This window comes from Schistocerca serialis, chromosome 7 (genome assembly GCF_023864345.2).
Source record: "Schistocerca serialis cubense isolate TAMUIC-IGC-003099 chromosome 7, iqSchSeri2.2, whole genome shotgun sequence".
Taxonomy (NCBI): Eukaryota; Metazoa; Arthropoda; class Insecta; order Orthoptera; family Acrididae; genus Schistocerca; species Schistocerca serialis.
Window position 1 is genome coordinate 19,365,498 of NC_064644.1, and position 72,089 is coordinate 19,437,586.

Below are 72,089 nucleotides of genomic sequence, written 5' to 3' on the forward strand. Positions count from 1 at the left end.
AGTGGGTAATACCAACCAGACGCACGGATAACGTCACGACCCAAGATCCCGTCAAGTCCCCTATTACCAACTAACAAAGTGACAGTAGATCTTTTGAGATGATCACCATGTCAGTGTGGGCGAAAAAAAAGTCAATCACGGACTTCCGATGAAATTGTTGTTGTTGTGGTCTTCAGTCCTGAGACTGGTTTGATGCAGCTCTCCATGCTACTCTATCCTGTGCAAGCTTCTTCATCTCCCAGTACCTACTGCAACCTACGATTTTTACCCCCCACCGCTGCCCTCCAATGCTAAATTTGTGATCCCTTGATGCCTCAAAACATGTCCTACCAGCCGATCCCTTCTTCTAGTCAAGTTGTGCCACTAACTTCTCTTCTCGCCAATCCTATTCAATACCTCCTCATTAGTTACGTGATCTACCCACCTTATCTTCAGCATTCTTCTGTAGCACCACATTTCGAAAGCTTCTATTCTCTTCTTGCCCAAACTGGTTATCGTCCATGTTTCACTTCCATACATGGCTACACTCCATACAAATACTTTCAGAAACGACTTCCTGACTCCTAAATCTATACTCGATGTTAACAAATTTCTCTGCTTCAGAAACGATTTCCTTGCCATTGCCAGTCTACATTTTATATCCTCTCTACTTCGACCATCATCAGTTATTTTACTCCCTAAATATTTGCTGTCTCTGACAGAATTACAATGTCATCGGCAAACCTCAAAGTTTTTACTTCTTCTCCATGAATTTTAATACCTACTCCGAATTTTTCTTTTGTTTCCTTTACTGCTTGCTCAATATACAGATTGAATAACATCGGGGAGAGGCTACAACCCTGTCTCACTCGTTTCCCAACCACTGCTTCCCTTTCATGCCCCTCGACTCTTATAACTGCCATCTGGTTTCTGTACAAATTGTAAATAGCCTTTCGCTCCCTGTATTTTACCCCTGCGACCTTTAGAATTTGAAAGAGAGTATTCCAGTCAACATTGTCAAAAGCTTTCTCTAAGTCTACAAATGCTAGAAATGTAGGTTTGCCTTTTCTTAATCTTTCTTCTAAGATAAGTCGTAAGGTTAGTATTGCCTCACGTGTTCCAACATTTCTACGGAATCCAAACTGATCCTCCCCGAGGTCCGCTTCTACCAGTTTTTCCATTCGTCTGTAAAGAATTCACGTTAGTATTTTGCAGCTGATGAAATTATGTGACTGTAATCCAGAAAATAGGTAGGTCAACTGGTTAAATATTGTAATAAGTGCTCTCTTTCTTCTGTTTTAGTCTGATTTTATTACAGTGACTGGAATCAATGGTTGCTTTGTAATCTGTATTGTAATTATGTTTTCTTCTGATACGTGGGCAGTGCTGGAGTGTGACTACACAGCCGAAAGGACTTCGTACACAAAATAAAAATAAAACGGGAGTGGGAGCCCTGGCAGGAAACTTGGAAGAACTAAGAAGTATATCACGGTTGTGAGGCCTGTTGCAAGCGAAAGTATAGTCGGCAGACATTTGCCGGCACTTCAAAGTTTTTGTGACACAGTCATGCTAACTGCCGCGCGCCTCGCTCTTGAACGCCAACTGCAGACATTACGTCACCGCGGTCGCATATTGGAACAGACTCAAGTAGAAATGAAACGTAGCCACCACTTGTTCCTCTGAAACACGCCCCTACCCCTCCCTCAAAGGCGCGGCCATGGTATGTTACAACCACCGTGCATCGTGTGTTGAGGAGCTTCGCCTCAGTGCCCTCCTCATCTCGGCGTTGCTCTACTTATCCACCAGCATCGTCGTCCGCAAAGAACGTAACACCTCGAATGGGACCCGGATCAGTAGCTCAACCGCAATAAACGTGTTATACGGCTACCGGTTTCCGTCTGTTTTAGATCTCCTTCAGACCCACACCATGATGGTAGTGATGGATGTGAACGGTATCTGTATATATAAAAAACTAGTTTATTGCGGTTGTGAATGTTTACATTCAATTTTAAATAATAAATAAACCGCTGTACTCCAGAGAGACATGTTCTCAAAAATTACTAGTACACGATTTGTCTGACGCCTGATGCTCGTCATGGAAGTGTGTGTGTGTGTGTGTGTGTGTGTGTGTGTGTGTGTGTATTTGTGTATGTATGTGTGTGTGTGTGTGTGTGTGTGTGCGTGCGTGCGTGCGTGCGTGCGTGCGTGGCAAGGTACCACTGCAGGATCTAGGCGTGCAGTACCACGGTCTCCGAAACTGAGTGTCACTCACTTTTTGGGGGGCTATTATGTACGTTTGAGGGTGGTTTGAAAAGTTCTCGGAACGGAATAGAAAAAAAGTACTTGCATCACTGAAACTTATTTTTAAATGTAGTCTCGTTGTAGAATAATACGCATGGTCCAACAATGTTCCAGTGCCGTGATCCGATCCCGAAAACGAGTTTCCTCCAGGCCTGCAAAACAGTTGCCAACTCCGACTATCAATTCTTCGTTTGAAGTGAATCTTCAACCACCAAGAAAAATTTTCAGATTTGGGATGAGATGGAAGTCTGACGGGGCAATATCAGGTTAATAAGGCGGGTGTGGCAACAGTTTATACTTCAGTTCGTGTAATTTTGTCATGGCGACGGCACGTGTGCGGGCGCACATGTCCTGATGGAAGATTACTTTCTACCTTGCTAAACCCGACCTCTTTTCGCGTATCTCGTATTGCAGTTTCTCCAGGATGTTAGCATAGTACTCTCCAGTAACTGTGTGCCCAGTGGGGAGACAAGTTACAAACAGAATCCCCTTCGCACCACAAAACACTGTTGCCATGACCTTTCCCGCGGAAAGAATTGTCTTTGCTTTCTTTGGTGGCGGAGAATCAGCATGTTTCCACTGCTTTGATGGTTGTTTTGTCTCTGGGTTGTAGTTGTGCACCCAAGTTTCATCTGTGATCACAAACAGGCGCAAAAAATCTTGCCCGTTTCTCCTAAAACGGGCCAAACATCGTTCGTATGTGGGACGCCACTAGCATGTATGTCGGACCACTAGCGAGGGTATTGTGAGTGGAGTGGAATAGTAGACACGATCCTTGTACTTGTTATCCAGTCCTACAGTCAACGTTTCGGCGGTGAGGTCGTCTCTCGAGACGATAATTCAAGAGCACACGGCGCCCCGCCCGTGAATCCTGCGATCTCTCAGGTTTACTCGGCGTCAGTGATCCATGGCGTGCCTCCTGGATGCAGGACTGGCACGGACTGGTCTGGGCGTGCGTGGGACCATTGGTGTCGCATCATCACAGGAACGTTCCTGACACGCTGGATGACGTCAGTAAGGCCGCCCCGAGGCCCACGAGGAAGACAGGCCGCGGCGCGTACGTCACGAAGGTAGTCGTGCCCTCAGTCGCTCACTCGCTCAGCTCAGCAGGCAAACTACGTGTCGACACCTGTTAACTCGTAGCTAGGCGTGTCTGTGCAAACGGAAACTGACTCTTCTACTGTAATCCACTATCATGGAATCTTACTCATTAGTCGTATAACGATGGGAAGTCCATGGGCCTACTTATAATTTGTTACGGCTGTACTGGAGTACAATAAAATAAAATCATGCCAAAATGATTATCAGTTGCATAAGGCAGCACTTCCAGCTGTTAAGCAGAAGAGACTAAATGATATAAACAAGCCGTTATACCACATATATTCTAGTATTGATCTTCAATTAAATTTTGCTGTAGTACTGTAATGAGTAAGACCTCATGATAACAGATTCCAGTGGAAGATGCAATTCTCGTTAGTACTTACACGCCCAGCTGCGAGTTAACATGTTTAGAAACGTAGTTTGTCTGCTGATTTGAGCGAGCGAGCGAGTTCAGGCCTACCTTCGTGACGTACGCGCCGCGGCCTATCTTCCTCGTGGGCCGCGGGCCGCTCGCCGTCGGGGAATGGGACAGTGTTCGGAATCAGTGCCTCGACCACCTTGTGTGGGCAGGGTGGCAAGCACGTCACAAACCACAGAACGGAGCTTTAGTGTATTCAGTGCTACACAGCTGCAGATTTTAATTTGAAAGGAGCGCATTTTCTTTCACTTCGGCTCTCTTTTGGTTTTCATTACACACGGATTTCTTCTAAAGTTTAATAAGGCGGCTTCTTTCATTCCTTTCCTCGCTTCAATCTAAGCTCATACACGCCCACGAACAACTTTTTTCAGCAGTTTATCTTTTAATTTCGTTACAGGGGAATGTGGCACGCATACACACCCTTGCTCAGAAATGATACAGTATTGTTTGTGGTGCATTCGAAGCGCCACGGTAATTTACCCTGTGGATGGGACAGTGGCACGACCGAGTGTTCCCGGCAGAGAAAGGTCCCCTGACGGCGGCGGCGGCGACCTCTGGAGAGCCGAGTCAGGGCCCTGACTGAGCGACGGGACCGCCGACTGCTGCTTGCCCTTAATTGGCGGCGACACGGCGCTCAAAGCGACGCGGCTCAGATGTAAGCCTATTGCTGCGAATAGGACGCGACAAGACACGGCCGCACGCCAACCTTCTGTGAGGGGATCGCCGTGAATGCGCTAATGAAGCGTCTGCTAATGAACGCAAACCGACGAGCGAGTTGGCGATAGCGCTCTGCCGCCACAGCTGCCCTCCAGCCTGCCATGCCGTCTCTGTCCCGCGTCTGTACCGTCTGTCCCCTTCCAGTATGGAAACGCCCTGGCGAACTTTCTAAACTTCCCTGTTCTCCACTTCGTAAAGCTATTCAGATTCTGAAGCACAGGCTCTACCAGGGCCGCTCTTAAAAGTTTCACGAGTACAAAAACAGTGAAAGAAAAACATTGTTGCTACAGACTATAGCTTTCCGGAACGCTCGATTTTCACACTTACACATATACAGGCATTAGAACCAGTTCTGGAAATACTTATACTTTCATTCACGCGGATTGTGGTGCTCAAAAAAACATCTTTATGGAGGGATTCAACAGCTTCCTGAAGTGGTGAAAGTCTCTGCCCAGCTTTTTCTGACATAAGGGAAGAAAAAGAAGTTGTTAGAGGGCGAAAACTGATAAACTGGGAATGTGAAGAGTGACAACCATAGCCCTGTCAACCGTAATATTTCGCAGACTAGTTTTACAAGCATTGCCAAGGAAACATACCGTAAAGGAACTGCAACCGATCTCTTAGTCACGGGGAACAGAAAATTTTCGGTTCCTTTTGCGAAATATGTCAACCTGATAGTAGTAACTATTATACAGGGTGAGTCACTAACTATTGCCACCAAGAATAACTCCGAAAGTATGATAGTAGCTGAAAAGTTTGTGGGACAAAAAAGTTGCTTGGGACAATGGGAGCTATGATATGACGTTGGTTTTTTGTTGCTAGGTGGGATCGCATCAGAGATATGAAGGTCAACTTTGTTTTTTTAAATGGGATGCTATAGTTCGGTACTTATTTTCTGATAGCGGCTATCGAGACGAATCCAATGATGGGTAACAGTAAGGTCTTTGAAGGTCAACGAAGGTCACAAAGGTGGCATGGACGTCCATTTACAGAAGGTGTTCGAAATGATGACCATTGGTATCAATGCAGTGCTGCAATCTTCTTCTTATGGATTGAGTGGTATTCCTTATCACATCAGCACTTATCGGAGCACATACTCTTGACAGTTCTCTCTCGCGTATCTTTAGGTATAGTTCGAACGTCTTTATAAACAATGTCCTTCACGAAACCCCACAAGAAAAAATCCACAGGCGTCAAGTCCGGCGAACGAGCCGGCCACGACACATCTCCTCCGCGTCCAATCCAATGATTTGGGAATTGTCCCTGCAACTCATTTCTATCCATCAGCGAAAACTGTGCCGGACACACATCGTGTTGATACCAAATTCTGTTCCTTGCTCCTAAAGGTATTTCTTCCACCAACAGACCTAATGTTTCTTTCAGGTATGTGGTGTATTTCCTACCACGGAGACTTCCATCGGTGAAACAGGGGCCTATAGTTCTCCCTTCCAGAATCCCACCGCAAACATTCACTGACCACCGTTTCTGGTGTGCAACTTGCCGTAGCCAACATGGATTTTCAGTTGCCCAATAATGCATGTTATGCAAATTAACATATCCATGGTTCGTGAATGTAGCCTCGTCAGTAAATAAAATCAAATTTATAAACGAGTCATCCCTCTGAATCTGAAGTTGAGCCCATCGGCAGAATTCAATGCGGCGCATACAGTCCGTTCCTGTTAGCTCTTGGTGGTGACAGATATGTTAAGGATGATATTTATGGTGATTTTGTGACTTGGCCAGACAGCCAAGCCACTAGGAGATAGCCGAAAGGCACGCGTTTAAGCTCACGCAGGCTGGCGTGAGGTCTGGAACAGTTAAAGGAATTGAGTCTAGTAAAAAAAGTACGGAGCTTATGGAATACTTTAATCCATAATTTGTGAACATCGGTCTGACGGTACATGCATCACAAGATAAATAGCAAATGATAATGGCGCCTTGCTAGGTCGTAGCAATGGACGTAGCTGAAGGCTATGCTAACTATCGTCTCGGCAAATGAGAGCGTAATTTGTCAGTGAACCATCGCTAGCAAAGTCGGCTGTACAACTGGAGCGAGTGCTAGGAAGTCTCTCTAGACCTGCCGTGTGGCGGCGCTCGGTCTGCAAGCACTGACAGTGGCGACACGCGGGTCCGACGTATACTAACGGACCGCGGCCGATTTAAAGGCTACCACCTAGCAAGTGTGGTGTCTGGCGGTGGCACCACAGGTGACGCGAACTAACACAAGGATCTCGAACCCCAGTGACAAGAATACCAATTTCCGTTTCCACGTTAGTAACTTTTCTTTGCCGGATATGTTTCCGATGAATTAAAGACCCAATTGTTCTCAGTTTATCATACACATATCTAAATGTACAACGTACTGGGTGAGTACGTTCAGGATATCTTTCAGCGTGTAAGTCTCTAGCTCTCACTGAACGTTGTTGGCATTCTCCGTAAATGAGAAGCATTTCGACTTGATCTTCGAAGAAATACACCATTCACATTCGCTTGATTCGACGATACTAGTCTTAACGTTCGTAGTAGTGTTGTGTTGCGAAACCGTCGAATGGTGTTTACATGACAATGGCACGTTAGATGGATACGCCGTATTCGGCGAATATTTACTATCTGCGCTATATACGAGAGAGAATTGTCAGAACATGTGCTTCGATAGGTGCTGATGTGATAAGGAATACCACTCAATCCATAAGAAGAACATTGCAGCACTGCATTGATAGCAATGGTCATCACTTCAAACACCTTCTGTAAATGGACGTTCCTGGCACGTTTTTGACCTTCGTTGACCTTCAAAGACCTTACTGTTACACATCATTGGATTCGTTTCGATTGCCGCTATCAGAAAATGAGTACCAAACTATAGCATTCCATTTAAAATAACAAAATTGACCTTCGTATCTCCGACGCGACCCCACCTAGCAACCAAAAACCAACGTCATATTATGCTCCCCGTTGTTCCATGCAACATTTGTCCCGCAAACTTTTCAGCTACTACCATATTTTCGGAGTTATTCTAGGTGGTAATAGTTAGTGACTCTTACTGTATAACTGAACTTTCTCCTTCTCCAATTTCGGGTATGACAGTGCGTCGTTTCATTTAACAGCTTAGATGCTTCAGTAACTGAGTACCTTTTCCTAATAACTTTTAGCATTATGTATCCGGCAAAAACCTCTCTCATGTGCTTTGTTAAAAAAAAAAAAAAAAAAAAAAATTATTTCTATGCATTGAACCGTTGACGAATCTTCAGAAAATGTATGAAATGTACGTGAAGCCTATTTGTGTGTGTGTTTCCCTACATAATCTAGCGGAGTACATGTAATAGGACTCACTGTAAGGAGCGGATATAGGGTAGTAGTCACAAAAAAAAAATGCCAACACAGAGAAATTCAGCGTAACAGGTTACATAGCAACGTCGACTTTCATATTTTGCCAACCCGTCCCCTGGAATATGACGGAGCTGCTCGGTCAGAAAACGAGCAGAAGAGGAGGAGGAGGGTGGCCCAGCACGCCTCAGAGAACGCGACAGACCCGGCCCGCCGCCGCAGTGCAAATATTTACAGGTAGCGCTCTCAGAGATCTGCGCCTCGTTATCTGCAGATCAATACCTAAAACACTCGGCAAACCTCCCGAGATACGCCGTGCTTTGGCAACCGTATTCGGTGAGTGAGTTCTCTATCCGTTGTAGTCTCTGAGTAGCTGGTGATTTTTTTGTCGTGTGCCAAAGTTACAGCCAACGTGCGCTCAGCACTCCGTCCTCCAGAGCGTGACGCACAACTTATGAGCGAATTGTTCACTACATAGGCAATAATGTATTGATGCTCCCCTTAACATGGGAAATACGCCCCACTTTTTTTTATAACAGTGATATCTTTCGAGCTCTAATATAAATACCCTGAAGGATCTACCGCTGAAAAATGCACTGCCTTTCAGTGCATCAAGTATTCTACATTCTACACTATCGACCACCTGTCAACAGCCTGAAAACCCACCTTTTCCAGCGCGAACTCCTGCCAGACGTGCAGTAAGAGTGTCACTGAAGTTCTGGAAGGCACCGGCAGAAATGTGGGTCCACGCCTACGCCAGCTCCAGGGCTAGGGATGTGGAACCCTGCCGACTCCAGTTCAGTAGACAACTGCGCTGGTTTTCTCGGTTGAGGATCCACGGCGCAAATAGCCCGGCCAAGGTGGTCCCACAGATTCTCGACTGGGTTTAAATGCAGGCAGTTTAGCGGCAAGGGGAGTACGATAAACTCACCCCGGTCCTCTTCGAACCATTCACGTGCACTGCGAGCTGCGTGGCACGTTGCATTCTCCTGCTGGTAGATGCCATCGTGCCGAGGAAAAAGAAAATGAAAATGCATGTCGGGGTGGACATGGTCCCCAAGGACACATGGACACTTGTGTTGATTCATAGTGACGAGAACACCCTGGGGAATCCCAGGAAAACGTTCCCCACACCATAATGCACCCTCCTCGGGTCTGGACTCTTGCAGGGTATTTTCTTACAGACGTTTCAAGCCGGTGGAACATAAAAAGTGATTCATTTGTAACAGCCACCTGTCACCACTCGGTCCATATGCGGAATTGGCGTGAAAATTCTAGCCTTCGTGGGCGATGAACGGCAGTCGGGGTGGGTACGTGAACAAGGCGCCTTCTGCAGACACACATACGCAGCATCGTTCTCTGAACGGTCGTTGAGGAGACGGTGTTTTCTTAACACAGGTCACATTATTTCACACATATTACAGTTGAAAGATAATACGATGAAAAGAGACATGTATTTGAATGAAATTTTATTGAACTTCCAGTGTTAATTTGTATGCTAATTTTTACTGTTCCACGAAATATAATACTGTCCACAAGTAAACGACGAAATGCATAAAACTTTTCTGAAAATATAGGCCTGTCGTGATTTCTGAAACCCCCTTATACCTCCAATGAAGTAAGGTACCGGGAACTGCTCTGCATGTGGACGCTTTGGTCTGCAGTCGCAGGTTTCAAGGTTGAGGGACAGGCCTGGAAAGCACGAGCCGAACATCAACAGTAAAGGTCTAAATAACTTCATTCAAGAATTCAGTGAGCTACAGTGTGCCACACAATATGAGGGTAATGTACGATTAATCGCCGGATGTGCTATCGATATTACGAGTTGCAGGACTTCACTTTTCGTGTAGACACGGAAAATACAAATTGAAGCGGCACCTACTGCATCGAATAAAAGCTTTTTCTCACATACACGAGGAATCTTCATAGTTTCTAAGGAAAAAAAGAGCTCGTTGGCATTTTGAAAAATTTCTATTTCTCTCGACAATTTGGATGCAAACCATGCGTAACGCAACATATTCGTAAATATCGGTGCCGAAAATTGGCGATGTACAGTTGACTAAATTTTAATAGCATCTTTCCGAGTAGCAATTTGCCATTCATTGTCAGTCAAATATGAACAAGTCTACAGACGCTTGACAAAGTTTTTAACTTGCCTATAGGTCCGTGGATTGAAAAGAAGTCTCATATTATTTGTCAAAATAATAATTAGTCAACAGCCAAATAACATTGGGAATTAAATAAAGTTCATGGAAATAACGGTTCTTTTCGTCAATTATTCTTTAAATGAAATATGTACGATACAGTATGATTAGTGTTGGAAAAAAATATAAATTGATAAATTGAAAAAAAGATGAGCGGGACTCGGTCCACCTATCCAGCGATTACCGGGGTTGAACGCTAACCACACGGCAGCCTCCAGCGAGTGGTGAAGGTCGCACCGCACCGGTATATCGCTAAGTAGTACGTCTAACCTTCTGCAGATTATGTTGTCGTATTGGACTACTAAAAGTGTACGACATTTGCCAGCTGTATACTTCTGCATTGTTGACGCAGAAAGTGAAGTCGTAAATTATTGATACAAATAAATAATTATGCTCCCATGGGAAAAAAAACCATTTTAATCATCGATACCGATGCCACATATGTAACAGAACGAGTATAGTAGTTAGTTAATTTACGTTCCGTAGGTCATTTGCATAACTTTCATCATAACAACATGCAGTCAGTTTTTTGCTTCTTTCTATAGTTGGATGCGTGATACTTACTGAATACTGTGTACCATAATTGTTACGGTTAATGACAATGGTGAGAGTACAGCCCGTGAACTTCAGCAGACGAACAGACCAAAACAATGTTAGTGTGTTTGTAACGTTATCTTTCTGTGGACTTTACCCGAACAAGTGTAAGCACAGTACACGGATTGTAGTTACATAGCAAACACAATATTTTCGGGAATGTGATCACGTGTTCATTCTGTGTGTAGTGCTACAGTGTGTTACTTAATTAGGGGTAAGACTCATCAACGAGAAACGTGTTGTTACATACAAGGGAGGAAGGGAGAAATTCGGGAGTGTCCGATTATTACCATAATCCTTGCCACAAGAGATTATAAACTCACTTTTTCCGCTATCAGTTTCTTCACTGCAGTCCTTTTGGAGTACGCTGCTACTAGTGGCCTTTTTTTATTTCTCAACGTAGTCACCGTGGGAGCAACACACTTCTCCGAAAGAGAGACCAGTTTGTTGAGTGTTCGACGTTGTTTACGGAGTCACAGCCTCACTTTGTTGGGACTGCTTCATCACTCTGTCTGAGTGAAGTCCTCGAAGTTATTCTTTTAACTTCTGGAAACGTGTGAAAATCGGATGAGGCCAAGGCGGGACTGTATGGGGTATTATCGTTGGCAGTAAACACAAGGCATCGGATTGTTGCAGATGTCGCAGCTCTCGTGTGCGATCGGGCATTGTCATGCTGAAAGGGCACCCTCTCCTGTGTGGGGCAGATCTTTCGAATTCAAAGTTGTATTACAGCTCGCTGGTTCTCTCACATCGACATAGTCAGGTTACACGCCACAATTCGGAGCCCTCTAGCGGCAGAGGGCTGCAAATGTGTAGACATCCGAGATGTAGAATGTTTATAACATTTGTTTTATTTAAAAAGTTTCAAGAGTTTTTCGCAAAAAATTTCGGAAGTTTTACTTTTCATGAGACCGTCATAAGTGGCAATAAACGTTTCGGAAATGCCCTCCCTACACGGCTGCAAAGTTTTAAGGGAGTTTTAAAGTGTTTAAGGTAATGTAATTTTTGGGAGTGAGCATAAAACATATACATCACGAAGTACTCGTTTCTTTAATACGAGACAGAAGAATTCTCCACTTTCCTGTTACAGTGGAATGGTGCTAAAACTCCTTGTAGTCTGTTCTTTGAATGTTTCAACAGTTCTTGTTAGTGTAAGTAAACTCCCAACAGCGCGTTTTCCTGTTAAAGTATCATCAGTGTGAGGCACTTGGATACTCGGTGCACATCTGTTTCTACGAATCGTGGTAGGAAGCTGGAAGCTGGTGACAGCTGGAACCGCAGTGCGGGGACGCACAATAATGCGCGCAGACTGAACGTGTGGCGGCTCACACAGCTGGTACAGACTGTAGTAGGTGTAGGAGCCGTACCGCGAGCTAACTCGATTACCAGCGGGCTGCTAATGCGGGCATTTAATGGCCGGATGTACGTATCACGGCATTAGCGCTGCCGCACAGTGATTCCACGCCGACAGGAAAGGCCACAGTTGTCCATGTCGCTATCTGTTATCGAGGCCCTCGCTTTAATTTACACGTCATGTATCGGTGAACAGGGTGGCTGTCGGTGGCCGGCTGATGAGGTCCTTGCTCAGTCTCTGCAATCAAGTGAAGAAAGTGGGCAGTGTGAGTGAAAACTGGACAAAAAGCTAGTCACCTCCTCTTCACCCCCCCCCCCCCACCCACACCCAGAGATTTCACTGCAATACTGTGTAGCACCGTCTTTTCTCTTGGCATTGGTGTCATTTCTGCGCGAACAGAGTCCATAAGACCCTTTAGGTAGACCATATCTAGATGAAGCCACAGTGATAATTAGATTCCATAAATCTACCAAGGTTCACCGGGGTCCAGGGGGAGCATCTTTGCTAATGATCAAAACTTCCTCGGTCCCGAATTCCAACCGAACCACTGTAAAAAATTTCGAATAAAAATCAGCAGCAATGGCAGCCGAATACATCCGGCTTAATGAGCCACCCACGCTCTGCCAGCGGTCTTGTCAAAGAAGGCGGAGAAGTTGAGAGGTTTGTGGCATCCTGTTGAGTTTGGGGTGGGAAATTGCTTAGTGAGTCAAAAACCAGCAATGATCAACGGCATAATATGCAGAAGGCAATGTATTCACAGGACATTTGGCGTGTAGTTGAAAAGAGTCTGATGATCTTCCCAGTGACAAAAGATTCCCGATTAGTCTCCCATAAGAATGTTCGGTAGGAGACTGCCAAAAGAGGAGGTGGCTGTGAGCAAAGGTTCAATAACCAACAAAAGGGTAACACTATACGAGTTGGAGCTTGGAAAGACAAAACTCTGACTTGTAGGGATCCTAGAAAATCTGAAAAGGCAAACGAAAAGATTAATTCTAGACGTCACAGTGAGGTAAGGTGAAGTTCTGCATTATGGCCCTCGATGGGTCCGACCGACCACCATGTCATCCTGCGTCAGTGACGTCAATAAGGAAGGGCATGTATTCCGCTCACTGATCTCCGCGCCGTGTTCGGTTTGTTGAGCTTGGAACCGCTACCGGTCGCTGAAGTAGCTCCTCAGTTGGGACCATGAGGCTGAGCGCACCTCTTACCAGTCCTCCTGACCAATGAAAAGTCCCTGGCACTACCAGGAATCGAACCCGGCTCCTCCGCATGTCACTCAGCCGCTCTGACCACACGGCTAGGGAGGTGGCGTGTTGGATTGTAAGACGACACAGGAAGTGATACACACTTAGACCACAATTTAGTTACTACGAAGGGTATATTGAGGTCGAAAAGAATCACCTGGAAGCATGAGTATGGAAAGAAGTGGGATACTAAAGCACTTGACCAGTGATCATGTGCGTTTGAAGTTGTCTAAGGATGTAGATGCTGTGGTAATAAATACAACAATAGGTAATTCAGTTCAAGAGAAATGGGAAAGAAACGTTCGACAGAAGGCCTGATCCAGCATACAGGGAGTCAAAACAACTTTCCGTGAAATTAAAAATAAGGACTTAAACATTAGGAGTGCAATCTGAATTCAGCTCCTAAACACAAACAAGAGAGCAGTTAGATGGAAAGAGTGAAGGCTTCTGCGAGAAGAAAGAACAATCTGACGACGTGATGATACAACTGTCTGACGACGTAATGAAGAGAAATACGAGAGACGACATGGAAGACTTTGCGGATCGAATATTGGACTCGGAGTTGTAACAGCTGATTCTCAGGTTTACGGAGAACGACATGCGGGGATGTTTTGAGCAGTATAAGGTTCAAATGGCTCTGAGCACTATGGCACTTAACTGCCCCTAACTAACCTAAGGGCATCACACACATCCATGCCCGAGGCAGGATTCGAACCTGCGACCGTAGCAGTCGCGCGGTTCCGGACTGCGCGCCTAGAACCGCTAGACCACCGCGGCCGGCCGAGCAGTATAAGGAACTAACGCTGACGTGTGTGGACTCACTTTGTTCCTAGTTAGAGTTGACCAGCTCTAATTTGAGGTATTTGGAAGTATACACAAATTTGCAGCATACGCTTATTAAGGACTTCTGCCTGGTGGATCGCAGAAATACGTCGTTAGTAAACTGTTCTCCGCAAGTAGTAGGATAATAGGCTTTGATGAAATTTTTCACGGCCGAAGTACACTGTCCAGGCTGGAAAAACAAATCACGTATTAACAAGCCACAAAAAATAGTTCCTTAGCAACAGCAGCAGACGCACTTCACCTGTTACTTATGTGGAACATCACAGCACGACCACGAGCAGAATCAATGAAACTGACATATATGAAAGTCCGCTGTTCCCAAGTAATTCTGCTTACTAACCTTTACCGCCCGAGTGCGAAGTGTACAGGGTGGTTCAGATCCCCGGCTGGCAACTCCCGTTGGTTGTGCTCCGCCACTTGATTTACAAGTGAAGCACAGCGACTAAATGTGTAAATCAATCGAAAATATCCTCCGCGGTTTGACCATGCCCTCCACATCCACCGAGCGAAACGTCTCTGCGGTTTGAGATAGCTGTCTCGCTTTCGGGAAGAGAGAACTTCGAGTACCCGTCAGGTCGTCTCGGTGACGGAGGTTTCCGTCGGGTTGGGTAAACCACTTCGTACAGATCCAAGGACAGTTCATTAAACGTCGCCAAGGCGTGTATCCTTTTCCGTCCGCTGTTCTCGTGCCGTCTGAGCTAGTTTCGCATCTCGTGCCATGTGAGATAGTTTCGCAGCCTGTAATAAATTTGAGTCTAAAGGACATTTAGAGTGTAATGCTGTTCTTACCGGTCGGATGAGATGACTGCAGTCAGTAGCGGGGACAAAGTCACAGATTGCTGTCGCCGTACTTGACTCAACTTACCAGCGCGTAGCCGCAGCGAACTGTCAATGTTACTTCGTAAAAACTCTTCGATGCTCCTTAGTTTAGAAGCATGGATGTTATACGTTAAGCTGTTTGCGTTACATTAAGGCATCTTCACAGAGCTCACCGACGTCTGCGCGGAGTTTTCTGGGGAAGAGTTTAATTACAGAAGTGATGAACGAGCTCTCAGTTCCTTCAGGTTACACTGCAACTTTAATTTCAGAAGACATTTCGCTGCAGAGTTAGATACTGTGCGCCGGATCTGCACTTGAGAGCTGTCATGCATAGCTAGGCAGGTAGCTGATCTCCAGTCTAGGAGACTGTAGCTTTAGTTGTTGCACGAGGTCAGCTCGGAATGCTCAGACGGCGGAGCATTGCACGAAGAAAGTTCACCTCTACCAATCCCTTACCAGATTAAAGAGAGGCAAAGTATCGTATTGTTCTTGTCGACAGGTGCAAATTACCCACGTGTACATGGCATTTGCGAGTGACGATCCTAGATTTCATTCTCAATGGGAAAAAGTTAAAACCTTCCTCCCAACCACACGTTTCTTGATGTCATTACCAACACACACTCCCTCCCCCCCCCCCCCTACTACTTCCGCATTCACTGCTCATTGTCTTCTACTCGTGTTTAGGCCCTGCCCACGCACGTCCCAGCTTGACCGTGAACCTCCACACTATCCCCTTATCCCACCCACCTATTTGAATAAATACAGTTGAAAGCAGGAATGAAACGACATTTTACGAATATGGGAAACCATAAATAAAAATGACTTTGTTACAAAATAAAGTAAAATACACAACTAGCAGATATGTTAGCAACATTATATACCACGTACGATACATAGGCGCACTATTAGCTGTGAGAACGAAAATAAGCATTAGTGGCCGGCCGCGGTGGTCTAGCGGTTCTAGGCCTGCTACGGTCGCAGGTTCGAATCCTGCCTCGGGCATGGATGTGTGTCATGTCCTTAGGTTAGTTAGGTTTAAGTAGTTCCAAGTTCTAGGGGACTGATGACCACAGATGTTAAGTCCCATAGTGCTCAGAGCCATTTTTTTGAAGCATTAGTGATGCAACATTTTGTCGTGTTTTACGTCAAAAATTCGAGACCAAAATGCTGTACGTGAAAATCACACTACAGTGTCTTTAAAACTGAATTTGTTTTAAGTGTAGAACCAACCAGAATTGTAAATCAGCTCTCCGGACAAACAGCCGGTCCAGTGAGCACGCACAGGTGAGTGGTCCAGGCCTTCCTAATAGCACAGCAATCGAGTCAGACCGCACGCGCGCTGCCTCTATGTGAGTGTTACACAACAGCGAGCAGTGCGACATCGATGTTTCAAACGGACATTGTCCGTGACAGAGTGGCAAAAAGGAGCGATCGTGCTTGGCCGTGCCCCTGGCCATACCATGTGTGAAGTTGCTGGCATTGTTGGTGTTTCGCGGCGAACTGTTCTGTATATCTACAAGCAGTGGTGTAATACTCGTGGCCACGAAACACCGCGTAAAATCCTGACTGAGAGGGACCGGAGACCTGTTTCACGACTTGAGAGTCAAAATCAGTTCCGTAACCGACAGGCATTGCTGTAGGCACTACAGCGCAGTGGCGACAGGAACTGTGTGCGTATAGGGTCGGTCATCGCGGAAGAGAGCATTGCTCACACAGCCACTTACAGCTGCGCGTCTACAGTGCGCTGGAAGTCATCGAATATGGACAGTAGCTTACTGGTTGAATGTAATGTGGGCTGATGAGTTGCATTTTTGCCTTTATTCAAATGACGTAAGTCGTCGACTGCACCGAAGGCCACATGAAGCATTTCATCCTGAAAGGGCGCAAGGTCGGGTGCAAGCTGGAGGTGGGTCCGTGATGCTTTCAGGGTGTTCCTCTTGTCATGATGGGCACCCACTCACTGAGGTGACCACAAACATCAACCAGCAAGTTCATTAAAACGTCCTGAATGATCAGACGCCTATGTCAGCACCTGCATATGCGTATGCTATTAATACCCATATTTTTTTTGAGATGGTGACAGCAAAGGTCAGCAGACTGGAAGATTATGTGACTGGCTTTCTGAACGCCCCCGCCTTCCCCCTTATTATATGTCGTTTCGCCTGCAAAATCGCCTGGCTTGAAACCCTTGGAAAATCTGCGGGACTTCTGGAACAACTGGTAAAACACCAACGTTAATATCACCGCGATTTGGGGGAATTGGGCGATGAAATCCTCAGGGGTAGCTTACCCCACATGCGGCGTACCTGCACAACCTTGTGGAGTCACTTTGTAACCGAATTCAGGTGTTATCAATCCCAGGTGCGAAATTACACGGCATTAAATAATGCTCGTAATGTTTCGACAAATTTTTGTCTGGTGAACGTATGTGTGATTCCTGAGCACTGACAACGTTTTAAATGAATAAAACGAAACATTTATGGCAATAATACATACGCAGTTTCAGTAGTGAAATATTTTAAATAATGGTACAGAATCTACGGAGAATGGCCCTGACATGAAAAATTAAATGATAGTGATTTGAAGTATACAGGGTGTTCATTTTAACTGAACGCTTTGAAACACCTCGAAAACTACACATCGAATCAAAATAATTTATAATTTTAGTTTGTTTGTCTCGGGGGGGGGGGGGGGGGAGGGGGGGGCATTCAGTGATGCCACACTCGAATCCCCACCCCACCCCGTGCGTGGGTCGCGGGGTGAACTTTGAAATATTCAGTGTGAAAATATTCAGTGTGATCCCCGGTTTTTTAATGGCAGAATGCAATTATACGGCAAAATCTACATATGTTTTGTCTGAAGCATTTTCTTCATTTCGCCACAGATGGCGCTGTAATCGGAGGAATAGAAATGCGCACGCAATCGTAATTTACGACATGCTACTCAGTGGCCCTTGAATATCCTATTGCACGTGGGACTCCACCTCCGTGGTGCCAGGGTAGGACAGGCCAGTATTTCATAGCTTCTAATTGGAAACCCCTTTCGCGACCTTGCAATTCCTTCGACATATCGAACTGGGAACTACTCAATGCACCACCGTGGCCGTGGCTGGAGGTGAACCCTGCTGTGCTTTTCCAATTAGAGTAAGTGTTGAAACGTAGTACCGCCAGCCTCAATACACTTAGTGATCGGCTTTTCAAATTACCGTACACAGGACAGAAGCATATCTGCGTGAATGTCAGCGCAGGCGTTTCTGATGCGGTCGACCATGTCTTCACGGCCTGTTGCCACTTGGTGGTACACCTTACCCTTTAAACATCCCCACAGAAAGAAATCCGGCGACGTCAGATCCTGCGACCTAGTGGGCCAATTAACAGCGCCGCGTCTGCTGATGCACCGATCGGTGTAAACATGGTCTAGCACCTCCTGTGATTAAGCTGCGTAATGCGCTGGGCAACCATAACCGACCAACGATGTTGATGGTCAACTTCCCTACACGTCAGTTACGCCAGTTATGCCTGTTACCGCCACTACGATTTGTGAATGTAGTAACCGATGGGGATTGAGTACAGTCCAGTTATGCGTGTTATGCCGGTTAACGCCACCAGGATTTGTGAATGTAGACTCATCGGAAAATAATACAACGTCAACGAACGTAGGGCTGGTTTCATTTCTTCTACATCTACATAGTTACTCTGCAATTCAGACTTAAGTGCCTGGCAGAGGATCCGTCGAAACATTTTCATACCACTTCTCTACCATTCCACTCTTGAACGGCGCGTGGGAAAAAGGAACACCTAAATCTTTCCGTTCGAGCTCTGATTTCACTTCTTTTATTATGATGATCATTTCTCCCTACGTAGGTGGGTGTCAACAAAATATTTCCGCCCTCGGAAGAGAAAGTTGGTGATGGAAATTTCGTAAATAGATCTCGCCGCAAAGAAAACTGCCTCTTTTTCAGTGACTGCCACCCCAACTCGCGTATTGTATCAGTGACACTCTCACCCCTGTTGCGCGATTCTTGACAGGCCCATTCAGAAAATACTGGCCGTTTATAGAAATCGGTCCCATGAATATCCTGACGCAATGACACATGGTATAGATAATACTTACGACGATGCAATATTGTGACAATACTATCTACGTACGCACCAGAATCGATGTGTAATTGGCGGGCGCTTACCCGTTGGTTGTGGTGCACTGCCGATTGTCCAGCTATTTCATTAGCTTCTCTTGTAACACGTTTGCTTTGTTTCCTTTTGCCGATCTGTATGCAGCCATCAGACATAAACTTCTATGGATGCATATCAACGCCCGTCAGCAGCTGAAGGTAATAATATATAACTCTAATTTCATCAGACATAAAGGCGTTCACAACCTTATAAAAGAATGAACGAGAGCGAGCTATCTTTGGAAAACGGTCAGCTTACAAGGCAACAGCAGTCTCAACATTTCTCCTATATTCTCATTAAATCAGGATTATTTCAGTTTCTTTCTTCTGTGACAGCAATAGTCATCTCCACTTGCACATCTCTTTTCCGTATGTTGGGTAGGTATACGGGCCAGAAACACTGCGCAAGTATTGTAATACTTGGAGCCACTACCTGCTCCACGTCTTAGATGAGCTCCGGTCGCAGTGTATTGTCCGTTATGATACTTCGTAGTTCGCTACGCCGCCACGGTGGCGCATCGAGTTCTCGGTGGAATACAATGTTGCGAATGAGGTTTCCAATTACAAGTTACGAAATACTGGCCTGTCCCACTCTCGCAGGATGGAGATGGGGTCCACGTGCCATTGGATATTCAAGGGCCAATGAGTAGCATATCGTATATTACGGTTGTGTGGCTGGCTCTGAGCACTATGCGACTTCTGAGATCATCAGTCGCCTAGAACTTAGAACTAAGTCAACCTAACTAACCTAAGGACACCACACACATCCATGCCCGAGGCAGGATTCGAACCTGCGTCCGTAGCGGTCGCCTGGTTCCAGACTGTAGCGCCTAGAACCGCACGGCCACTCCGGCCTACGATTGTGTACCCATTTCCATTCCTCAGATTACAGCCGCATCTGTGGCGAAATGAAGAAAATGGTTACAACAAAAGGTATGCATATTTTGCTGTAGAATCGCTATCCGCAGTAATAAAACGGAGAATTCCCATTGAAGGTTACAAAGTTGGCCCCGCCACCCACGCACGGAGCGAGGTGGGATCGTTGGAAGGTCCCCCTGCGAGAGAAACAAATTGGTTGGTTGTTTGGTTGGTTGATTTCGGGGAGGGGATCAAAGAACGAGGTTATCAGTCCCCTAGAATTGGGGAAGGATGAGGAAGAAATTCGGCCGTCCTCTTTCAAAGGAACCATTCCGGAATTTGCCTGTAGCGATTTAGGGAAATAACCGAAAACGTACATCAGGATGGCCGGTCACGGGCTTTAACTGTCGTCATCCCGAATGCGGGTCCAGTCTGCTGACCACTGTGCTACTTCGCTCGCCCAAACAAATTAGAATTATAATTTTTTTTAATCCTTTGTGTGGTTTTCGAGGTATGTCAATATTTTCAGTTAAAATCCACACCGTGTACAACGTCATACTGCTAGCTGTTCGTAGGCAGAAACATACTGTGTTCACCCCTAGTACTGCGATACCGACGAGATTTTGTACTCACCTGCGCATGCAGAGCCGTATGCTCCCCCTGGAAAGTCAGTATCGATCTACCGTTGCAGGCAGCGCCGCTCCAGGGGACGTGCAATAAGCCCCCCGGAGGGGTCCCTGCTTGAGAGCGGCCCGTGTTTGTTGACCCTGTGGGCGGGTGGCTTCCTGCCTGCCCCGCTGTGTCATGCGGAGCCCCTATTGATTACGAAATGGGATCGGCCGCCGCGCACACCCCGTTCTGTTTGATTACCGACGCGCGCGCCGGCGCTATAACCGTACGCTATGCATTTTTACGAGCCGGCGCAACTACGGCCAGTGCGGTCCCGTGATTGTGACTTAGCTTAGCTCACCCCCTAACTTATAGCACTGTGTTGGTGGGCTTACGCGATATCAGATTTTCTTCTACTGACCGTTAACATTTGCGTACGAAACATTACACTCTAGGACAGAGATATTTCTCCTTTCCTCACATTGTGGGCCCGCGTTTCCACGTCCGGGACGTTGAAAGTTTTATCATTTGCATACTGTGCTCTGTTGATACGGTGAGAATCAGTTTCGGATTGGCAGCTGCTAAGGAAGTAACCTCTCAGTACCTGTACTGTCTCCGTACCCGCCCAAATCGGAACAGCTTGTAGGCATGTCAGCCTGGGCCGATCCTACAAGCTGAAGAGTCATCAACCAAACCCTTCTTCTGGTCAGGGTGTGCCACAAATTTCTTGTCTTCCCAATTCAGTTCAGTACCTCCTCATAAGCTACGTGATCTACCCATCCAATCCACTACATTTTTCTGTAGCACCACAATTCAATATCTCCTTTACTCTTCTTTTCCAAACTGTTTATCGTCCATCTTTCACGTCTACACATGGCTACACCCCATACAAACACATTCAGAAAGGACTTACTGACACTTAAATTATATTCGAGGAGAGCAAATTTCTCTTCTTCAGAAATACTTTCCTTGCCATTGCCAGACTACATTTTTATATCCTCCCTACGTCGACCATCATCAGTTATTTTGCTCCCGAAATAGCAAAACTTAGCTACTACTTGAAGTGTATCGATTCCTAATCTAATTCCCTCAGCATCACCTGATTTACTTCGACTACTTTCCATTACTCTTGTTTCGCTTTTGTTGATGTTCATCTTACTCCCGTCTTTTAGGACACTGTCCATTCCGTTCGTCCGCTCTTCCAAGTCCTTGCTGTCTCTGATAGAATTACAAAGTCATCGGCAAACCTCACAGTTTTTATTTCTTCTCTTTGAACTTCAGTTCCTACTCAAAATTTTTTTTTTGTTTCCTTTACTGCGTACTGGACGTACAGATGAATAACATAGGCTATGTCCGGTCCCAACCCCTACACTACTGCTTCGCTTCCATGCCCAGTGACTCTTAAATCTGTCGTCTGGTTACAATACAAGTTGAAAACAGCCTTTCGCTCCATGTATTTTGCCCCTTCTACCTTCACAGTTTCAAAGAGTGTGTTCCTGTCAACACTGTTAAAGGTTTTCTCTAAGACTGCAAGTGCCATAAACGTAGCTTTGCCTTTCTTTTGCCGCGCGGGATTAACCGAGCGGTCTTTCGGCGCTGCAATCATGCACTGTGCAGCTGATCCCGGCGGAGGTTCGAGTCCTCCCTCGGGCATGGGCGTGTGGTTTTGTCCTTAAGATAATTTAGGTTAAGTAGTGTGTAATCTTAGGGACTGATGACCTTAGCAGTTAAGTCCCATAAGATTTCACACACATTTTTTTTTTTCCTTTCTTTTACGTAGCTTCTAAGAGAAATGGTAGAGTGTGTATTCCATCACGTCCTGCAACATTTATCCGGAACCCAAATTGACCTTTGCTGAGCTCGGCTTCGACCAGTTTTTCCATTCTTCTGTAAATAATTGTTAGTATCTTGCTGCCATAATGTATTAAACTGATAGTTCGTTAGTATTCACACCAGTTAGCACATGCTTTCTTTGGAACTGGAATTGTTACCTTCTTTTTTAAATCTGAGGATGTTTCACCTGTCTCATACATCGTGCACACGAGACGGAAGAGTTTCATCATGGCTGGCTCTCCGAAGGCTATCAGACGTTCCGTTAGTATGTCGTATACTCCTGAGGTTTTGTTGCGACTTTAGTCTTCCAGTGGTCTGTCACTTTCTTCTCGTAGTGTCGTATCTTCCATCTCATGTTGACCACGTCCTCTTCCATTCGTATAATCCTGCCTTAAAGTTCATCTCCCTAGTATAGACTTGCTGTATACTGATTCCACCTGTACTAGAGGAACATTAAAGAGGCCTTGGTAAAAAAATAGAATCAGCTTTAAATGTAATAGTTTGGAAAAAAAAGTCACGGGTTTGTTTAGGAAAAACATGACAATCTTGTGCACCATGGACCGTAAAGTGTCTAGAGAAATGCAGATGTAGGAGATGTGTACACGTATCTCCCGTGTCATGTTCCTTCAAAATAGTTTATACTTAGCGGCAAAGTATCAACACTGAATTGCTGTGTGATGTTCATAAACTTGCCAGAAAATAACTGGAACACTGACGTGTTATCGAGGTAACTAGAATATCTTTGACTCAGGACATCGGGAGAAGTTGCTGCATTGTAGAGCCGAACTGCGTTCTGCGGCGCGACCGCTACGGTCGCAGGTTCGAATCCTGGTTCGGGCATGGATGTGTGTGTTGTCCTTAGGTTAGTTAGGTTTAAGTAGCTCTAAGATCTAGGGGACTGATGACCTCAGAAGTTAAGTCCCATAGTGCTCAGAGCCATTTGAACCATTTTTCTTTTTTTTGCATTCTGCGGCAATTGACCTAGTGTTTGCTGGCAGATAACGACACAGAAATAGAAAGACTGCAACTTTTGGGAGCACGTTTTATTTATGTCTCTAGTTGCGCGAGATGCATTAGTGCTGCAGCCACAGACATGCAAATTGCTCCCACGAGATACACACATTGCACAGTAAAGTTCACTACAGTTTTCCGTGTTCATTATTGTAATCCGAAGTTACAAAGCAGCCTAATTTGGTGATTTAAAACGCTGCCGTTCAGCGTCTCGTTCCGGGGTCAAAAGCGGGAGAGAACCAGACTGCGTAATTTCGTAAACTGTAATTACGCGTCCTGGAGCGGCGCTTGGAAACCGGCCGGGCGTGCAAACAGCGTGTATGGCAGGAAAATTGCAGCAAATAGATGGGCTGATTGCATAAAGCAGCCCGCGTGCCGCGCCGGGCTGTTAGCGCCGTATTGTTTGAAGCCGGAGGCGCCTAATCTAATACGGCCGGCGAGAGGCCGCTCACGTTTCCGGCCTAAAACAGACCCGTCTGAGTTAGTGCCACTGGGTGTGAGGACCTCTCGGCGCAGCGGCGGAGGCGTAGACGAGAGGTACTGCGTTCCGCTGCCTCTCGGCCTCGTCACCGCCACAGCGGCACCGACTTCCGTGTCTTCCGAAGACGTCCGAGCGTTTCACACCACTATGCCGTTACGTGCGCAGTCAGAATGCAGCCGATTTCATTGCCCGAACGTACAGACTTCGGACGACAATCGGCGAAATTCAGGTCAGTTTTCCCCAGTCGAATCGGCCGAAATTTTAATGCATTAAATATGGACTGCTAGAAACAAATGGTTCAAATGGCTCTGAGCACTATGGGACTTAACATCTATGGTCATCAGTCCCCTAGAACTTAGAACTACTTAAACCTAACTAACCTAAGGACATCACACAACACCCAGTCATCACGCTGCGAGAAACAGATACGTTTACTCCAAGAAAGGAGTTCGTGGCATACTGAGGATGAAAAAAACATAATTTGGATATACCTCGAAATCTGGGGACTGAAATCGCACCTTTACTGGAAACGAGGAGGAGGCATCTACATCTACATCGATATTCTGCCGATCACATTTAAGTGCCTGGCAGAGGGTTCATCGAACCACCTTCACAATCCTCTATTATTCCAATCTCGTACAGCGCGCGGAAAGAACGAACACCTATATCTTTCCGTACGAGCTCTGATTTCCCCTCATCCTATCGTGGTGATCGTTCCTTCCTTTGTAGGTCTGCATCAACAAAATATTTTCACATTCGGAGGAGAAAGTTGGTGATTCGAATTTCGTGAGGAGATTCCGCCGCAACGATAAACGCCTTTGTTCTAATGATGTCCTTCCCAATTCGTGTATCATTTCTGTGACACTCTCACGCATATTTCCCGATAATACAAAACGTGTTGCCCTTCTTTGAACTTTTTCGATGTACTCCGTCAGTCCTGTCCGGTAAGGATCTCACACCGCTTAGCAGTATTCTAAAAGAGGTTCAAAATCGTTCAAATGGCTCTGAGCACTATGGGACTTAACATCTGAGGTCATCAGTCCCCTAGAACTTAAACCTAAGTAACCTAAGGACATCACACACATCCATGCCCGAGGCAGGATTCTAAAAGAGGACGGACAAGCGTAGTCTAGGCAATCTCCTTAGCAGATCTGTTACATTTTCTAAGTATCCTGCCAATAAAACGCAGTCTTTGGTTAGCCTTCCCAACACTATTTTCTGTGTGTTCGTTCCAGTTTAAGTAGTTCGTAATTGTAATTCCTGGATCTTTAGTTGAATTTACGGCCTTCATATTTGACTGAAGAACAATTTAAAAATAGAAGATAAAATAAAAGAAAATGAAGAAAGAAAGATGGCTCTCACACTTGAAAAGAATGCAATACGGAAGAATACTGAAACAACTTTTATCAAATGGACCATTAAACGGATTTCTTTTAGCACTCATGTGGACGACCTCACATTTTCGTTATTTAGGCTCAATTGCCGATTTTTCCACCGTAAATCGTTTCGCAATTTGTTTTGATCTTCTGAGGACTTCACTAGTCGATAAACGACAGCGTCATCTGCAAGCAAGACAGGTGCTCAGATTGTCTCCCAAATCGTTTATATAGATAAGGAACAGCAAAGGGCCTATAACACTACCTTGCGGAACGCCAGAAATCACTTTTGTTTTACTCGATGACTTTCCGTCAATTACTACGAACTGTGGCCTCTCTGACAGGAAATCGCAAATCCAGTCACATAACTGAGACAATATTCCGTAAGTACGCAATTTCACTACGAGTTGTTTGTGTGGTACAGTGTCAAAAGCCTTCCGGAAATCCAGAAATACGGAATCAATTTGAAATCCCTTGTCAGTAGCACTAAGCACTTCATGTGAGTAAAGAGATAATTGTGTTTCACAATAACGATGTTTTTTAAATCCTTTATCGGAAATTTTAGATGTAAATTATAACCTAAACAAATAAGTTGTTCACTTGAGAAGCATGGCGTATCTCATGCTGTAGTGGATCTTTTTTCGGTTATGGTAGTCGTGGATTAGCTGTCTACGAATTATTAATACTGCTTTCCTGCTTTTTACAACGGCCTTGCCGCTGTGGTAACACAGGTTCGCTTCAGATCGCCCAACTTACGCTCTGTCCGGCTGGGCTAACACTTGGACGGGTAACCATTCGGTCTGCCGAACGCCCTTGGCGAGCGGGGTGCACCTCAGCCATTGTGACGCAAAGTTAGGAGCTACTTGAGTAAGAAGTAGCGGCTCCGGTCTCGTAAACTGACGAAACGGCCGGGAGAGCGGTGTGCTGATCACATGCCCCTCCATATCCGAATCCAGTTACGTCTGTGGGCTATGGATGACGCTGTGGCCGGTTGGTACCGTTGGGTCTTCATGGCCTGTTCGGGCGGAGTTTCGTTTAGTTTAGCTTAGCTTAATGGCGTTTTAATGCCAGTAGGTCGGTGACTCGGATATATGAGACAGTATCCTACGCCCCGTTTTGTTCCCTTTATAGCAAGCCATCCAGGATTACATTTCAGCAAAGTATTGCCCGCCCGCACGTGGCGAGAGTTTCTACCGCTTTTCTTCGTGCTTACGTCACCCTACTTACGCCAGCAAGGTCACCCTGTCTCTCCCCAATTGAGAACGTTTGGACCATTACGTGGAGGTCCGTCAAACCAGCTCGAGATTATGACAGTTTATCGTTACAGCTGCAGAAAATTTGGCCCGACCTTCCGTAGGAGAACATGCAACAACTCATTCAGTCAGTGACACGCCGAATAACTCCTTGCTTAAGGACCACACGCGGGCGAACACGGTATTGACTTGATCTATTTGTGAGTTTATTTGTTGTTGTTGTTGTTGTTGTTGTTGTGGTGGTCTTCAGTCGTGAGACTGGTTTGATGCAGCTCTCCATGCTACTCCTATGCAAGCTTCTTCATCTCCCAGTACCTACTGCAACCTACATCCTTCTGAATCTGTTTAGTGTATTCATCTCTTGGTCTCCCTCTACGATTTTTACCCTCTACGCTGCCCTCCAATACTAAATTGGTGATCCCTCGATGCCTCAGAACATGTCCTACCAACCGATCCCTACTTCTAGTCAAGTTGTGCCACAAACTCCTCTTCTCCCCAGTTCTATTCAATACCTCCTCATTAGTTATGTGATCTACTCATCTAATCTTCAGTATTCTTCTGTAGCACCACATTTCGAAAGCTTCTATTCTCTTCTTGTCCAAACCATTTATCGTCCACGTTTCAGTTCCATACATGGCTACACTCCACACAAATACTTTCAGAAACGACTTGCTGACACTTATATCAATACTCGATGTTCACAAATTTCTCTTCTTCAGAAACGCTTTCCTTGCCATTGCCAGTCTACATTTTATATCCTCTCTACTTCGACCATCATCAGTTATTTTGCTCCCCAAATAGCAAAACTCCTTTACTTCTTTAAGTGTCTCATTTCCTAATCTAATTCCCTCAGCATCACCCGACTTAATTTGACTACATTCCATTAACCTCGTTTTGCTTTTGTTGATGTTCATCTTATATCCTCCTTTCAAGACCTGTCCATTCCGTTCAGCTGCTCTTCCAAGTACTTTGCTGTCTCTGACAGAATTACAATGTCATCGGCGAACCTGAAAGTTTTTATTTCTTCTCCATGGATTTTAAATCTTGAATAAATCATAGAAATGTTTTAAAAGTGTTAATCACTTTTTTGTCTGTAAATCTACTGCACACCTGCAGATTTCCATTCCATTCGGATCATTTCTGCGTTCTTCGTAGTGTTTGTCTTTTTTTTCCCTCTTAGAGTATATTGCTGTCTCTAAGTATTTTTGTTTGTTACTGAGAGGGGATATCCAAACTGTTTAGAAGCTCTTAGCGTTAGCTGACGTTGTGGATTCGGCTGTTAGTTGCACGAAGTATAAAACCACGAGCCGCGCCAACACACTTGATTCTGGGCGGTGCGGCGAGTGGGCCGCAGTTTGACGACGACCCGTCCAGATGGCTATCAGGGGGTATATCACGGTAGTGATTGTTTGGCGATAGTGCCGTCAAACAGTATCATGTCTTATGGCCGTCTCGCATCCTAAGAAGGAAGACAAGAACAATTGTTCAAGAAATACGAGACTGCAGAAGACTGACAGATAAAGCAGTATCAATAGTTTGGAGTTGGTGGTGACAGTGTGGGATTAATAAGGCTCCGGACCCGCACATCCAACTGTTACGGCGTGTAACGTCAAACACTGGCACGCAGGTCGGGAAGTTAGAGCAGAGAGGGTTGTGTGTGAAGAGGACGTCAGGCAATTGCAGGCGGACCGACCCCTCTCCAGGACGACAACCCGACGGCAGCGCCCTCGACACGAAGAGAACATAAGCGCAGCGCAACCAGGGCGCGGCCCACTTGAACATAAGTCCTTCTACGAGCTCTGCCGTAGCGACTTACTTCCTGTATTATGCATTGTATATACTGAGGAGATTTTCTTATTTTATCTGTCGCCCATTGCTTGCGACTCATCATTGTAAATTCTCAAGTTAAGTGTTGTCATTTCTCTTACTGTAATAAAAATTCATTAATAGGATTTGCTTGAATTGTTGTCTAGCGATGCGAGAAAGCAGGTTTCCGAGGCACCCCATGTTAGACAAGTAGGCAGGACACAACACCAACCAGTCAGATTTAATTTTTCAGCGCGTACCACGAATCAGTTAAGGAGAATGACGGGACTGCCCTTCGAAATGTCACTATGAATTGCTTACTGCTTGCCCAGTCGGAGTTTGCACCCCATCTCTAATGCTGTGATCAGCTGCGAGGGCTGATATTCCTTCCTTTGACCCCATGGTACGCTGGGCAGATAGCCTGAGGGAATGTATACCGACTTTCAGACTAGCTATCCAACTGTATTTCTCAGTGGTAGCGTCTGGCGATCTCACTACAAGATCAACGCTTCACATTGGCTCATATGGTAGTGAGTGTCAAATCTGTATTCTAATAATGACCTTGGCCATCATGTTTCTCAGATATGAAATCATTAACAAAATATGAAACAGGTCATGGCTCATATGGTAGTGAGTGTCAAATCTGTATTCTAATAATGACCTTGGCCATCATGTTTCTCAGATATGAAATCATTAACAAAATAGGAAACAGGTCATCAGCGTTGTGCGACTATGGTGGTTTGGAATTTCGTGAGCATGTGGTATTCACATGGTTTCTCCGAGGGGAAGCTAAGAGGTATGTACCACACAGGTCGTTAATTAGGAATGCTCCGTGTGGTGTCACGTATCGATGCCACCGCACGGGCGTCGTAACAGCAGCGTAGGAAGTTTCCGTGTGACGGTGACAGCAGTCACGCGGGGTGTGGCAGACGCAGTGGTGCGTGCCCGCCGAGCCACACACGCAGCGGCTCTGTACCACGAGCCACGACGTAGGACGGCCGGCGGCAGGCTGACTCCCCACTAGCACTTCGGAGCCTCGTCGCTGTGACACCATCGCGCGTGCTCAGTACAGCGAGCCTCGTCCTACTTGCCTCCGTATGAGCTGGACTCTCTTGCCGCTCTTTCTAAATACTCTTCGTACACTCGGAAAAATAAAAGTTAGGTAAATCTTGTATTCACCGTGTTAACGTGTTCGCTAATCATTCTGCCCTTATCGAGCTCCCCTACGACGACAGTTACCACACCATTCTGTGGCGCACGACTCCTTTACCGCTGTTTATGATGTCGTAAACATCACTCATAAACTTAATCTGCTGAACATTGTAACAAAACCATATCTAGGAATGAACTAAATAACCGCAGAGCATACGTTGACTTTAGGACAGAAATTCAGTAATGAGAAGAGGAGTTGAGTGTGAGGTAACATACCAACGTTTACAGAAACTCTGAACAGACATCAATAGTGCCGATGCAACTCGAAGTGACCGTGAACGAATGCTGTAATATAATTTAACGAGTAGTGTATGAACACTGTATTGTTTCGTTTAATATTTTCTGTCTGTTTTATAGTAGAATAAGTGATTATAATTTTGCTAGACGTAGGTATAAGGGGCGATCAAAGAGTTTCCGTTCCAGGGAGTAACGCAACGTAGTACGACTCCGATGCTAGTATATAAGCACCGACAGGTAGCGAGGGATTACTGTGACATTCCACGTGCGTGCGGTAATTGCGGAAACGTGAACTGTGGCGACGTTATTAGCACAAGCGTCCAAACAGGACCAACATGCTGTTAGTCTCTTCTCGGACGCTGAGTAACAGACACACTTACTTATCCATCGGAGAATAAAAGGTGAGTATAGGGCAGCGTGTCTGTCGAAAATCAATCGAGTACAAAGATTACGAGCTACGTAATACATTAATTTTTGTTCTAAGTTTTGTTAATTATTTTGATGCCAAATTCTTCCCAACTAACTAGGACTTCCTTAGTTACATATTGTTATTTTATATTGTATGAACTACTATCTTCAGTATTGCTTTACAAGGGCTAAGAATTAAAGAAATATTATCATATAGAGAACGTACAGTGTATTGGATGCATTGTAAATCCTGTTTTAGAGAAATAGGAGGGAAAGTTTTCTCAAAGCACATTATTATTATTATAATCATGGTGATTGTGACTGCGGCGGTGGTGGTGGTGGTGGTGGTGGTGGTACGAAACCAGTCGATCCTTTACGGTAGAAAGTTGAGCATTAGTGATAAACCAGCAAACGGTAGTGACTTCTAACGTCAAAGGAACTTCACGTGTCCTTTGGTCTTTCTAGAATTTCTTACAGGTAGTAAATAGGCTATGCGATATCAGGTAGGTATCGCGTGCTTTCCGAGTGTGTGTGTGTGTGTGTGTGTGTGTGTGTGTGTGTGTGTGTGAGCGAGCGAGGAAGCAACTATTACACGGTTGCTGTTCGGCATAGGCATTGCAGTGAACCGCGAGATCGTTGTTAGCGTGGAATCGAGCCTTTTGCCCTGCTTCCACAGCGGCCCCTGGTTCCCTTTTAGGAGGCGGTAGAAATAGCCGCGGCAATTTGTCGTGTCGCCGGCAAACACGGTCTGCCGTTTCATATTTCCCAGTGGGCGGCGTGTTCCGTGGGACTGGACTGCGACCCCCGCCGCCCACCACCGCCCACGCGTGCACTAATTGCCTCAGGTGGCCGACTGTGTTCCGATCCTCTCTGTTCTGTTCTGTTCTGCTGCAGCAACACAGCGTGGGCGACGGAATCTGCGTGTCTGCATTTGACGGCTTGTCTGCCGACCGGAGTGGCTCGCTTTGTTTGCTTTGCGAATAGCGACACAAGTGGCTTTGGCTTTGCGGTAAACCCTGTCCAGTTTCAGACTTAATTATTGACAGCACCTACCAAGTACTGACAGCTGGCAGTGCTTTGCTGCACGCAACACAAAAAGCCGTCAGAAGCCTTCCTGATTAATGAGCACCCGGTCGCCGCATACACTCGGGTAGATACGGAGGGGCCGTGTTCCAGGCCTCGATCTTCTTTGTGGCAACGCCTTCCGAAGGCTTAGTGCTGCGGAGTGTTCCTTCAGTCATTCGATGTCCGTTTATGTTCTGTCTCCTTCCGCTCTCCTTCCTGATTTCGATCTGAAGCAGACGGATAAAGTTAAATTAGTATGTTTCAAAAGAACGTGTTATACTGCGAACAGGTGTCTCCACCTGGTGGCCGCCCTCGGGATTCAAATAGGCGAACCTGATCTATACCGAATCTGCTTCGTGGAGTAACGACGAGGGAAGTTGAACTGGTCAGCTCGGTTTTTTTTTTTTTTTTTTTTTTTTTTTTTGACGGTTTACACTATCCTATCACGTAAATACCGAGCTGGTACACACGTCCCACTTCAGTTACACGCTACGCAAACATTTACGAAGCGTTCTCAAACTTGCGTACTCGAGGCGCAGACGGATGCGCTCTGTGTCTTCAGAATCCTTAAACATTTGCAGAGCAGCAGACATACAGCGTTTCTCGCAGAAGTCACCGGCCAATCGGCTAAACGTATCTCCGAGGGGTGGTATTCCCTACATACACAGTAGCCAAATGCATCCAACAGCACGTACCAGAGCACACCGCACATCATACACGAAATAGAAGAGTGATCGACAGCAGGCACCTACAATAATCAAGTCAGTACCACAAAGAAGAAAAAGGAAAGGAAAAGGTTACATCAACCAGAAAGAGAACAAAACAGATAGAATAATGCAAGTGAGCTATGCTACAACAACAGGCGAAATAAGAACAAAAAGGTGCAAGAATAGAAAGTAACTTATGCTACAACTGAATATTCGATCCGCCCTAGCTGAGGTTTTGGTGGTTTTCCTTCAGCTGTAAGGCGAATGCCAGGGCGAGTATTCCCACCAAAAAATAAAATAAAGTAATATAGTATAATATAGAAAATTCAGAAAAGAAAATATATTCTCATCAAGAAATGGAATGAAACCCAATAAAAAGAAAAATAAGTTCCCATTTGAATAAATAAACTGAGCCCCAACAGCATAACATTTCATCCTCCATGGCTGAAAGCGGATTTCATCGCGCAAAAACAGCCACACGTTATCCATCCTAGAGACGTGGGGGGGGGGGGGAACTGATGTAGTTCCTCCGTCGGGAACTCGCGAGTTTGAGAGCTGCATTTTGCACCCTCTGTAGGCGGTCGATATGGGTATACGTCGCGGTTTCCCAGACGACAGATACGTACTCCAAAATTGGGCGAATCAGCACCTTGTACAGGATACCTCAAACGTCGTGTTGGAGTGTGGTCGTGTCGTTTAGCAGCGGCTGCAGCTGACGCAGCCTCCACAAGGCTTTTGCCCACCAAGTCCTTCGGCGTGTTGACAGTGACTGCCAAGTACCTGACCGTGCTTCCCAATTGCACAGCTGCAGCCACGATGTGTAATTGCCTGAAGTCCGAGAGCGCTGAGAGTCTCGCTGTGACGAGTACATGACTCAGCGTTGCATTGACGGTCGACCACCATTCGGCGCAGAGTCTGGCGCTACCCAACTTGAACGCTCATCATCATCATCATCATCATCATCGTCATCACAGTTTCCCGGGTGTGGTGTAAAAGCGCTCGCCATCTCGTTCTTTTCATAGATCTTCTGTTCCAGGACAGCTTCCCATTTGTGTGCTGTCTCCTCCACATCTGATCTTAAAGTCTCTATCTAACGTTTTCTTGGTCTTCCCGTGTTGAAATACGTTTTGGCAGGTCTTTGGTTATTCATTCTCATTATGTGGCCATACCACTTAAGCCTGCGTTTCTTTATGAGACCGGTAACAGGAACCTCATTCCCGATTTTGTCATTCCTAGTTTTGGATTCATAATTCTAGTGAATCTCACCCTGAAGCGCGTAAACAGCACCGTGCTGTCGGCGTACGGAGCGAGCTGCGCGCTTGGACTTGATGGCCAGTCCGCTGTTTACAGACCGCACAGCGGGGGACCGAGAGCGGAACCTTGCGGGACTCCCGCTAGGAGCAGGTGCTGTGTGGACGGGCCTGACTCAGCAGGCGCTCCAGATGTGCTCAGTAGTACTGAGATTAGGTGATCTGGAAGGAGCGGCCGTTCACACAAGAATCCACATCTCCCGGGAAAGTTGTGCAGCCTAACGTGACAGACGTAGCAAGCCCCTGGCTAATACGACTGCTTACCGAACTATCAACGATTCTAAAAAAGTTAACTTTAAGGAAGACTTGCTGTCTGAACTGCCATATGCGACGTTAGTGTGAAATTAGCAAAACTTTATTTCCGGTGCAGATGCGGAGTAAATGGAAACACTATTGTACAGGCTTTTCACGCAGATTATTTTATTTCGCTGTATTACTTGTTTACTTTGAAGGTTACTTATAATTTTCTTGAACTGAACTGTAAGAGTATATGTAAATTTGCCACTGCTGAACTAAAGCGTAGTTAGTGACCGGCAAGGTGTCTTCTAAAGACAATTCCGAAACGCTATTAACTCACTGGAGGTAATATAGCATTGCATTCTGAAAAGTAATGCCTCCGGATTTTTTAATGTCAAAACTGTTACAGCTTTTTAAATAAAGCAGACATTACAAATCGAGTTTCAAATTCGAAGAGTTCGTCCACCCCTGGAGCACACACGAGCGCTGCGACGTCTGCAGCAATCCGACGCCTCGCGCTGACTGTCATCGATCGTCATCCGTACAGTCCCGACTTGGCCCCAGTCTATTTTCATCTGTTTCCAAAACTTAAATAACACCTTCGAGGATTTCACTTTGATAGTGGTAAATCTCTGCATCCACAGGTGAGGTTATGCCTCCGTCAACAAAGTCAAATATTCTACGCTGACGGTATAAACAAATTGCTCTCTCGTTGGGAGATATGTGTTCGCCACCAGCGTGATTGTGTTGAGAAATAAATATGCTGACATGAAGAATGATGTTTGTTTTATTTAAAATGCTTGTAAGAGTATTCACATAAAAATTTCTGGGCATTATGTTTCATCACACCATCAAAATTAACAAATCGTATCAATGAAACACTAACAGTTACTGAATAATGGTAACAAGTGACTAACAACACACCACATAATGCACTTACGGCGTCAATTTCGTTATATTACTCGTCCTTTTTTCCGTATTCATTTCTAATCACGTGTGGTTACGTTTTGTTACCTATTATCATCGTAGTTTAGTGATTAACTAGCAAACGGTGCAGTTTTGCTAGCACCAAACGAAACGCAATGGCAACAGATATAAAATGATACTCCATATGTATTTGTAGTGTCATTTTTGTAGAAAATATCATCGATGATCCGATTTGTACATCATCTTAAATATTAAATTTATCATTTCGTGAATAAGGACTAAGGTAACTATCTGAGGTTTTATACAAAAATCCCAGGCGCGTTAGCCCACGTCTAATGGTACTTTAATATTTTAAATCCGCGCATTGGTTCGAAAGTTGTGAGTTTCGTATAATTTATAATAACTGACGTCATCAGTGAATGCAGCGGCTCGGAGAGGAGCAGTGCAAATTGCAAACCACCGATTGCAGAGCGAGAGAACACGCTGTGGATCAGCACAGCGTAGAGGGAGTTGCTTTTCGTGTGGTGTGGTGTGGTCGTTGTTAGCGGATTGCGTCTGCAAGGCGTCTCATTTGTTGACAATAAATGTCAGCAGTGATTGTTACATCTCTCGGAAGCAATTCCTAGTACACGACACCCCCACTGACTCGCGAGATCCATACCATTATCTTCTATGTACGCGCGCTGTTCTTCATATGGGGAGTTGCTGTTTCGTTTGGGTTCAACCATTCCTTTCTTTTCCATATGTTACTCTCATTTTGGTAGGAATGAGGAGAGGACTTCGCTCTTACTAGTAAAATAAAACTGCAGTTACATTAAATTATGAGTTGTTGTAGTATAATATTTAATTCTTGCTTGCTGCTTCCGGCTACACAGTTACCTAATGGGGGAACGTCCTTACCTGTTTCCCATACGCAATAGTTAAGGTATCCATTGATATGGTCCATAAGTTAGTAGCTTTTTCCATAAGTTTAATAAATACAACAGACACACGTAATGAAACTTCTGTCATCAATAATATATTGTTCTTCACTATATACGCTGGCGCAATTTAAGATTTCGCATCTCTAAAAATCAAGTGGTTTTGAACCATGTTAGGAGCGCATTTTCACCCGGAAAGCAAGTTCCTTTAAGGTTGTTCTTTAGAGCTTTAGAGAACGGAAAAGGAGAAAAACTGAGGGCGCAAGATAAGGTGAAAAGGTAAGTGAGGAAGGACTTACAAACACAACTCCTGTATTGTGTAGTTGGTGAGTCGAGCATAATGCGGGCGGGCGTTACCGTGGAGTAGCACCACTTCACGCCGTCTCCCTGGTCGTTGTTCGCGGATTGCGCCTGCAAGGCGTCTCATTTCTTGACAACAAATGTCAGCAGTGATTGTTACACCTCGGGGAAGCAATTCCTAGCACACCACACCCCCACTGTCCCACGAGATTCACACCATTATCCTCTGTGTATGCGCGCAGTTCTTCGTATGGGGAGTTGCTGTTTTGTTTGGGTTCAACCATTCGTTTCTTTTCCATATGTTACCATAAAGACAACATTTCCCGTCACAGTAACGAAACAGGACAGAAAGGATCAGTGTTGTTCACGAGCCAATTGACGACGAACAAGCTGAGATGCACATATGGCCACCCGCTGATTTCGTGTGTGTTTGGCTTACAACATGCAATACCGACACACCCGATTTCTTAACCTTTCCCCATTCCACGCAAACGTTGCACGATGGTGGAATGATCACAGTTCATCGGATCTGCCATTCCTCGGGTACACTGAAGTCGATCGTTCTGCTTCAATACATTTAAACGATCTTCGTCAAACCCCGAAGGTTTTCCTCAACGTAGGGAGTCACTAGTGTCGAAACGATTCTCCTTGAAGACGAGAGAACCATTTTCTTTCCGTTCTGTATTCGATGGCATTATCTCTATACACGGCGCAAATGTTTCTGGCTGCCTCCGCTGCTGTCAGCCCTCTGTGCAACTTAAACGGAAGAATATGTGGGAAATGTTCCGATTTCTCTGGTTGGCATGCCATTTCCTAGCGTCCACAGCTCCACTCTCGATCTCCAATTGATACAATGACAATACGTAAACTCAAATAGCGACATGGAACTACAAATAAAAAATGATAATCGATAAATAAAGTCATGTCAAGTGGAATACCAACATTCAAAGTAAAAGCTAAACGAACTTGTGCACCGACCTATTACTTTTACTCGTACTTGTCAGTGATGGTGTTCTGTTTTGCCTAAAGAGATGGGTGGGACTCTGTTATTACTATTACTTAGTCAAGGATAGAAAACTGTGCGTAAATATGGGAAATCTGTGAAACTACTGCTCTATACGGTATACGATTGTACGGGATGAAAACGATAGCCGTTCCGCGAAGACGCTCGCTGTTTCGAATTACTACGTTAACAGCATAAATTTTGTTCACTTAAAAAGAATGGATAGTGGTCTGAAACACGGTAAACTAATCCGCACAGGACTAGGGGGAGTGGGGAACAATATCACCAATACCAGACAAAGAACCGGATTTAACTTAGGTCAGAACTAGTTAGTAGGACTTAGATTAGGAAATTAGTTATTAGGAACCTGCAGCGAATAACATCCTGGCGTGCCCAGTGTCAGGGGCACGCCCATCGGGATTAGCTCGATGGGCAAGGCACTAAAGTAGGTTTATATATATATATATATATATATATAATCTGACACAATTGTGACGCTACAGGCAGTAGAGTTTCTAGTTAAGAGATTATACACTAAATCCTAATAATAATACTGGTAAGAATTTGTCATTAGTTATAGCTGTAGCTGTAGCTCACAAATTAATGGAATTATAATTAGCTGCATTTGATGTTTAAACAAATTAAGACCCAGTAATCATATAAGGAAGTGGGTTATGTTGTATGATTATTATTGTTATTGAAATAAAGATTTAAAAAAAAACTAATCCGCACAGCATTACAGTGATATGCTTTAAAAACATGGATATTTTCAGATCAGTGCCTATCATTCTACGAAAATAGTTCGTTCATTCGCTGCAGTGAAATTTGAAATTCAGACAGTTGCCTTATAACGGAGACTTCATTCCACACTTGTATTGTCAGATGTATTAATTCTGTTACAGCGCCGTTCCAAGAACATATAAAAGGAAAGCAGAAACTTGCACACACGTTAGTCAGCTACGTGATATATTACAGTTGACTAGCAAATACACAACAACACGAAATTTAATAATTTGTGATACATTATGAAGTTAGCAAATTTTATTGATTAGAAGTGTTGAATACTGTTAATTATATAAGGTTAATAAGTTGTGTGATACAACATCGATATTTTATGGACAATGTGCAGGAGCCTATATAGAAGTGATCATTCTAGTAAATGAAAAAGCCGCTGAATTCAGTTACGTTAACACAATTCTTTTTTGTCAGTAGTACGTGTCCTAATACAGTACTGGTGGAAGCAGATACTTTGCTTTGGTTCGATGAAAACGAGTTACAGGCAATCGTTACCTGGCGCTAGTAATGTGTTTCACATCTCGATCCGTACAGTGCCCGCACATTACTGTATTCGGCTCAAGATTGTTGTCGGGTGAGTATTGCTTCTATATCCGTCGAGCCAGTTTTATGCCAATTACGAACGCTGCCAAATCTTTCAGTGGGCATTACTGCAAGTCTGTGCAAAGCTGCGACATCCTAGGTTGTAGCTCTCGAAAGTTTTACCGGCAGCTATGTCATCCGGTCGTGAAAGCCTTAATTCTTTCCCGCAACTGGTAGGCTCTTACCCCACTCGCCGGCTGTTTCGAGTTCTCCTAATGAATGTGCTCCCTCCAGCTCAGGATTTTGATCTCAGAAGTTAAAGTTGTATCGACGGCCTGTTCAAGGCCCAAGCCACGCAAGCCGCCGCTTGGGACTCTTGAGCTGATAGGGGCGACAGAGAGTACCACTACACCTACGTCTAGACGACTACTCTGCAATTAGTACCTAAGTGCCTGTCTGAGGGTTCATCGAAGCACTTTCACACTAGTTCTCTACCGTTCCATTCTTGAACAACGCTCAAAAAACGAAAAAAGACTACCTTAAATTTCTCAGTGTAAGCTTTGATTTCTCTTATTTTATTGCGATAATCATTTCTCCCCATGTAGATAGGTGTCAACAATATATGTTCCAATTCGAGGGAGAAATTTGGAGATTGAAACTTCGTGAAAAGATGTCATTGCAACGAAAAACACTATGTTTCAATGACTGCCACTCGAACTCACGTGACGTATCCCTACTACGCGACAATACAGAATGAGATTCTTTCTTTGAACTTCTCCGATGTCGTCCGTCAATTCTAACTGTTAACCATCCCATACCACGCAGCAATACTTCGGAAGAGGACGGGCAAGAGGAATCTAAGCGATTTCCTTACCAGATTTGTTGCATCTCCTGTGTGTTCTGCCTTTGGTTCGCCTTCCCCGCTGCAGTTCATACGTGATAGTTCAAATTTAAGTTGTTCGTAATGGTATTCTATAGATATTTAGTTGAAATGACAGCCTCTAGATCTGTGCAGTTTGTCATGTAACCGAACTATAACAGATTCCTTTCAGTACTCACATTGATGACCTCTTACTTGTCATTATTTAGGACCAGCTGTTGGCGTTCTATGCAGGATGCATTAGAATTAGTAGCTGCTGCGTGGGGAACCTAGCTGAGAGGGGCACCCAAGAGCAAGATTTGCATACAGTGCGCATCAAAATTAGTAGCGAAAACTGGTACTTTCCAAAAACAGACATAATGTCTGATGGGATAGCAGCAATCAGTGATTGTATAGTGTTATTTATAATCCGTCTTGATTGCAAAATTTTTTTATTCATATGACCCGGTTTCGGTTCATTCAGAACCATCTTCAGATCTGATATTTCAGTTACAGTTGGACGGGTTACTCCTGTAACTGAAATATCAGATCTGAAAGTGGTTCTGAATGAACCGAAACAGTGCCGGCCGTGGTGGTCTAGTGGTTCTAGGCTCTCAGTCCGGAACCGCGCGACTGCTACGGTCGCAGGTTCGAATCCTGCCTCGGGCATGGATGTGTGTGATGTCCTTAAGTTAGTTAGGTTTAAGTAATTCTAAGTTCTAGGGGACTGATGACCACAGATGTTAAGTCCCATAGTGCTCAGAGCCATTTTAACCATTTGAACCGAAACTGGTCATATGAATAAAAAAACAATTTTCAATCAAAACGGATTATAAATAACAAAACTGGTACTGTTGAAAGTAGACGACCGAAAAAGGAGGGGAGAAGGCGGCAAGTGGGAAGCAGCTTCTGTGAAAAAATATTTTGGAAACGGTCCCGATCGTACCTAACCACGGCACATGAATCGGTGTTTTTGTGACACTAGTATATATTGCTCCTGGAATAACGATATCCACAAATAAAAATACAAAGTGTTTAAAACATAAATAAAAATATTAGTGTATAATATTTATAGGCTGACTAGACGTTCTGATTTTTCGGGACAGGCCTGGTTTGCACATAAATGTCCTATGTCCCAAGATTCGAGACACACAATTCTCCCGGTTTTTAATCTAGCAACAAAATGTGTGCAATAACAATTCTCATTTGATTAAATATTTATGAATAATGAGTATCCAAGAAGTATAACGTTGTAGAAAATAAAGAGAACGAGATATGTTGAAACGAATAGCAGATATTATCCACGCCCACCTCTAACTTACTGATCTTGCATTTTATGGCCCTCGACACAAGTAAAACCAAAGGAGGTATAAAGGAGCATTACTTCAACCATTTCTCCTAATGGCGCTGCAACCGTATTGAAGTTAATTTTGTGAAGCACGTGAGCGATGCAGCGTGTGTTAACAGTGACTGTTACGTATTCTTTGTTGTATTTGAACGCATGCCGTAACAGGGTGCATACAGACGATATCTTATATTATAGTATGAAGTGTATAATTTGTGCCTGGTTCCTGATTAATAATATTACACAATTTTCAGCGTTAGCAAATTGTACCTAAGTATGTAGTAAGTTATACTATACATTGCAGAAAATATATCCTGGCCATAAAACAGTAAATGTCAGTCTTTTTTTTATTTCCGAAGAAAAGAATTTTATTTATGTGTATTGTACCTGCATGCTTCCTTCCAATTCACAAAATAAACATGCGTTCTTGCTATGGTTTCTTCGGCTACTGTGTCGTCATAGGCCTGTTACCGATTTTCAAAATATCACAATAGCTGCCAAGAAAAGTAACCGTAAGTATAGTAAAAAGTTAGGTATCAAGTACAAATACAAGTTTCCCGCTATTTCTCTTTGAAATGTGGGCAGCCTGCGTATTAACAACGTCCATTTTTCACAGTAAGCAAAGAGACGAAAAATTTCATAGGTCTTGGGAGTATATGTGGTATTGTGATTTACATGTTACAAACGCATGTTTTTTTGCACGAAATAACGCAACCATTGGTTGTTGCGCAGTAGTCATTGAAGTCACATCAAATATACTCCGGTAATTTTTGCAGCTACTATTCTGCCGTGAACCTTAAATAATACATCTTGTGTTGGAAGTATCGTGCACTCATGTACGATCGTACATAAACTGATAAGCGAGCCAAAGGCATACGCACCTGAGTCGTGAATTCAGTTCCACACTGTCAACTCACAAGCAAAAAATAGAGTAAGAGTGGCTTAAGTTGCAAGAAGGCAAGGTTTTCTCGGAATCGAAGTACTCCTGGTTGCTCCTTGATACAGTGACGCATGAGGATCCCTACGTGTGTATGACCGCGTATTCTACTTTGACAGCAGCCATTACAAGTCTTGACAAATCGAGTATTTATCATTCGTCGTCGAGCCAGGAGCAATCCCTCGCCATCACAGCACCTGTCTCAAAATCAACGAATTCTGTATTCGGATATAATTTCGCCGCTACCTGTCGATGTTGTGTCTGAAAAAGTCGTGACTGGAGTCTAAAAGCAGCTACACTTCGATTTTTAGAAGGGAATAGATAAGTTGGTTTTGCTCTTCGTTGCCACTGTGATGCTTTGCTCAACTCTCGTACGTAATAATTTCCATCAGCGCATTGCTTCTTGATCAGCTGTATTTGTAATCCCCGTATGCCCAAGACAGCATGAAAACAATTCGTTACACCGAATAAGTGCTGCTAAACATTTTACAGTATGTAAAAGTGTTACTGATTACCGAAACGACAGCCATCACATAACATGACACTTGTGTTTTACTCAATCCAGTATTGCCTCTGTTAACGATGATAGACAACTCACACGTAATAGGTTTCTGCCGGAGAAAATATTTTTATAAATACATGTCTGGTTCTCACTTCAGGAGTTAATGATTACCTCCACTTAGATTATTCCTGTCTACCGTCTCCTTTACTAAACCCTTTCCGGTAGTCACCTGTGCAGTCATGATCTTACTTCGTCACCTTTATTCCAGAAAGCGGCGAGGGGATGATGCAAAGAACAAATCAGTTTGTTGGTAAAAAGATCTGTACGCATATATTGTAATAAAATGGTATCAGCACAGGTAGGATTATTTGGCATCTGAAAGGACATCGTCCTTTGGTCCAATTCCGTTGTGTATTTTATGATGAGTGTGAAAAAATTGATTGCTGAGTGTTCGAATAATTCACCGAGCGGGGTAGCGCAGTGGTCAGCACACTCGACTCGCATTCGGGAGGACGACGGTTCAATCCCGCGTCCGGCCATCCTGATTTAGGTTTTCCGTGATCTCCCTGAATCACTAAAGACAAATGCCGGGATGGTTGCTTCGAAAGGGCACGGCCGATTTCCTTCCGCATCCTTCCCTAATCCGAGGTTGTGCTTCAGTTCTGATGATCTCGTTCTCGGCGGGGCGCTAGACACTAATCTCCTCCTCTTCCTCCACCTCGTCGTCGAATAATGCATCACACATACGTCTAATCTGGCTTGAAAATGAGAACGTGATTGTTAACAGTAAGGATGTTCTACTCACCAGGGGTTGTGCTGCAGTGGATGAGACGCTACACACTGGTTCAGGGAAACTGATGACCAAAGAGTTGTCCAGCCGTTCTGATTCAAGTTTTGTGTAGTGTTCCTGAAGCACCGGACGTGGTTGCTACGATGGTATCTTGAACAGAACAACGGCCAAATTCCTGCGCCATACCTTCCAGCGGAGGTAGTCTCTAATGAGGCTATTGTAGACGAGTTTTTAACTTGCATATCTCAACTCTCTCTGCTTATGTCCAATACAGTAGGTGCATATGACAATTCTTAGCCTATATGTAGCCGTACATCGTTAAATAGAAAAATCATTTTACAATACTTATTTACAATCATAGCATTACTGAGTTGAATTTGTACAGAAATCAGGTTGTGCTAATACTCGCACTATTTGATATTATTAGAAAGAAACACAAATCAGTTGCTTCTGCTTAAAAAATTCATAAATGGATTAGGAGTTGGCCACAATTAAATCGTTTAGGCTCCTCTTAAACTCATTTTATTAGTGGTTAAAATTTTTATTGCTGCTAGAAAGTTAGTGAAAATGGGTATTCCTGAATGTGGACAACTTTCTGAAGCGAAGTAAGCGACGCTAAATATTTGTGAAGATTATTGTTTCTTTAGTGTTCATTCCATGAAATGAGCTGTCGATTCGAAAAAGATATATGTTTTTAATGACAAGTTTCATTAAAGAATAAATATATGGGGAATCATTCCTTAGCACGCCTCCGCAGGAAGTTTTTGAGTTCGCACCACAAATACTTCTTGTCATTATCATGCCGTAAACCCAAGAATTTAGCACGGTCAATTTCTTCTATCTGTTTGTCGTAATATTTCAGAAATATGCTTGCAGGAAGTCTCTTGTAAGTTCTAAACTTAATGTATTGTGTTAAGTTTAGTAATAAAGATTTGGCTAGGAACCATTTATTAATGTCCATGAAGATTTGATTAACCTGTCTTTCTAAGAATACACTTGAGTGGCTATGTACTGCAGTGTTTATATCATCTGCAAACAAAACAAACTTAGCATCTGTTAATGTTACTGATGAAAGGTCATTGATATACAGCAGAAAAAGTAAGGGCCCTAAGATTGAATCCTGTGGGACGCCACGTGTAATTAGTTCCCAATTGTATGATGCCTGACGGTTTAAGGCATGTCTCTTTCGTAATGTCACCCGTTGTTCCCTGTCACAGATATAGGATTGAAACTATTTGGCAGGATTTCCTGCTGCACTGTAATATTCCAATTTATCCAAAAGAACATTGGTATTTACACAGTTACTTGCCAAATATACCAGCCGCCTGTGATTAACTGTCCAGTGAATTAAGTTCATTATCGCTGATGTATAGGTGGCCTTCATAATTCCATATATTGACCACATTAATTTTTTATGAAGATCTGAGAGGAAAGAAGATTACAATAAACTTTCTAGTTTACTTAGCTTTTCATGTAGAGTTTGCTCCAGTTCTTCTTGTCTAAGGGTCTGATTCTTGAAGCTGAAAATGTCTGATTTTAGGTCCTCACGGTGGGATTGACCTAAATAAATTTAAAGATAGCTGTTGCAGAATTTTTGTTTTTACGTTAATATATTTTCTCACATTTTACTCTATCATAGAGTCTTTGGATTTTTCATATTAATAAAGCCGATAACTGTACGTTCAGAACTAGTACCTATTTATAGATTATAGGTAGGTAAGTTCCTATGGGACCAAACTGCTGAGGTCATCGGTCCCTAGGCTTACACACTACTTACTCTAACTTTAACTTACGCTAAGGACAACACACACACACACCCATGCCCGAGGGAGGACTCGAACCTCCGACGGTGGGTAGCCTCGCGAACCGTGGTAAGGCGCCCAAGACCACGCGGCTATTGATTGTAACATCGAGACTAAAACATTTTATAAAGTAATTCATTTTCATAAATTTTAGCTGGAAATACAACATATGTGTATAAAATTATATGAAAGTTTTCAGAAAAGCAAGTGAGATACTATTGACCTGCCAAAAATTCGAAAAATAATACTGGTGTCGACAACTACTGTTGAGGAAAGGTAATGCTAGAGGAGGGTGTCTCGTTAGAAGTTCCTTTAGAATTCTGAACTATGACTAGAAAACATTACGTGATTTAGAAGGATGACCTCGATAATAGCAGTTTTTCTCGAAACGCACTGTGTAGACGATAGAATATCGGAGGGAGCCGCTACTTGGATTGCATTTATTTTTAAACAGTTTAATTGCAGCATGTCGGAAAGGTTAGACAGTCTCCTGTCCCTGGGAGTAAGAAATGTAAATAACGAATCAGGCGGAAAACTTCGAGTCTCCGCCTGAAAACACGAAGAAGAAAGGTCATCGGCTGCGTGTATAATTAAAGAGACGGGCAATGAAGGAAGCCGCGGCGGCGCTTACTAGTTCCGGAACGGCTCGCTACATTGATCGCTCGCTACATTGATGTTGCTCCGCGGAGTGACGTTTCGTCTTCTTGTAACTTCCCTATCTAATCTCGCTCGGCTGTTTACAGGTGTTATCAGTTTGACGTACTTCCGACTGTTTGCATACTACGCTTGCTTCGGCATCTTTTCTTGTGCGCCGTCAAAGGACACGTACAGTAGCCATTCTTACACAACTCAGTTCGTCACTTACGCCCAGCTCATAATCGATGATTCTACCTTTAATAGTCCTCATCTGAAACTTTCAGTACCATTAGCACTAAATGAAGTGGCTGTTATTGCCGTTACCAAAGAGACAATACACCTGTGAGCAATAAAATGAGACACACCAACTTACTGTCGCACAATAGCCTCCTTACGCTCTGTTAACGGCAGGTAAACGCGCCGAAAGCGTTGAAATCCATACTAACTGTTTTGAAACTTGGAGCACATTAAAACTATGTCATAGAGCCATACGTTTAGCGAGCAGTTGGGCTACCAGGTACAGCTCACGAACCGCCTTCAGAGCTCCAATTTATAAACATCTCTTCACAGTGTAAGGTGTAGGAACCCATCCATGTTCCGTCTGCGTAAACTGCAGTCCTTATAAATGCAATGTAGTATCCTTTTTTGGAACAACCTCTACTTCGCACACTGTGGCTCGTTTCTTCTGACACGTTTTAAAAAACAGAAATATTTTACTAAGAGATTACTTGCTAGCCTTTAAGTCCGATTTTGCTCTACAACAGTCGTGAAGTTCTGGCAGAGTTGATATTGTTTCGTATTTTTCGTATCCCACAAATCACTGCCTAACTGTACACTTGTCCATATCACCAATGAGATATTGTGAGCATTCGATTCCCGGCGGGGTCAGGGATTTTCTCTGCCTCGTGATGACTGGGTGTTGTGTGCTGTCCTTAGGTTAGTTAGGTTTAAGTAGTTCTAAGTTCTAGGGGACTGATGACCATAGATATTAAGTCCCATAGTTCTCAGAGCCATATTGTGAGCACTCATTTTCATTGGGGTTCCCAAATTCCTGGTAATCGTATCCATCCTGTCGTAATTTCCACACTACCATATTTTACCTGCAGGTTACGTCACCTACGGTGTCAGCTGTGCCTCCTTTGTTTTCCTCCGCGTCAGTAAATTCAATGACGTTAGTAGCAAGCCGTGGCGGCAGCCCGCAAAGGAATTTTCCGCGATCGCTTACCGTCCTTGCAGTGCCAAGTAAGAAAACGCATGACTTTTAATTAGAAGTTTGCTCCGCCCATTAGCAAGTTCGCGCTTCGGCCGGGTCGGTAGTCCACGTTGTCTGGACTACCAAGCTTGCGTACGTTCACGATGCTGTGGAACGAGTTCCACAAATCAGCGGTAGATTTCCAAATTGCTGCACATAGCAAGAACTTTAAGAAGAGACAAGCAACATCAACAAAGTTATTCATTTTGAAATTTATTAATTAAGGCTTCCGTCAGACGCGAAAAAACATTGTTTTAGTGGCTAGTTTCGAACATTTTCATTCATTCTCCCACCATTACCTACATTACAAGGTACAATGTTATTAACAAAACAGGAAATACATCTTCAAACGTTGTATGCTCACAGATTCCACTAGTGCAGAATATCTTTTATGACACTTATGCATTTGTAATGCTTCCTCGTACATAATACATCGCTTTTAAATCCGATCGAAAGAAGAAACGTTGCTTCACCTGTTACGACTGTCTTGATGAATGCGGAATTCAATCGGCACCTTCACTTGCATAAAAGAAATTTGACGGGCCCCTTCAGGTTGATTTGTGTCTCCATATGCTCCGAGATCATAATGTTACAGCTAAATACATTGATAGGGTATTGATAAAGGTTTCAGACATTGCCGCATTATTTTAGAAATTACGGATGTGTCGTAAGATAACTACTTTACTAAATCATGAATCATTTTTAAAAAGAGCAGAAAAAATCACTGTTAAATTCGGAGCATTCGTTCACCAGTTTGTCCGGGTCCTTTATCTTCCGTGTATACAGGGTGGTCGGTACACTGTCAATGCATGTGCGAGCATTACGGAAGGCGAACTATTCGCTGTTGAGAGGAATGATGTTACACGCATTGTCAAATGCACTGAGGTTGACGGACATCATTTTGAGCATTTATTGAATTAATATGATATTTACAGGTAGTCACGCTGTAACAGCATGCGTTCTCAGAAATGATAAGTTCACAAAGGTACATGTATCACATTGGAACAACCGAAATAAAATGTTCAAACTTACCTACGTTCTGTATTTTAACTAAAAAACCTACCTGTTACCAACTGTTCATCTAAAATTGTGAGCCATATGTTTGTGACTATTACAGCGCCATCTATCACAAAGCGAAAAAAGTGGTCCAACTAAAACATTCATATTTCTTTAGGTACTACACGAATAGTAAAAAAATATGGGGGTTCCTATTTAAAAAAACGCAGTTGACATCCGTTTGACCTATGGCAGTGCCATCTAGCGGGCCAACCATAGCGCCATCTGGTTTCCCCCTTCAAGCTAGACGAGTTTCGTTCTTTGTAGTTTTTTCATTCGATGCTTTATTTCGTGAGATATTTGGCCCGGTCACTATCAATGGACCACCCTGTGTATTTCCCATTCTTTAAGTACGTCTAGCGAAGTACAAAACATAGAGCGGATTGTATTGAGGGTACTACGAAAATTTTACACGTGGCACACGGAGGAATGAAGTTAGACATACTTGTATAATGAGAAATACGTAAACGGAAGCTAAAGGAACCGGACAAATTCGTGAACGAACATCTGAATTTAAATGCAATGATTATTTTGCTCTTTTTAAAAATGATTAATTTTTCAGTAAAACAGTAAATTTAAGACATCAGTAATTTACGTGTAAGTTAGTGCAGTAATGTCTGAGATCTCTACCAGTACGGCATCTATGTATTCAGTTGTAACATTAAACCCTGTGACAGACAGGCGATAAGGATACATAATAGCGCGAGTCAAATTTTCTTTATAAACAACTAAAGACGCTTACCGTATTTTGAATGTATTAATACACTCAAATAACATTTGTTGTATTGATCTGATGTAAAAACAAATGTATTATCTACAGTGAAACGTTACAAATGCAGATACGTCATAAAAATGTAATGAACCGCTGTAATCTGTGCACGCAAAATATTTGAAAGTGTTGTATTTCTTGTTTTGTTAATAACAATTTACCTTCTGATGTAGGTAATAGTTTGAGAATTAACGAATATGCTCGAAACTAGTCAGTAACAAAAATATTGTTAGCAACTCTGATGCATACCTCAGGTAATAGATTACAAATAACAGGCTCGTACAATAACAGCAGTCAGGTTACCCTCCATTCAGAAGGCTGTTGCGCGCAGCGACTGTTGTATTGACTTGTAAATAACAGATTTCAGCTATCAGTCGTCCTTTTTAAATTTTATTGACATATCTAGATTTCAGCTAGAAACTAGCCATTCTCAATGCAATCAATACAGCCCGCCTTCCGCAAACAGTTGTTTTCAATGAACTGTGGATGAAGCCCGACCAACAGGCATTACATGCATTGATCAAAAATGACAGGGCGTTGAGAATGGCTAGTTTCTAGCTGATATCTAGATATGTCGATAAAATTTAAAAAGGACCACTGATAGCTGAAATGTATTATTTACTAACAGCATTGTAAGGTATTTCATGGTTGGTTTATAGTAGTAGATAAACCGCTGTAACGGTTCATGCGCATTGGAATATTGATTACCTTTAATTTGGATGTCTCCCTACTGTAGGGATTTTGTAGTTGTCGGCGGCAGTATGTTTAAATGAACCGAAGACGAAATAATAAAATTTTTAAAAAAGCGAGGGCCGAACACTATACATGGTGAATCAGATCTAAACCGATAAAATTTCAGAGATTGTTGGGGGATTATTTGCTGCTCATTTAGAAATAACAAAAAACATCATGGTCTCTGGTGGCTCTTTCCGCAGTGATTGCATTTCGTTCGATTTCTTATCCCCGTTTATCTTCGTGTCTCTACTGCGGTGGAAATAATTGCCACAACAGCGCGTACGTCGGTGGTGTTCGCTGTGTGTGTGTGCGCCTTGCAAACAAACCTGGTTCATTCGCTCACAGTACTTCACGTTGGCAACAGCAATGACCAATTTACTCCGAGCCTTGACGTTCGTATTCAGTAATGCTCAATTCGTTTTTCCTGCAGTGTTATTTTTACATTAATAGTGATACACAGCAGCGCAGATAAGCCTTCCGAATGGAATGCAAGAGCAGAACGACAATGCTGTGTAGTTTTGCGCCTGTACGTGGGTTGTGTGTTTTGGTGATTGCGTTGCCACTGTTGTGGAGGTATTTTCCCAGAAACAAACGTAATTTGCGTGACAGAGTGAATGAATCGTAATTAAATTGTAACTCGTAACGATCGCTGGACAACCTCCGCAGTTTTGCTGGTTGAGTTAGGTGCACCCTAAGTATCGAGGCTTTCAGATAATAAGCTGCTGATGTGTGAAGATAAAACACTATTTCCAAAAGGCGACAGTGGAGTTCAGGTTTCGGTCGACACTTATACTGCCAGAAAACATACGTTACACCTGGAAATACGACGACGATGTTGATTCGATGACGGTGTATATCACCTGGCGAATAGTAGACGCACGTCGTCAGCCAACAGATGGCGTAGTGAGATAGCTACCAAAGCGCCATCTATCTCTGTTCTATAATAGGGAATGCTCACAGCCAGAAGGTTCAGTGTAGTGAGGACGTGTGAAGCAAGCAAGCAGGAAACCACGCCACGAAGACGCACTCGTGCTTCCTACAGCCAAATGAGCGAGTTTGGAAGGGGTCAAATGGTGGTCTTCTGAGTGGTGGGGTGGTCCTTTCGGAGAATTTTCCCACAAGTTGGACGAGCTGGATTGTGGTGCAACGATTCTGGTATCAGTGGTCACGTGAACGTTCTCACACCCGTAGGCGAGGTCCTGGACGCCCACGCAGCACAGACGCCCGACAGGATCGTTACATTGTAAGTGGAACAGTGGCAGATCATACGACTACCACAGCACAGGTAAAAGGGCTTGTGAGACCAGACGTGTCAGCACGAACTGCTGCGAACCGGTTATTAGCTGGGAGAGTGCGGGCACTCAGTCCGGAACCGCGCGACTGCTGCGGTCGCAGGTTCGAACCCTGCCTCGGGCATGGATGTGTGTGATGTCCTTAGGTTTAAGTAGTTCTAAGTCTAGGGGACTGATGACCTCAGATGTTAAGTCCCATAGTGCTCAGAGCCATCTGAACCATTTTTAGTACGGGCACGCACTCCTCGAGCTCGTCTTCTACTCACGCACCATCGACGTGCTCGGCCGCCAGACGATCACTTGGAAGATGGAATGGCGCGCCGTGGTCTTCCGCGATGAAAGCAGACTCTGCCTGCGCGCAAGTGATACGTCGTTCGCGCGTAAGACGTAGACCTGGTGAGCACTGTCTAGTAGAGTGCATTCGTCCGAGAGACACTGAGCCCAGCCCTGGCCTTACGGTCTGTGGCGCGATAAGCAACTACTCTCGTTCACCTTTGGTCTTCCTGGAGGGGACGCTAACCAGCGGTCGGTACCTGCAGACCGTACTGCAGGAAAGGAAGAATGAATTGATTACCGGTTTTAATAACGATCGTCGTCCTTTACCTCCTCTGCATTACTGCAGATGACGTGTCGCTGAGCACATTTGTTCTGTGCATGCAGTACACGTGAGGCGCCTAGTTGTTTCCACTGCACTGTGTGGAATACGAAGCTTCTGTTTTAGTTCACTAACCTGCTGTCTTCAAGTCGATGTCCCCAGCGCAGAAAACAGCACGCAGGTCGCAGTTTCTGTATCCTCAGGCTGAAACTGACTTTTAGCGAGGTTCTGTTCTGAAATAATGTATCACTTCTTTGGATGCCACTCGCGTATTTTAATATAGCCACACGAGAAGACTACATGATCTTAACACAACACCTTCTGATACAGCAAAGTACATGATCAAACACAATGTTTACGAAAATGTATCTTTACACTATTTGTGGCACGTGTCTGTGCCTTATGACTACCGGAGTGAATCTTTTAATACTGAATACTGACAAACACATCCTGCCACAGACAACATGACTGTACATCTCGACTGCCTAATCCATAACGACGAACAGGAACTTATATAAAAATTGGAAACACATCCTGCGACAGACAACATGTCTGTTCTTCTCGACTGCCTAATCCAGAGTGACGAACAGCTCGAAACACTTCGCACGCAATACCAGAAAAGGCGTGACCCGAACCCTTCCGAAGTGCTTCGTCTTCAACTTCGTCAGTCTTTTGATTTTGATTTCATTGTTTTTAATAATTCTAAAATGATTGATTGATAGTCAGCTGTTGAGAGATATTTATATTAAAAAGTGAAGTCATTGCAATCATTAGTTTAACTAATAATAATAACTATACATTAACGTTCTGGCGCCCTTCCTCCGAACACAGCAGCCAACCACAGAGCAGTAGCAGTATCCAGGCGGTATTTCTCACGGGAATGGTACCGAATCTAACATCCGTCACAGGTACCTCACACCACATTTCGTCATCTATATACTTCTTGCATCTCCACTGCTCTGGGAACAGCTTCTTGGAACCTAATATGATGGCTGACTAAACCAGAAATATTACAACCGTTGTTAGACCTGTTCTTTTGCCGTTCTCGCAACAGGTAGGTGATGTATAGCTCCAACACGATAATGCTCGCCGGCCGTTGTGGCCGAGCGGTTCTAGGCACTACACTCTAGAACCGCGCGACCACTACAGTGGCAGGTTCGAATCCTACCTCGGGCATGGATGTGTGTGGTGTCCTTAGGTTAGTTAGGTTTAAGTAGTTCTAAGTTCTAGGGGACTGATGACCTCAGTAGTTAAGTCCCATAGTGCTCAGAGCCATTTGAACTATTTGGTAATGCTCACCGACTCACTGCCCGTGACAATCGACGTGCTCGGCAAGAGGTGCAGCAACTGCCCTGGCCGGCACGATCTCTGGGCCTGTCTCCAGTCGAGCTTGTGTGGGATATGATTGAACGAGAAGTGCCTCGTGCGACTCGTGTCAAACTACTAGTATTACAGAACTACGTGAATAAGCCGAGCAGGCGTGGAATAACTTACCCCTGGACAGTATTCGCAACCTGTACAGTGCACTGCATGTCGGAGTCCGTGCCTGCGTTGCCGCCCTTGGAAGCTACACCACGTACTAATATGAGTGTTTCAGCGCGGGCTGAAACACCCAGCTGGTACCTCAGAACCGCTTGTGCTATTGACCATTGAATGTAATGAATTCATGTTCTCCATCTGCATTGTTGCAACAGTAAATCTTGAGTGAATTGGAAACCTCTAAAAGTGTGTACAAATTTTTTTTCCGTCAGTGTAGTTTTCGCAGGGCAAAACACTACCACGCGCTACGCTCCGGATTTAGATTTTCGATGATGCTCCTGTGTCGGATTTCAGGTGTCGTTATCTCGTATGTCGTGTGGAGTGAAGATACGTGTCGCTCCTGCAAAACACGTGACTGATTTGGTTTTTAACGTCTGACTCGTCCTTTCCACGGTTCTTTTGACTACAGACAGTTCGTTTTTGCTTCGTCGGAGTAGACGCGCCTGCGTATCAAGGCAGAGCTCACAAAGGACTGCTTCCCTAATTTCCTGTACTAAATGGGAAACTTGTTTGAGCGGGTAATGAGGTGTCACTGCGCGTGTTAATGACGGAGCAGCCATGCAGTTTATCTGCTCGCAGTTTGGCGATAAAACCCGCGTGTTGGGAGCAGAGTTTACCGGGCTGCCGGCAGCGTAGCAGCAGCATATCGTAACCGTAGACAGGTACGACGTGCAGCCGTAAACCGTGCGTGTTCCTACGGGATGTCTGTATAAATGTAACACAAAAACAGCTACAGCTGTGTAGCGGAAGGTACGTCGTCGTGTTCACACTCCCCTCCTTGTTCATTTCCAGATTCGATCTTTGCCTCTTGCCCATCCCACATAGGCGATAAGTGGAGTATACGATTAAGGTTGGAGGCTAGATAACTGATCGTCAGTGCTTTAGAACTACGCTGATGGACACGTAAAACGCAACACGTAATAAATGATGTGCCTTTTTCCATTTAATCAGAATGTCGTACTTCATACTGTGTTTTTAGACGCGGTGTGTTATTGGAATTGCTTCGCGGGCAAACTCTAAAGCGTAGATTATTTACAGCAGTAGTCTTAGTTGTTTTTGCCGCGCAACTTGAAAAGCACATCCCTGAATATGAGACAAAAATCATTTCGCACTCTCAGCTTTTAGTGTTGTACCTAGAATTGCCCACCTTCAATCACACGTGTTGTTGCATCATTCTGTGATTATCGTATCCAGCTTTCTGGAGTAAACAAGCCGTTAAACTATGAAGTTGCGGCAAAAGCTGCTGCTTTGGTGGAAGAATGGTCGCACCATTAATTACGTTGCAGAACCGTTAAGAACTGTACCTTCCACGATTTTCAGAACCGTAAGGAGCCACAAGTGTAATGCAACAGCCACAGTGCTTAATAAATTTTTCGCATTATTCATTTTGTAACCATAATGTATCTGTAATGTAATTTCTGGTATATGTGCCTTTTACAGGGTGTCTCAAAAAGGACTTTATAATTTTAAATATTCATATAAATTTATTGAGAGAAGATACAGACCTAGGTTTAGTGTTATTTTGTGGGGAAACACATCCATCTTTTTAACCTTAAACTAAAGATGTTGTATGTGGCTTCCGTTGGTTATCCTGCACACATCCCATCAGAAGTCTGTTTCTTCCCAAACTCGTTGTAGCATTGCAGGTGTAACTTGCTCAGTGGCGGCGTAAATTCTTGCTCTACGTTCAGGTAGAGAAGCCGGCACAGGAGGTACAAACACGATCTCCTTGATGAATCCCCACAAAAAAATCTAGTGGTATCAGGTCTGGGGAACGTGGGGGCCATGCAATTGGCGCATCTCGGAAAATCCAATGACCTGGAAAGCAGTTACTGAGAAAATCCTGGGCGTCAGCCAGGTAGTGTGGTGGTGCACCATCTTGCATGAAGTAAACATTTCGTTCTTGGTCATTCTCACCGATATGTGGTATCAAAAATAGTTGTAACATATCCAGGTGCACTACCTCTTTGATGGTTCTCTCACGAAAAAAAAGGGGTCCTACTCTTTGTTCTTGCTCAAAGCACAAAAAAGTTCAGTTTAGGGCTGTCACGAACATGTTGCAATGTTTGATGTGGATTTTCACTGCCCCAATTCTACAGTTACCGTGCCATTAAGTGAAAAGTCGATTCGTAGGAAAAGATGATTTTTTTCCAAAAAATGTTCAAATGTGTGTGAAATCTTATGGGACTTAACTGCTAAGGTCATCAGTCCCTAATCTCACACACTACTTAACCTAAATTATCGTAAGGACAAACGCACACACCCATGCCCGAGGCAGGACTCGAACCTCCGCCGGGACCAGCCGCACAGTCCATGACTGCAGCGCAATAGACCGCTCGGCTAATCCCGCGCGGCTGTTCATCGTCATTTAATCGATTCAACGTATCTGCACAGAAGTCCTTGTGAGCAATTTTATCACTGCCTTTTATTGCTTGTGCGATCGTCGGTCTGTACGGTTTGAAATGCAAGCTGTTTCTCAACACACTCCAAAAAGTCGTATGTGGGATCTGTAGTTCGCGAGACGCACGGCGGGTCGATTTCGTAGGGTTGTTCACAAAACTCGCTCTAAGACGTCGTCAGATGTGCTTGGACGACCTGATGATTTCCAATGCCTTATCGAGCACCCTGTTTCTACAAAATATTTATGGCACTCGTAAATTTTTAGGCCTACTAGGCGGATCTTTAGCGTTCTTGGTACGGAAATTACGCTGAAATGTTGTTGCTGACTTCGGTTCTTCAAACCAAACACAGATAGCGCGCTCGGTCCAGTGAAGGCAGCCATCTTTAACGCAACTGCCGCTAGCGCTCCGTACGGTACGATTTGCCACTAGCGATGTAAGCGAGACAGAACTCAATGTATTTCCCAACAAATTGACACTATAATCACCTTTGTAGGTACTACGAATTAATTTAAATGAAATTTCAAAGTCGTTAAGTCCTACTTGAAACACCCTGTATTATTTAGTAATGCTGTCATATAATGTTAAAGAATTATTTCAAACGAACTAATTAAAAAAGACTATTGTAATTATAATGTAGTAAAAACGCTGGCCTAGTCAGGGAAGCTTGTTTGTTATTGTCTAGAGCCAAACAATACATTTGAAGTAACGAGTATTGTCGCTCGGCCGGGTCGGGTTCATCAGTCCGCAGAGAGGAGTTGCCAGCGACCCGTAACCTCGTGCAGACGCAGCGCGCTTATGTAAGCCGTAAACTGCAAGATTTTTTAATACATGGCGTGGCATATTTTGCGGTTGTAAATGGGCATAGTACACTGTCATCAAGAGGAATTAATATTCAAGAAGAGTAGTGTCGGCCCGAACTTGTTATATGGAACGACGGTAAAGAAAAGCCTGTTGCCGACGGATAATGCCTTACGTCGCACGAGCAGCAACTCAACGAAGTAGACCATTTTCCTCTTTAGACATTACAAAGCTAGCCAGCGTGGTAGTTTTTCCTAACTGAATACCAAAGTGCTTAGTGCAGCAACTGTTACAGTGTAAATGAACTTCACCTCAATCCTTTACCTAACAGGGTCTTACCGTATTACCATTATTGATTGCGATAATACCACCACTGTGAAAATAGGAAAACATTAAAAGTGATGTGCCTGAATAATTTCGGTAACTGAGATCTATCCTAAACTGTCATTTGACAATAGTTAATTTCGTTACTTGATGAAACAATTTGTGAAAGATTAAGGACTAACACTGAAATAATTAAAGCATAAACTAAACGATTATTAAGAAAATATTACTCAAGAATGATAGGTGTTTTTTGTGTGCATTGCAAACTCTGCTGACATTTGCAAATTACTTAACAGTGTAAAGTAAAATTACTTACTTGTTGCGTAAAATTGCTTACTCTTTGCTAAATCAAATATTGCGAACTTTCCAGAAATACCTTGCTGTAATAGAAAACAAATATTTTTGAACATTTGCATGTCCAAAATCAGTAACGCAAAGCTATTCATTACGCGAACTGTTTTGCACACAGCTAACTTTTATGTGTATTTGTTCAGTAGAAATGTCTGTACTGGTTTTCTAATTGAGTTTAATTCCTGGTATTAATTGTGTTTTTACATCGGAGCTCGAGTCAGTGCCTTTGATTATGTTCTCGACTGATTACATTTCAGTGATTAGTTCGTAGCCATAGTTCATAAACAACTGATAATCGTACAGTAATTTTTGCTACCTAAAATCGTAACAGATCCAGTTTCTTTATTCCACATTTCACTAGCTGTTTCTTATTTTTACTTGGTGCAGAAGTAGTCGCGCGATAACGATTCGTTTATTACTTACCAGGATTTTCACTATTCTTTGGAATAGACGCACATCACAAAAAACAGGGAGTATTAGGTGCACACGTCATTTAAAAATCCTAATAAACCGAAAGTATACGTCCGTTGTACAAGGAAACTGGAGGCTGTGCGAGGAAAGTGGGATCGTGGCCGAGAAAAGCAACATCGGCGAGAGATGATCACTTATGGAACAACAAATTCGTCGCAGCCGTCACATCAGCGCCGCCGGAGAACGAAATCAACTCCCCCAAGGTCAAGGTGGTCAATGTTAGAGAGAGAGAGAGAATCGTCCGGAGGAGACTGGAAGACGTCAGTACTCAATCCAGAAGACCTGTCGCAGACCCAGAACTCACCAGAGAGCGATGTGCGGCTCGACGACGTTTCGCATAGGAATGATACGATTGGACAGAATACAACAGCTGCGAGCAAATGATGTCCGCCGACGAGTGGCGATTTGGCCTGTCGCCACATGACTGTAGAGGGAGGGTCTGGACACAGGAGAAGGCCTGGAGAAAGGTATTCCCCCTTGCACATTCAGGGTGATGGTCGGATGGTGTGGGTAGGAATCAGTATGACTGCAAAGACGGGTCTGGCCTGTGTGAAGTATGGGAAGCATACAGCACATCGCTGTGCCGAGGAAACATTTTGAAGCAAGTTGTGCTTTTCGTTCCTTTTTTGCATGACAGTGCACGGTCACACGTTGGGAGATCGTGGAAGAGTTATTGGATGAACGCGAGATACGTGATGAGGTTTGGCGTGCTCGAGGCCCTGGTTTGAATCCTGTTGAGCGTGTACGGGAGCAGTTGGGGAGAAGGTCCCGCCAGCACTATGCAGAGACCCTGCAGCAAATACAGGAGGCCTACCTGAGCGGATGAGATATTATTCCTCTAGACGGCAGTGCAGCGTTAATCAGGAGCATCCCTGAAAGACTGTATAACATGATTTGTGCAGCAGGAGGTAATATGCGCTAGGAGGGTGAGCAGTGTACAAAAGCGAAACATGGACGCATTACCTTCGTGAGGTTCCGCAAAATTGGCATTAAGTGTTGTGAGCGTACAAGCTGTGGCGGGAGATGAGAGCGGAAGTTTCTCGCCGCAGAGCCACGTGGCTGGCGGCTGCTACGGGGCCGTGGCGAGCGTCTAGCGTGGTAAAACCCGAGCGGAGGCTTGGCAGGGGCGCGTATGGCTGTGTTTTCGCGCTTGGAGGAATTTATATGCCAGAGAAAAATTTATAAAAAGAAAACTAAGAGTGACACGAAGATCCGAGTTTGCACTCAGGGACAGAAAAACGTGTAAAGCTTAATTATCTAGACGCGCCACAAAAATATATAATGGTTTAAAAGCTATTGTTGTCTTAAAAATTGTAAATTTATGAAATTTCAGAAGCTAATATCTCGGCAGTGCCTTGGCCGATTAATATGAACAAAGTGTTTACAGATGCGGCTAGTAGAGCTCCATCGAGCAATCATAGCCGATTTAGCAGAATATGTACCGTTTTTGAATGAGAGGTCGGAGGATGGGATTCGACTGAGAGAAACTTTGTTTTTGGCAATAAATAAATTTAAAGAGACGAAACTAGCGGAAGTTCAAAGAGGTAGATGAGTAATTAAGTAGTTATTTTTATTTGTTTATGTTTAGTATAAAAAATCCGGGAAAAGCAAAATCACGCCTTAAGAACATTATTTGTGAAAAAAACAATGGCGGATACAAAAAAATGGACTTTAAGTTGATATTTCCCGGAGAATTTCCATATTTTTCAATGTATCGTATGTGTTTTCGTGTTTAGTTTTAGAATAGTCGTAATTCTTTGTCAAACATTGTTTCCAGTCAGGCAGTCGTTTCCAGGGTGGATAGGGCGGCCATCTTCGAAGGCAGTTGGTTTTGAGCGGCGCTAAGAGCCGGACGTGCCTACCATCTGGGGGTTGCAGCGGGTTGATAGCCACGTTCGGGGAGAAGTATGTATGTAGCGACGTTCGAAAACGATGAAGTTTAGCGCAATATAGTGGTTTACGACAGCAGACAGGACAGCCGGTCGGAGTGGCCGTGCGGTTCTAGGCGCTGCAGTCTCGAACCGGGCGACTGCTACGGTCGCAGGTTCAAATCCTCCCGCGGGCATGGATGTGTGTGATGTTCTTAGGTTAGTTAGGTTTAATTAGTTCTAAGTTCTAGGCGACTGATGACCTCAGAAGTTAAGTCGCATAGTGCTCAGAGCCATTTGAACCATTTGACAGCAGACAATGGCGTGTTTTGTGAGCAGTGAACAGACTGTGGAGCGCCGTGATCGCGACATACGAATTTTATTGTAAAGTGTTGTAGCTTCAGTTATCAACGGCCGCCCTTACGTAAAATCCCCATGAGACTGCATTTTGAGTGTTCAGTCAATATAGTGAAGACTATTCGTGGAAAAATACGAGTAGAAATAAACTAGTTGTTCAAATTATAAATCAACTTGAGCGACTCAATATTCTAATTTCACAGCAATAGCTGCCTGCATTGTTTTTTATATTTTTATTTCAGCTTTAAAATTGAGTTTACGAGAGGTATGAGCTGGTAACCTATGACGAAAAACGTAGCCAAACATTGAGACCAGCCACATCTCTGGGCCACTCAATCAAGCTGAGGGTTGAGTGTAACAGATACATATATTTCCGTGCCAGAGCACGTGGGGGCTCGAGCCAAACTATACAATCTTCCGTTCGTAGTGCCCGTTACCGTCGTAGTGTGAATTCATTCGGGTTACTTCCCTACCTCTTGTTTATATTCGTCTATATGGGATCCTATCGCAGCTACTGAATTAGTGTCACGAAAGTTACTGTAACTTTAAAAAATCAAATAATTTTTTAAAACTTATTATTGTCTTTTCGTCTTGAGTTTACTGCGATGTAATTAAGGAGAACTACACCAGATGTGTTTCGCTTTTATTTATAAAGCACCTTACGTGGTTATGGTGTTCCTCTACATATTCTAGAAACCACTACTCCTTCACTCCTTGCTAGCAGCGTACATATTCTCCAAACCACCGCTCTTTTCACTCCTTCTTAGCAGCGGCTTACGTCGAAAGCCGTAGATTCGCCATTATGTAGTGTGTCTTGCGCTGCATTGTTTGCATTTTTTTTTTATTGAACTGAAGTTAGTGTGTTTCCCACACCGTACAGTAACAGTGTGAAAATAGACGTATTTTTTAAAAGAAATTGAAGTTTCATGTTTTTCGTACTAGTCAATGTCTTGTTTTTTTAAGTTTTCGCCATAACATTTAGTGTGATGAATGTCGCTTTACTTCTTCTTCATCATCACCATCACTTTTTTTTCTTCTTTCAGTGATTGCCCCCGAAATTCTGCGACATATTTCACGAAGACATGTGAATTACAGATACGGCGACATTCGTTTGAATGAAGACTAGATGAAAGGAGAGATTAATGTATGAGTTTACTTAGAGATGCATAATTCTTTCTCAGAATTTTCAGCAAAAAAGTTGACAGTATTTGTTTTTGGTAGGAATGACTTAAGTTATGCATTCGTTCTACTCTACTGATCATGAAATTTTTACGACAGACCTAATTGTTCTGGCAGAGTCAATAGGACTAACACTAACACTCTTATTAGTTACTAAGTAATTCCTCCTGCTGGCGAACGTGTGCGATGTCGTACACACGGCGGGAGAACAGTCTTGGCAGTTAAGTTGGACGTGGCACTTTTGCTTCGCGCCCACGCCACAACCAGTCAGGTAAGGTGATTTTGTTCGCGTCTTTCGCGTCTCCATGTCAGCGCATTGGTGTGGCCGCAGCTCAGTAGACGACTTCTGTTTTCCAGTCGCTTAGCTGCGGCTTAACTGTTCAAATCTGGCAACAGCGGTGCCAGCTGTGAGGGATGTTCATTCGCCCTGCGAAGCATTACGTACAAGTTCTCGTTATTTAGTAATCAGTTTCTTGGACGGACTAGTGCCATCGTTCTCAATCACACAGAGTTGTTAGTCGTTTTATGGGCGATTCTGAACAACAAGCAGTTGATCGATTCTTTGAGATTGCTACCTTCTGATTGTTAGGATAAATGCGAATGACTTTATTAACGCTTATTTGACGCCAGCATCTTAAACCCTGTGCTCCAGTACACATGTTGCCGCGAAGGTGTTTCTTTCCTTGTTTGACGTGTTGTCCAAACATGAACGGAATGGCAAGTTAAGGGAATGTGTAAAACGTCGAGATTTTCAGAGATACAATTTCGTAACAACGTCTGGTCCTACAAAGGGACTGCTGTGCTCTGGACACCTACTCTCTCTTTGACAGTAGGAACTAAATGCAGAATTATCGCCTTTTGAGTATCTTTCACGTTAGGCGACTCGATGATCTACAAATTTGGCGTCCCCTATTTCGAAATATACTATTTGAAATGAAAAAAGCGTTGGTAGATATCGTTGATATACTACCCCATACACACCATCCAAAAACCGTCTGAAGAGGAGTATCTTGAAAAGTAGGTTCCATAAGACTATAAGTAAAATGCTGGAATATTGACAGAAAGTGTATTAGAAAAGTCTTAATTCAGCACCTCTGTATTGTTTCTTTTCATAATAACCATTCAAATTCAAGCATTTATCATATGCCCTGATGAGGCTTTTCGTATTCCCTGTCAAAAGAGTAGAGCAAGCGGTTCGAAATCAGGACTTATACGGGATTTTATTTCTTTCGAAGCAGTTACCAGGTACGCTGGTAGTGGGATCTGTCCTCTGGGAGCTGGCAATTGGAAATACATTGAAGGGAATTTGCCTTAATACCGAGGCGGACCTTCCGAACCATTGTATTACACTTCCTCTTATTTTGATTCTGGGACTTTTACGTACCAGAAAAAAAAAAAACAGAAAGGCGTGACATGCGGCTCTAAGTGTGTGCAATAGAATAAAGTTGATTATTTTCTCGAAACGGGTCTTGCCATGCCTTAGCCTTAACGCACTCCCTTGGCTGGAAAAATGGACAGTTGCCTCTGAAAGAGCACAGGAGACCTCAAAGCCCTTCATCTTTGTTGTAGTGTGTGTGTGTGTGTGTGTGTGTGTGTGTGTGTGATACATTGTAAATACTTTTTTGTGTCAATCTTTGGATAGATTTTTTACTCTTGCATTACAGCCTAGGTAAGTAAATAAATAAGTAACTTTAATTAGTAGTGACGGCTTCTCTATCAGCAGGATGGTGAAGCTAGAGGGTAAGGAGAAGAAGCAAGACTTGAGCTTTCCGTGACGCTTTTTCGGGTTTGGGTACACTTACGTTGGATCCGCTGTTCTCCCGATCTGATGTAGAGTGACTATGTGACCCTGTGTCATCTTAGGCCTCCTTTAAGGCCCCGTCGGGTACCAGCTGTCACATTCGCAGCTGTGTGTTCTGCAGCCTGCCAAGCTTTGAGAAATTATCCAGATCAATTACAGGAGTACCATTCGCCGACAATTGTTATGTCGATTTACATTAACCATCGTCTGTCGAAGGAATTGTTGAAAATATGCTATTTGCCATGCTTGGAGCGATTGCAGACCCTTTGAAATCTTACCTAATGAAACCTTACGCCAAACGACTCGAAAAGATTTTTGCCTACAGGCTAGTGAGGACAAGAAGAAAAGTGGAATGTACCTTCGGTATCGTGAGCGCCAAGTGGCGTTTACCGGAGAAATATCTACAGTATCTGAACATGACGAAGCAGAGAGAACAGTCAAATGTATCTGCTTACTTCACTACTGAGTTAATGACCACGAAGGTCGCCGAAATTACAACATATTCTATCGAACCGCCACTTCAACGGAGTAGTTCAGCTGGAACGCTCTGATCTCCAGAGGCACTTTCAAATCATTCGTCAACACTCCCAGTTACAACAATTATTACTGATTTTTAACTGTTAAATGCTAATTGTAGGGGCGACATATTTTATTACAGTTATAATTTGTAGTTGTTTGAAGTAAAAGAAAGTAATTTGAAAATTAAAAATATTGTAGCTGATGAAACTTGCTGGCAGATTAAAACTGTGTCCCGGACCGAGAATCCAACTCTGGACCTTTGCCTTTCTCGGACAAGTGCTCTACCATCTGAGCTACCCAAGCACGACTCACGCCCCGATCTCACAGCTTTACTTCTGTCAGTACCTCGTCTCCTACCTTCCAAACTTCACAGAAGCTCTCCTGCGAACCTTGCAGAACTAGCAGTCTTGAAAGAAGCTGATATTTACCTTTCACTAGTAACTGCTCCCCAACCGACTCCTACAGTCGAGGTTTGATGTCCCGGTTTTGGTAGTATTCGTTTCGCTGCTGCCATAGGCTACGCTCATTGCTCACAAGAACAGTCACAGACTCTTGTATTTAAATTGAAGGTGGCGGTTATCAGCCGCTTCGGCGCTTTATGAGGAATCAGCGGCGAGGAGTAAAAATGCGTGCCGGACCGGGACTGGAATCAAGGATCTCCTGCTTACAGGGCAGTTCCGTTAACCACTGCGCGGGCTGCCTCTGCGCGCTTCTGGCCGACTAACATCCCCACCTAGCGCCATGTACCCGCCGTCCCCGTCCGTGTCCGCCATGCTCGCTAGTTTTAGATTCCCGCTGGAGGTCGAACGTTAATGCGCACCCGCGCTGGAGGTTTTCCATTCACTGAAAATCGAGGCGGATCAATTATAAGAATGCGTGTTGTCTATTCTTTCGGCCAGAAACACTCTGTCAATTTCCGCCGTCATTATGTGCAATCGCAATTTGATATCGGACTGTAAGCAAACGTGTTTGGTTCTTAACTCGCCGGTCTGTTATCGGGCGTCATCGGTTGTTGTTGTCGCATAGGTCTTCCGCTTCCACTGTGGGCACTTGCGTTGCAGTCTCGGTGTTTGTCTCCCGTCCGATGGTCGTCCGACTCCAGTGTAGGGGCAGCGTTATGTGGCAGCGAGGGCGGCAGCTACGTGCCAGCTGGCCGTGTTTGGCGCGGCTGATTGCGAGCCTAATTGAATCCGCGTGAGGAAACACAGGGGCGCGTGCTAAGCCAGCCAGCCAGCCAGCCAGCCAGCGCGGCGGCGCGCTCCTTCCCTGCCCAGACAGCGCGCGCCGCTCATTAGTCCCGGGAACGACGCCACGCCGTCTACTGTGGCACCGAGCTCTGCCTGCCAGGCTTTCCGTAAAATTCTTGTCTGCGACCGATTTAGAAAATATATTCGCAGATTTTAGCCTCTCCATTGTAGCAAGTGTACTCGATTTGGCACGCAGTGTCGATGTACAAGGCTGTGAGCCAGTGAGAGGATTGGGAGCAGGAACACTCAACCACCAGCCTGCCGCTGAGACAGAGTGGAGTTGTGCCAACACGCCTCAACAAAGGAATGCCTTTTCTTTCCTCCAGCGTGTGGTGCTCCTGCTGTGCCTACGACTTCGTGGCGAGTTTTGCAGAAGTGCTCCCAGCTAGCACATAGGGATGCAGCCGATGGTTTTGGAAGGGACTTACCCCACCTCACAGTGTCAAATCCATATTACAATTCCATTTTTTCGCAGCTGTTAACCGAAGTAGTACGAAAGAGTTGTAATCATTGCTACGAGGGGCGTTCAATAAGTAACGCGACATTTTTTTTTTTTTTCTGAAAGCAGGTTGGCTTTATTCAGGATTCTAACACGTCATAGTATTCCCCACTCTTTTGGCTACAAAATCCTATTTTCCAGCATAATTTCCGTTCTATGCGACGACCTTACGCCACCTTTTACGGGGTGGGGGTGCGTGTATGGTTGGTACCACTCTGCTGGTTTATACGAGAGCCAACGTTTTGTGGCACCAGTAGCGAGCGTCCCCACAGAAGTCGGATGTTGCGAGACCGGGATTCAGGATGGCTGAGAAAGAACAGTCCGTCGATCACCTGCAATGAGAGCGTCCGCACGTTCCAGCATGTAGGCGTCACAGCACTGTGCGGAGGTGGCACAGGTTAGCGGGACTTCGTTGCGATGGTGGCAGATGCCACTCCCAACGACTCTCCGTGCTTTTGTTCACTGCCAGGTATCCGTAGACAACCCGCAAGCGGCTGTGAATAACAGCGACGCTCTGGTTTCCCCCCGAGAGAAATTCTGTGAGAGCTCTCTGCTTGGAACGCACTTCCGTTACAGAGACCATTTTGAAGGCTACATATAGAGGCACCACGTATCGGAACTCCATGAAACGGTAGGGGCTTCAGATATTCCACGATCTCCCACAACATATTACACATTTTTTCGACCTAAATTAGCGGAGTGAAAAAATATTGAATCGCTTACTGAATGTTCGTGTAGTTGCTAGGTTTTGAAACTGTTCACTTTTGTCGCTCTGTATATTTGTCTCCACTTACTTTTGGTTTTCGTCAATACAGCGCTTATTAGTGAGTTTATCTTACTGTGATACAAATCTGCAGTTGTCTGTGTGCGCAGGCAATAATGACGGCGCTCATGAAGACACAAAGCTATTTCTTCTTGCTGATGATACACAAGTATACTAACACCCAACAAACAAGAATTGGCTGAGGAAATTGTAAATAATGTCTTTTGGAAAATTTACTAAATGGTTTTCTGGAAATCGACTCACAAAATTTTGAGAAAACCACAATATATGCAGTTCTTACAGTAAATGGTGTAAAATCATTCATAAATTTAGACTTTGAACAGAAGTCTGCCTCTAAGGCAAAATATTCAAATTTTCTGGGTGTGTGCGTTGATGATATATTGAATTAGATGAAACATCTTGATGATCTACTGAAACGTTCGACTTAAACTAATTATACTATTAGGATCAATGCAGATTTTGGCGATAAACACACAAGTAAATTAGTGATTGAAAATAGGCATAGCAAGCTGCTTTTGTATGGCATCACGTTTGGGGTAATTCATCGAAAGAGAGAAAATATTCATTGTAAAAAAACATATAATCAGAGTAATAGCTGGAGCCTATCCAAGATCATCTAATAAACACCTCCTCAAGGAACAAGGGATATTCACAGTACCTTCGCAATATATATATATCCGCTTAAGAAATTTGTTGTTAATGTTCTGGGTTAAGTCTTTGGCACAGAAAGGGGTGAATTATGCTGCCACAGAACTCTTTGGTCATTTACTAAATAGCATTAGAAGTCTGACCGATAGCCAGCCAGTATTCAAAAACAAATTAAAAGAATTTCGAAATTAAAACTCCCTGTACTCAACACATGAATTTTTAGATATAAATTAGTAATGTTACAACCAAAAAACTTAATTACATCTTGTAAAGAACTTTGTTAAAGTGACATGTCGCAAATTGTTACAAAATGTCTCTCATGATCTATGGAACAAGTATTAATGTAATGTAATCGTATTCCTCGAACCCAAATAACAACAATACAACTACTACTACTGTTTCTACTTCAGACTAAACAATAGTTTTCAAGAATTTCGTTTCACACTCAGAACAGTAAAGAGTGATTAGATTAATGCGAGGTTTTTCAACAGTTTCTATTTGGAGACGACAATATGATAGATCTGCGATATAAAATTCATTTCATCTTTCTTCGTGACGCAGCTTCGCAAGTAATAGTGTCCAACAACTAATTTACCTCCATAAATTTGCGAACCAAATGGATTTCTCGCTTCCCTCATTCAGGATTTCTTTCGTTCCAGGTCGTTTTAACCTCGCGTTCTCAAAACTGAACAGACGTTTTTAGTACTGAAGTAATACTTCAAGCAGATGAATATAGGTACAGACTGACGAAATTTTGACGGATGATAGGACCGGCAGTGGCGCGGTTTGACCGAGGGTTTTCTCTTTTTCGTTCACTTACATCAGTAAGCTGCACACATCCGCTCTCTGGTCTAGGAAACGAACAATATAACTCAGTCAAGCACCATTGTAAAAATATTGGCTGCTTTCGGCGTGTTCCTAACGTGCATGAAGCGTGTTAGTCTGTTGTTGGTGTGCCACTAACGACCCACATCAGTATAGATCCAGTTATATTTCGGTTAGAAACAGCAACATAATCAAAATATTTACTCGTTCGATGAAAAATTATGATTTTTAAATTAGAGTGAGAAAATAGTTCAGGGAAGAAGTCTAAAGAAATAAAGAATACATGAGAAGACGCTGAAGAGCAATGTCGGGTAACATTTTAATTCCGTCGGTAAATGTTCTCAACTGAAGGTTGGTATCCAGTTTTGATAATCGGGAATTCTTTGTACGTGAGCATACGTAACGTCGTTACGAAAATCACTACCCACGCAGCATTAGGCATAATTTTATAGACGGGTGTCTCCGTAGCTCTCTTCAAAATTGTAAATACCAGGTGATCATAATTAAAGAGCAGCTACTAGGTGAGGCCCAGTGTTGGCTGTAATTATCGTATGGCAGCGAAAGTTGGTAGATACGCCAGTGCGTTAATGTCGAACAGCTGTTCGATGATAACAATTAGTTCCAGTTTTGACCACTACGTGCAAATCTGGCGCTGTACACTGTTTTAATGACGGTACGACATCCATGCTGTCATTTGAAAAGCCATAAAGTGAGTGAACAGTACTGTTATCGAGAGGAAAGACGCGGCACTAAAAAAAAAAAAAAATCCCCTACCTAGCCTTTGCGGACGAAATCACAATAATGGCAGACTCTCGTGAGATGGCTATAAGAGATAAAAACTCTAAAAGTATGCGCAGATATCATTTGAAAAGACAGTGTTTACAAGAACAAATTTATAAATTTTCAAATTGCAAACTGAATATGGAGAAATTAAATGTCTGGGAGAAATTATCTTTGAAAAATATGCACAACAAGAAGGAATACAAAAAGCTCGTGAAGGTTTAGGATTAGTGCAAAACCTCTGTAATAAAAAAAATCTTACCTTTAATTGTCAAAGTTAGACATTACACGACAGTAATTAAAACATCAGTGTTGTATGCCAGCGAAACGTAAATACTAAACAGGAAAACGTATATAGAAAATCTAAAGAAAGAAAAGTGATTAGGAATATTTTGGGACCAAGATGACCGAGAATGGATGTAGACTATGAAAAACGTCCGACATGGAGTAATATTCTAACATAGAGAGAGAGAGACATGAGGAAGAGACGCCTCACATTCTATAGCCACATAATTAGGCTTCCCAAACACAGACTAACAAAAAGAATAGTAAAACACGTAATTCACTCGCTAATGGAGGAGAATGGATCGAAAATGTTAAAAAAGACTTGGAATTATCCTAAATCACCAAAGAAGAAATAGACTTAAGGAACAACTTTGGAATAAAAGTAAAAAAAAGAAGGGTTAGATTAAATCAGAGACAAAACCCGAAGACCCGAAACAAAATGGAGCAAAGAAAGAAGAGCTAAATTCTCGCAAACAATGAAGAACTGGTGGGCAAATAAAAAGATCCAGAAGAAGAACAGAAAATGAACCGTTTTTACTTAGCGTCTTCCACTCTGGCAGCTTTGCGACTAATACTAATAATAATAGTAATAATAATATCACCATAAAGCATTTCTCATTTGTTTGACTTTCTCTGTCCACGTCCCGTTTCGAATCCAGTACATATGGAAGCATTTCCATACATTAGTACACAGAGGAATTTCAGACATTGGCTGCGAGTGGGCATTGATTTAAGTCAATGCGGGAGGTTGAACCCGGGTCTCCAGCTTACTAGGCATATGCTGTGACCGCTGAGCCATCCGGACATAAGGTCATCGCTGCTGCACGGACTACCCTAGAACGCCTCCCGTCAGACCAAAATTCTCGACTTACCCACACACTACTGATGTGTGCCCCTTGCCCATTAGCCGCATCACTCGCGGCATTTCGCCGATTCATATGATAGTTCGTGCCTGGTGTGCATCCGCAGTGAAGGGATCATTCGCCATCCTTGTCTTTATTACATAGGTAGGTGTTGTCTGTTCTTTCGAACATGTCCGAATGCCAGATTTGCACCTGGTCCTCAATATGTGAACTAACAATGGGAGGCCACAACGTTTGGAACGCGGATTTACTGCAAACTTCGTACACTCGTAGTACTCCATGAGGACAACAAAATATGTAAACAGTAGCGCGTGCTTCTCAAGCGTTATTGAGATAATCGCAAAATAATTTCGGTCGTCAAATATATATCTTTGCGTGGCCATTTTTACCATAAAGCGGCTACAGCAGAGTGGTGTCGCCACGGTAGCTCAGCGTGTTCGGTCAGAGCGTTAGCTGCCCTTTCTAATAAAAAAACTGAGCGAATGGATCAACGAACAAACTGAAAGGTGTCATCGGACGTCCGCCGTGAACGAATTCAACGAACAATATAGAACAAAAATTAAAAAAAAAAAAGTTGTTGGCATTCCAGCCGCTGGATCGCTGGATCGAGTTCCGTTCGTCACTTCTTTTTATTTTGAACACAGTCATTTTCTTTACTATTTATATTACAATTGATATAATGGGAAAAATAAGTGTAATCGGATAACTTTTATTAAATTTACAATGTTATTTGGCAGTCTACTAATTTTTATCACAAATAATATAAACACATAAAGTGATACTGAAAATGTATGGTTGTCCGTGTGTTCAAAACTGTTCGTATTTAATCGAAAGAGAACGAGAAATTGCTTCGCGGAAGACGCTATTAAAATACACTCGATACTGCATAACCAATTATCAGCGCCGATTTTTCAGGAAATACAGCGTTACGGATGGTTTGCTTCCAAATTATCGTCTGAAAGAGGTTTTTGAAAATGTTAACGAGGTTCGTTTTTTCACGGAAAACGTCAAAAGACCTTGCGTATGCGAAAACATAGCATTTATTCAATGCAGCTGGTGCCGTTTAACTTCATGTTTTCCATGTTTTTACGCAAAACACCATCCTGCAACTTGTAATGTCGAAAGCGACGATTAATTGTACATCTTTCGAAAGCCGTCTGTGCCGGTCAAAACTTGGATGTAACAAGTCGTTTCGGGCTCCTTCCAGGTATAAGGGATTTCTCAAATCACGGACAAGCATACATTTTGAGTATCACTTTATGCGTTTGGTCTTTTACTAGTCGATAGTTATGAATATTGCACTATTTTTGATAATAAAAACTAGTAGATTGTCAGATAACATTGTAAATTTAATGAAAGTTCACCCAATTACACGTATTTTTCCCATTACATCAATTGTAATCTAAATAGTAAAGAAAATGACTGTGTTGGGAAAAAAAAACAGACGAACAGAACTCGATCCAGTGATAACAGGGCTTGAACACTAACCACTCGGCTGCCGCCGCTTCATGGTAAAATGGCCACGTACTGGTATATATTTGACGACCGAATTTATTTTGCGATTATCTCAATAACGCTTGAGAAGTACGCGCTGCTACTGATACATTTTGTTGTCCTCACGGAGTACTATGAGTGAAAGAAGTCTGCAGTAAATCCACGTTCCAAACGTCGTGGGCTCCCCATGTAAGTCGGTTCCCCATTAACACATCAGCATGTTTACCAAGTTTCGCTGTCGTACGATGATTACGGCCCACACTGGACTTCAGTTATAAGCACCCGGTAAGTAGGCACAGAGCAGACCGAGTGAGATTTTCACTTTTTTAGTGTACAAATTTTAAACCTTTTAACCAGGTTGTTTTGCGGTGTCGGCGAGCACTGTCATCCAGCTTATTGCGTTGAATGCGAATCGCGCAGTCTCCTACATTGTCTTCTTAGAAGCACATATTCAAAATGAAAGATAAAGCAACATTGGAAGACCAATCCGGTGTTCAGCCGATCGAGTACTAAAGTACCCTTGTCCTTGTAGAGATTCGCCTATATTGTGTGTAGTTTGCGACAAACAAGCTGTGAGTGAGAACGGTATCACTGCTTTCTACTCGATACCGTGGTTGTTTTGCTGCAGAGATATCGACATATGCGACGACGTGGTAATCCAGTGAAACGTTTATGAAATTGACGGAGTCCTGAGTCGTCCAGTTCCAGTAGCGGCACATTGATTGCGTTCTGAATTGACATCCGAGAAGAACTCCCTTTGACTGGAGTTTGTGCTTGCGCAGAGTTCCCGCTACGCGCAGCCAGAACGGTAGCGTATTGCGTCACAGTGCGCACAGCGGTTGCAGGGACTGAAGGCGGGCGCGCTGGCTGCCCGCGGCTCTGGCTTCGGCAAAGACGATGCTCAAAGGAATGGGCAGCCACTAAGTCTGCCAGAGGTGGGAAGGGTCAGGCGTTCCCAGAGGCAGAGTCGCCGAAAGCGTAGAAACCGCTATCAGTGCATCACGTAACCGAACCGTGATCGAGGCAGAGATGTCTCGTGCATAAAGGAACTAACGCACTGGCAACTAGTTCATTCATTCTGGTTTTGCAGTGAAACCTCGACATACAGATAACATTGCACCAGTGACACCAGGACCCTGAACAAGGTGTCTCGCAAGAGGCAGCAGAAAGTGCAAGTTTTGTGATGTACGTACAGTCCGATTTAAAGTAGCCGGCAAGATTACACCAACGGGAAGCCTGGCATTGTTGGTTTTCAGTTGTCGCCAGTTCGGCTGCACAAAGCGTTGTGCATGTTAGTTCTCGAGCAGGGAAATTTCGCCTGTTTCAAGAAGAAAAAAAAAACCTCGGGCCCTTGTTAAAATTAAGAACAAATTCTTTAATTTTTTGACGTTATTACAGACATCATAGACTTACGTGAATTCCAGAGTTCTGTAGGAGGTAAACTACACTACGTACTTCTTACAAGTTATATATTACCAAATTTTTAAAAAATGTCGTCTTCCCAAGATTATACATACTGAGCGCAGTCAGAGATCTGAGATGCTTTCCCGAGCGTGTTTTTGTGATGGACGATGACACTCCGGATTTCAGTGAGCCAGTAGTTTCCGAGTTATTAGATCATAAATTTGGAAATACTCACAAACGGGAAAATTTCACTTGTTGCACAACAAAATGATGGATACGTTTTTGATGAGCTTAGAGGTACTGTAGACATCTCTATACTATATGCGAATTACCGATTTCTTTTTTTACTGCCGTAGATGGTAGCGACTTACATGCTATTTTTATCACCGCAGAGAAGAAAATCCTGTGGATGTTGCCTGCAGCTTCGCACTTAAAACATCAGATGTGTGGTCCATAGTTGTGCAACCACTCTCCTAAAACAAAAGTAGGGGGATAAATAAAAAATTACACTCCACCAGTATTAAATGGGAGAGGAGCAGGGGGAACCCTCGTCTTGTGTGCAACTAATTATTTTCAAGTGGAAAGGGAGTCACAAGAGATATGAAACAGAGGATTACACGAGGGGAACACGGGCACCCTTCACTTGAGCGTCCCGGCCGCTGTGGCCGTGCGGTTCTAGGCGCTTCAGTCTGCAACCGCGCGACCCGTACGATCGCAGGTTCGAATCCTGCCTCGGGCATGGATGTGTGTGATGTCCTTAGGTTAGTTAGGTTTAAGTAGTTCTAAGTTCTATGGGACTGATGACCACAGATGTTGAAGTCCCATAGTGCTCAGAGCCATTTGAACCATTTGATCTTAATCGCAGACTGGATGAGTGAACTGGGAGCCTCGGCTGTCTCCACTGGCGTGGTCTGCAGAGCTGGCGTTTTCATTGCGAGGCAGTCGCTTAACGTGTGTCTGTGGGGCGCAGTCCCAAGAAGATAGCTTCAGAAAAAATGGTTCAAATGGGTCTGAGCACTATGGGGGTTGACGTCTGAGGTCATCACTCCCCTAGACTTCGAATTACTTAAACCTAACTAACCTAAGGGCATCACACACATCCATGCCCGAGGCAGGATTCGAACCTGCGACCGTAGCAGCTG